Source organism: Gavia stellata, chromosome 3 (assembly GCF_030936135.1).
Source record: "Gavia stellata isolate bGavSte3 chromosome 3, bGavSte3.hap2, whole genome shotgun sequence".
Classification (NCBI taxonomy): Eukaryota; Metazoa; Chordata; class Aves; order Gaviiformes; family Gaviidae; genus Gavia; species Gavia stellata.
The window spans coordinates 77,256,969-77,329,057 of record NC_082596.1 but is presented as its reverse complement, the minus strand read 5'-3'; positions in this window follow the sequence as shown (position 1 = coordinate 77,329,057).

Sequence of the window (72,089 nt, the reverse complement as noted above, 5' to 3'; positions counted from 1 at the left end):
ACAGGGAACCATTCCGCTGGGAGGCTGCAGAGCTTCTGTCACTTGAGGTCTCTAACAGCAGTTTACACAAAAGTCTGCCAGAAATGCTGCTGCCCTAGAATGGACTTGCTGACCAGCTGAGATTCCTTGAACCCAGTTTTTCTTTCTTCCCTTTCCTCTATGCTTCTTTTCATGCATGGCTGATCGCTATTGCAGGCTACAAGCTTACCTCTGCCTTAGAGCAGAAACCAACCTGCCAAAGTTGAAGTGAAAATTTGGGATATCACAGTTGTCCCTTTCAGTAGTTGAACAAAAAAAAAAAAGGGGGGGGGGGGAGGAAAGTAAAAAAAAGTATTGATCTCTTTAAGTATTGTCTAGAAACTTCATCTTTTATAAATAAGTCATAAACTGAAAATTTGAGGAGTATTCATTGCTTTTTCTCTGCAAAACAAAGGCTACATCCATTCCCCCAGTAGGATAGAGAACAAAAGCGACAGCAGGGCTTAACTGGTGCTAAGAGATTTGACATAAAGGAGGGACAGATCTTTCACACTGTGCAACAATGTTTATGAGACTTAGAAAGAGATGGGAGGTATGAGAGTGGGGGACAAACAAGCAAAGAAACACAAGCCCAAAGGTTCCTCAAAGAGGAAAGGATTGTCCACCTGACAGAGAGAGCTGGAGGTGGCACTTTGCTGGAAATAAGAGAGGGTGTGACATGACATGAGGTTTTGCTTTTGGTGCTTTTTTCAGGAGTTCTCCCAGTCTTCATTCAGCTTCTCTGCCTGTGTCTGTCTGTACTCCAAAAGATCTTTCTGAGCAGTAATCGCTTAGTTAGATGTGCAATCTTCTCCTCCCGCTACAGTTTTCAACAAAACTCAAGGCACAATAGCCTGGACAAGGCAAATGGGGAAACCTTGCAATAGAGCAAGTGCCTACAAGTAAGATTCATACAGGTAGAACATATACTCTCTATCATAAGAAGCAGCAAAACTCCACAATTTTTACATATTAGGAAAAGAAAATGTCAAAACAGACAAAGCTCGGGGATGGAAGTGATGTGGGAGAGGGATTGTGAGAGGAACACAAGGATCAGTGGTATCATATTTGATTTATGATTGCAGTAAAAAGGCATAAAGAAGAAAAGACCCAAGGAAGAGGAGGAGAGTGGGAGTCTAGACAAAAAGAATGAAGGTCAAAGGATAAAGAACATGCAAAAAAAGTAGAGTTCATATATTCATTTTTTGTCTGCTGTATACTTAGGTATATTCAAAACCTCAGCAAGCAGGTCTAACCTGGTCCTGCTCTGAGTGGTGGGGCTGGACCACATGAGCTCCAGAGATCCCTTCCAACCTAAATAATTTCATGGTTATGAAGAAACAACTGCAAAGGTATTATCTGTGTGTTAAGAACATACTGCTTCTCTCTTCTCAGTTACTGGCTAGTGATCAACAATTCCATCATGTTTACCTAATAACTCTTCTTTTTCTTTTCATGTTTAGGCAGCACATTTAGATGTGTTCCCTGAAGCCTGCCACCTATGTTAATGTCTGCAGAAGAACAATGTTAACCAGAACCTAACCTGACCTGGTCTTGTGAATAGAACTGATCCCATCTTACAGCACTAGGACACAAGACAGGTAAGTGCAGACCCTATTTCCATGTCACTAAGGTATGCCATGTATTCTTGCACAGTTGCACAATGTTCATGCTGAGGGGAGATTGGAGGGAATTGTTTTTGTTTCACCCTCCCACTGAATATGAGCAATGTGGAACATCCTAATTTCTGGAACTATGTTAAAATCCTCACCTAAATCCTTCTGAAAGGAAAGATTATGGAACTATAACCTGTGGCCATTATGGCAGGCATTGAAAACTAATGGAATTGGCCATGTTCTTATTTCTTTTGTATGAGCAGAATACAAAAATTGTTTTAAAAAGGTCATAAGTGCTTGTCAAGGGCACACTGTGCTTGAAAAAGGTTTCCATTGTCTACTGTGAACAAAGCTGGCAGCTTGGAAGGATTGAAAACACACGGGTCACAACCACCCGTGCACTGGGGGCTCAACTATTATCCTGAGGAGCGTAGTATAAAGTTGCAGGTGCAATAAAATGCTGATACAAAGCTCCCATTTATAGCAAGTAACATTTGGTCACTAGGAAAGTAGTTGGCCTTACACTGTATTTCTTTTTCTGAAGTAAGAGAATTTTTATCACTTTCTGTTTCATTTTGGAAAGGGGGGTTAACATTTCATGAAGGAGGTAATGAAAATCACCTAGGGAGTCATTAGACAAAGAAAATTCTAGAAGCTGCATTAAAAAAATTTCTGTCTCTGCTTGTCTCTTATATATGTGAATCACCGTTTTACCACCTCCTTTGGAGCAATCACAGATTTAATATGTGCTCGATCTAAGGAACTGAGGTGTGTGTAACACAGAAAAGTGTGGAGGGACATTTCTTTGAAATAAAACTGCTCTGTAGAACAGAAAATATATGAACATAAATTTCAAAGGCAGTTTTTGGCAGATAATGGTTTTGAGCTTTGCAGGCACAGCCTACTAGTAATCAGTATTGTTAACTGACAGAATATGATGTAAGTATACAGAACTGAAAATAGGTACATTTACAGTTCAGGTGCTGCTTTAGTTAAGGTATGCTAAGATTTTCCGTTATATTCTTCTGTTCTTCAAGTTGCATGCATATTGTTTTAAATATTGGTGGATGGTGAGAAATAGAAATGTTGGTTCCCAAATAATATTTAACTTTTTAGATAAAAAGCATAATTTTACAAGGCAATCAAATTTGCTCCTACAGAAACTTGGAAAATCTAGCAAGATTTTAAATTCTCTAACCTCTTTAACTTCTAATGTCTCTCAAAACTAATAAATCTTGAGCTTAAACTCTAATTTTCAGCCTCAAAACCATATTATTTCAAACTTCAGCTATACTTTTCAGGTTAAGTATATACCTTTGGCAAACAACCAGCAAATTCTTGATTTAATAAGAAAGAGATTTAGCATTCCTGATGTTTCAGTTCCTAAAGCAAGTATTTGGATTTAGATGCCTGAAATACATCCTTACAAAGACCTGTAACATTGAACACATTGGTTCAGTTTCCCAGGATTTCACATAAAGTGTATCTAAATTGCTATGATCAATCTGACTATGCTACTTCTACAGCAATCTTAATTTACATTAAAAAATTTGTAAAAAGCTTATAACCAATGATTAAGTAGTCAATATTTTCCAGTGCTTTGCTTGGTGAATCAATGGTAGCCACTGGGATCAAATTTTTTCGGAAAGACATTAACTAATAAATACGTTGATGAGAAGAGTAATTTTGTTGCTTTTGTTTTCTGACTGCTTTGTTCTTGTCTGCTTTTCTACCACTGCTTATAAAGTAGAAAGATTTCACATGCTACAAGGGTTGAGGCCTGAACTGTTTTCCCTGAAAGAAAACTTAGGAAGCTGCAGGAGATGGCACTTTTCACCTTGGAGAAATTCTGTTGTCTAAATTAACTTTTCAAACAGAAGTAGTTCAGTCACACAAATAACGATATGCTCCTATTCACATCCTAAATGGTTGTCAATACAACTCTGTTCTATTGAGAAGCCTTTTTTTTTTCTTTTTTCCACTAGAGAATACCATATTTAAATAGTAGATGTAGCTAAACCATTTGGAATCAAATACTGCTTTTATTTGGGAGCTTATCCAGTTACCTCAAAGAGCAAATTTCAGAGTTGGAAGGGGAGGGAATAGTCACATTTCTTGTGAGGTCCAGGTTTCCTCCAGACCCTTGCATCTGTCGTGGAGTCAGTGAGGTTGTGGGCATAATGCTGGGAGTTCACACTTCATGGTGTGGTGGCAAAGTTCTGAATTGGGAAGGGAGTGGACCTGTGTTAGCTTCCCTGGGGAAGCTGTGCATGCAGTGACAGTGTGTGTGTTGGTCATGGTCCTCTGAGTAAGAGAAGGGAACGGGTCAGGTGAACTCCCATGCTGAGTATGCCCAGGAGAGGAAAACCTGTAATCCCCAAAATGTGGTGGCAGGGTGGATGACAGCCTCAGCACTGAGGAAACTTCCTGGGAAGTGGAGAGTAGGGCAGATATTTCTCCAACCCAGCTGCTGAGTGGGCAAAAAACAAACCTGAGTCAAAGGAGCTCTCTTGCTCCAGTGTAGAAGAGAGACGGTTATAAATTTTATCGATTTCCATTGTCTTTAGTCTTGCTGGCTTTTTTTCCTTTTCCAATTTATTTTTTCCCCACACTTCATACTCTAATAAGACTTGGCTTTTAAGCTTAAAAGCCTTTTCTTTGAAGGACTTGTAATGAGAAAGTCTTAGGCAGATCCACCACAGAGTTACAGCCAGCTCAGAAGCTTGTCATATCTACATAACACAACACAGAGCTGTTTGTGAGCAGACATGAACAGTTTGACTTTCAAACTTCAGGGGAGCATGTCTGACTTGTATGCAAATTTCTGTTTCTATTTAATGTAAAAATACATGGCTTTCATTGGGGTATACCAAGATGCTTCCAACTTGGTGGATATCATGTGAACTTGTACATCTATGCAGATGAAGTCTAGAAATAGTGCCTATTTTCAGAACATTGAGAAATCATTTTCCTGTTAAATCTGCCAATGCCTTCTGGGTGAAAATACACTCTTTTCTATCACAGTGCCTGGAGTTATGAATCACATGGAGCCACTGCACTGAACATTGGAGTAAAGTTTATTTGACAGTCAGCTGCAAGGGAAAACACTAGTCCAAATACTGTACTGTTGAAATCAAGGATGCTTGCATTGTGTTCATTTTTATAGCCATGGTTTTTTTCCCCCTCCAATCAGCAATGGCACTCTGGGGGAGTTCTGCTTGAGGAAAAAGTCACACTCTTTGGGGTCTTATTATCTAGAATTAACTTTATAATAGAAACAAGTCACCTGCAGTGTGACTATTCTTGAAAGTTCTCTGTGTATTCCTGTGGTACAGAATAAAACAGTTCATCAATTCAGCCTTGTTATTCCCCCTTAAGCCACTTCCCTTTATAACTGTACCTGCAGAACACTGTATTTCAAATTCACATTCAGAATTTTAAGGAGAGATCCCACAAAGCATGGCTCGGATGTTAATCTGCATGTTTCTGGAGATCAATTCCTTTTCTTGCTGTACAGGTAATCTTCCATGGAAAGCACTGAAATTACAGAGTTTAATTATTTTAAGCCTAATTCCTATAACTCTTCCCTCTTTCCTGTAACATCCATCTTGCTACTTTATGACGCCGTTTACAGAGCACCAACAGGTGGAGGAAGTATCAGTCAGTGCTGCAGTCTTTGCGATGCTTTGTCTAAACGCATTTCTGCAAATATATCTCCAGCCATGAAGTGAACTGCCAAGAAGGGTGTTCCTGGGTGCTAGTGTGGCTGCAGCTTAATATAAGCAGATGTTCTTTCTTGGGTATCCTGGAGTGGCACCATTTATAAACTGCCGCTCTGGGCCTCTACCAAGCAGCACTGAACAGAGGAGGCTAAAAGCGCTGCAGGCCTGACAGGCTGAGTGCTTGACAGCATTGCTCTGGACATAAAGCCGCTTTACTAGTCATCTTCTCAGACGTTTGCCAGGGGATCTATCTTGAGTAAGCAAAGGTGCACCGCCAGCTCTCTCCAGGAGCTTATTACCAATAATAACTACTAGCTGAATCACAGAATAGTTTAGGTTGAAGGGGACCTCTGGAAATCTTCTAGTGCTTAAGCCAGGTCAGCTAGAGCAGGTTACCCAGGGCTGTTGGGTTTCCCCAGGCTTTTGGGAAACTCGGTTGGGTTTCTGAATATCTCCAAGAATGGAGATTCCACAACTTCTCTGGGCAACTTGTTCCAGGGTTTGACTGCCTTCACAGTAAAAAAGTGAATTTTTTTATATTCAGATGGAATTTCCTGGGGTTTGGGGTTTTGGGTTTTTTCTTTAAATCCATGCCCATTGCTTCTTGTCCTGTCACTGGGCATCACTGAGAAGAGTCGGGCTGCCTCTTCTTCACTCCCAACCATCAGATGTGTGTACACATTGATAAGATCCCCCCAAGCCTGCTTTTCTCCAGGCTGAACAGTCACAGCTCTCTCAGTCTCTCCTCATGTTTCAGTCCTGTAATCATCTTTGTGGCCCTTTGCTGGACTTGCTCCAGTAGGTCCATGTCTCTCTTCTACTGAGGAGCCCCAGAACTCTGCGTGTAGCCTCACCAGTACTGAGCAGAGAGGGCGAATCACCTCCCTTGACCTGCTAGAAACGTGTTTCCTAATGCAGCCCAAGATGCCGTTGGCTTTCTTTGCTATGAGCATGAGACCCAGCTTGAGGCTAATAGACCTAGTGTTATAAATGTGGTGGAGATGTGAGGTTCCACAAAAGTGCTAATATTCATAGTTATAAACGTAGGCAAGACGGGCCAGATTAGAATACCAGAGCAGGTGCCATGAAAAGCCCACTGGTGCCTATCTTTTCCTGCCTCTTTCCCACATATCTCAGTCTTTCAGGTCCATCAGCGTACAGTGTAATGCACTGTGACATTGAAAACCTTTATTGATGGAATATTCCCATTTGTGTCGTGTTACAATTCCTTCAGTGGGATAGGAAGGAGTTAAAAATCCATTTGCTTTCACAGTTAGATGGGCTTTTAAGAAAATTTCAAGTCCATCCTCCTGCCCCAGAGCTATTCTTCATAGCTGTGTCATTCCTGATATGCTTTTCTAATCTTTTTGTAAAGACTTCCAGAGATGGACACAGCAACATTTCCCCAGGCAATCTGTACTACTGGTGCTTCAAAACCATTACTGCTACTGAGGTCCAGCATCTAATGAGATTCCTCTTTGACACATCTTAGGCCCATTATTGTCTGTCCTACCAATACCCCTTCCTTGACACTGGACATGTTAATGTATTAGTTTATTTGAAAAGCATATGTTTATGTTTTATGTTCTCTTCCTTGATACTTCATTTAAGCTACACAGTAGACAGGATCCTAATTAGCTTTGAAATGATAGGCCCAGAGCTCCACCAAGCTCGTAGTACCTACTTAGGAAATAGCATCTGTTTTAAAATAACATGCAGGCCTTCCATCTGATAGAGGTGTCAAACCATGCTGCCATGTAAGGTAAGTAAAAGATTAACTACCCTCAGTCTATGAAAAAGGAAACAAAGGAAAAAGAATGCATACAGTATTTCAAATCTGAAAGAAGAGCTGAAGTAAATCAGGTATGGACTTAAACATGCAGTGTTTTCTTTAAGACTTGTATGTGAACTATGGAAATGAGAAATGGGATGGAAGACATGTGAAGTATCAGCTGAGCACCCAAAAGTGCTAGGAAGAACATGGGGGCTAGAGCCTTTGGACTACAGAAGCTGGGAGAAAGATCATGGGGTGGGAAGGAAGATGAAGGAGAAGGCTTTCTTAAAAAGAAAGAAACAATAACATCTTTGTCTTAAGAGGGAATGACAATAGTGGAAGATCCCACATTTTTAAATGGAATTTATTTCTAAAGGAAAAGGTTGTGAGTTAAAAGAGATGGAGTTTCCTGAGCCTGTGGGGTGGGAGTCAAAGTCAACATTCATATCACTCAGGGTGCTTGAACTTTTAGCTTAAAATGGGACCAATCAAATAATGTAGGCAAATGTGTGAAAATGTGATAGAGATGTTAAACAAAAAATTCTACTTTCACTATTTGCAAATACTGCACTTGCTCTAGGCTGAGCTATCTGTACATGAACGTATGCATACTTTTATCAGCCAGACTTCTAAATGGTAACAACTTCTGAAAGGAAAGATCGCCTTTCTGCAGAGTTGCCATTACTATGACGACTATATTTTTGTATACACATAAATACACATTTGTGTGTGTTCTGTAGGATATATTATTTAGGAAATAGCCTTGTAGATTTACAGATGTGCCTAATTCTACTTCAAGGGAAGTTATGCTGAAGTAAGGATTGAAGCTTATTTCATGAGTGTTATTTGCAAAGACCAGACTAAAATGTCAGATAGTATTATTTCAAATTCTCAAGAAGTCTCCACCATATGGGAGATTGTGTCTGTGGGAGTCTACGTCAAGCGAAGCAAGGAGAACAGATGTGTAGACAACACAAATAGAGCGTAAGTCTTCAAAGAAAAAAATTTTCATCCCAAATTTTGGAACTAAGACAACCCTTAAATACTTCTAATTCCAAGAATAACTCTTATCCTAAAAGTTTTTTGTGTCTAGAAGCCATTGTTTTAGACAACATGAAGTACCTTTCTCAAAGGAAATATCAGTTCTCCTAAAGCATATATAGTAAAAGGGAAAGTTCTGATTCTAATGATGAGGTACAGAAGGGCACAACAAGGCAGTATGACAGTGGTGCTAACAGGGCAGACACTGCTTTTCGCAGACACCAACCCTGACCATTACTGTTGCCTCTGTTGATTTTTGCACTTGACAGCAGAAGGACAGGATGTGATGAGCAGAATTGCTCCTGGCTTTTTGAAGCCTGTGTTGGAAAGCATGGACATCACAAAAGAACTAGAACTGTTTCACATTACGCATAAATGAATTCAAATAATGCAAGTAGAGCAATTAAAAGACATAATCCAGCCAGCTGAAAAGCTGTATCTTAACTATGCAGTTCTAGCTCAGTTGTTCCAGTCAACAAGTGTTTAGCTAGAGGCAACTGTGCCTCAAAACAGAACATTTTCCAAAATTAGTTTTGAAAAATAGGCCCTTGGGAGGTACTTTTTTATATATTTTGTAATTTAAATAAGGCAGCTTGTAAAGGAACATCTATTGCCCCAAGATTTGCCTCTACTCACATAAGACAGAGCTGCCCTGTTTAGGAAACTGGAGCCTTTGGCATATTATGAGAGTTATACATAATTTAACCTTTTAACAACATATTTTAAATCATCCACATAAAAATATCTGTACAGTCACTGCAGAGCAATCACATTACTTTTAAAGTCATCTTTAGACCTGTTTTTCTTTTATCCTGTTTTCTGTAGACACTAATCTTGATTTAAAGTCATTACAAAACATCCCATTTGAAATCCATGGTAAGATTGTTTTCACCGAATCATTAAACTTTTCCTAGTAATTTTGGTTTTGGGATAAGATGGAGAGGTCTCCACCTCATTTCTTATCCATTTACTAGAGAGACCTGAGTAAGGAGCATGGCAGACAGACTTAAACAAAGAGAAGAAAAAAAAAAAATTCCATGAAATGTTGACTTTGGTAAATTTTCATACCTAGTTTATTGCTGAGAGTACAGACCATCCTGTACTTGTTCTCTCTCTACAGATCATAATCTGGTTTATACATTCTAATACTGACAGTTTGGTGGGATTTTTTTCTTAAAGTTGGTTCTTACATGCTACAGAATGTGTTTATATTAACATTTTAGCTAAGATCGGGAGCTTAGTTTTGAAGTCAATTTACCAACTGCCCCTACTTGCTGAGCTTTGCTGCTGCACGTGCTGTATTCCTTTAAGAGGTGACTAAACCAGAAGATGCACACTTAATGCACTCCAACGGTTAAGACTAGTCTAATTCCAGAACACACTAGAGGTACGCTAAAATAAAATCCTTTGACGTGCTTATGAAGTGGATGTGTTCACCAGCTGCTTTGTTCTACAGAACTGCTCGAGTTGGGCTACAATGTACAGACCACACAGCTAGTGTAGATATAGCCAGAGTTTGTCTAAATAAATAACCCCTTCCTGTGGAATATTTCTACCTCTGGGCACTTAACATTTATATCTGTATGAAATCTTTACTAGTTCTAGAAGGGACTTCCTTAATAGGTAGATAAAGAAATTCTTCTCCATGAAAGAAGGACTGTAGGCACAGAGAACATGATTTTGCTCTTAGAGAAGCTTTAAGCACAAAATAGAAGAACATCAATCTGTACTGGGCATAAAGGTGGGAGCTGAAAGTATTCTGAGTGGCATTTACTGAAGATGCAAGTAATAGTACTATGTTTCCTTCTCAACATTTAAATATGCTTATAAAGGAAAGGAATCTAAGGAACGAGAAATCTAAGACAGCCAGTCACTTGTTGATGGATTCCAGATATCCATTTTTTTACATACCTCACAACTCTCTGATTTCATTAGGTATACAAACTCTGTATATGTTTCTGCTCTGCTTATTAGTAGATGACAAAATTTGAGGTTCCCTAGAAAACAGTCAACTCATCAGCAAAAACATTTGCAATTCATTACAAGAAATATTGTTTTACCTTAAGAGAAAAAGTGGATTAGGCATAAATTTGCAGAAGTCAGTCTTTGCCTTAGTCATGACATAATCACTTATGTACCTTGTATGATATCATCTGAGTTAACCTATCTTCATATGTTAAGTTTCCTCTTCAGATCAAATATGAGAATTGATTAGTTAATGCTTTTCAGCACCTTAAAAAATGCATAGGACTTATTTGCTGTCTTGCATTATTAGAAATTCCAATTATTGAAGATTATTTGTGTGATTCAGTGGGCTTTGTCAGTATCTAATGAACCTGAAGGACTTAATTCTTATTATTACTCTGTCATACCTTCAAATCTACTAGCAATATTGGATCTTAATCACATCTTGGACATATAAAAAGATATTTCCTAAAGCTGTAAAGGAATGTTAGTCAATGCATGAATCTTCCTTAAAGATCCTGCTACAGGTTCACTGTCATTGCACTCTGATATCCCCTGCATTGACTAAGCTTCTCTGGCTGCTCCAGCTGGCAGCGCGTAGCGGGTCAGCAACTTTTCCCCTCGTTTGATGCTCTGGTCTGGATGTTTACTGAAGCAGTAATGACCAGCTTTAGAGAAATCTTCATTGCTGAAGGGAAGCTTCCCCACCCCTCCCCAGCAACTCATGATAAAATATGGTCAGAAGGAAATTGGAGTACCTAACAGAATGAAGTTAAGAAATTTGGATACAGAACAAAACTGCAAAGCATTGCGTGGCTTTAGGGGTAAAAGTCAATCCAGATATGTTACAATTAAAGAAAGAACTGAAATCAATCATATAGCACTAACTATAAACCATAAAGGACATGTAAGAGATGTTTATATTTTTAGTTAGCACAAGAGGTAGAAAAACATTAAAAAGCAGGAATTCGGCAGAGCTTTTCACCTGAACATGGTCCATTTCAGTACTGTTGGATTATCTCATAAAGCTTATGTGCACACCCACAAAGGAGTAAACAGACAACAGCAGGAGGGGGACCCCAAATAATCCCCTGCTGTGCTACTCCCAGGAACGTCACAGGGGCCATCAGCCCAGCAACGGCCCATCTGCAGAAGCCCAGAAAAGCACAGGGATGGACAATGGCAGGGGGAACCCAAATGAAGGACTCCTAAGGAATGACCACCTTGTTCATGCACCTCCCAGGGCTGTCCCGGGAGAGACATTAGCTCCAGTATCCAGGTGTGAAACTCATCCCAATGAGTCATGGGGAGCATCTGTGCAGCCACCTTTTGGACTAAGGGGGTTGCTGCCTGTACATATATATGTGTGTGTGTGTGTGTATATATATTCTCACTAGTGGACCTCCAACCTGCCTAGCCACAGAGGGGAGCAGGATGAGGCCTCTGGTGTTGTCTATGTCCATGTGGGTACTCCGAGTTTCCCTCTGTGATCTGTGTGGACAGCCACGTCTACATGTATATACGTAGTCTATGTGTGTGCTTTTGTGTGTGTGCCTCCTGGGAACACATCTTCAGTACCGATACTGGTAGACCTGGGGACATGGAGCAGCAGCAGCCTTACTCCTCTTGGGCTGTTGGATCCAGCATGATATATTTACCTCTAACAACTACCTTTTCTTCTTTCTGCCGATAGCAATACAGAAGTTAGATCATGAATGTAGTTAGACTGTACTCTAAGGTATTATTCATGCAAAATATTCATTACAACTTAAAACCTGATGTCTTTGTTTAATATTAGACAATTTCTCATCTTGCAAAAAATAAAAAAAAAATCCACATCTTGATCATTAGCCTTCATGAAAGCAGGCAAGGAAACAGAAAAGAGGTATCGCTCTCTAGTTAGAGTTTGTAGTTAAATTTAGCACACGGGAGTAAAGCTGCTCCAAATTTGGGCAACAAGATTTCTCTGAAAAAAACTGACAACAAAGTATATTGTTGAGAGGTAGTTTCTGGAAATATACTATATGGTCAACTTACACCTTAATGAAAGAACTAGAAAAAATCAGGCTGATTTCAAAGCTTAGGCAGGAGCGATATCCCAGAGAAGACAGCTGAAGGATGTGATCAGTGACAGTTACCCTGACTTACTGCTTTACAGTAAGTTTTGATTCCAGTTACACTGAGGAATGGAACCTGAATATTTTCATCAATCAAATTTGTAGTGCTTTTCCCATATCAAAATTGTCATGGGGAGATGAAATACGGGGAGATATATAACATAACTCCCACCCCTACTTCCACTAAGTATGTTAAAACTGCCTTAAGTAGATCAGTATATAACAGGTAGTCTTTACACAATAATTTTTTTTTTTTTTTTTTTAAACTGCCTACTATCAATTTCATTACATAACCTATATGCTATAGTGGTAAAATCACCTTTCTGTCATGGACGATGAGCACTTGTAAGGAAATAGCACATTTAAGATAATTAAAGTTTACTTTTTTTCAGTCTTCCTGTTAGCAGAGGAGATAAAATAGGGACAGATGGCAGAATGAGTGGATTAAGAAAACAGCCACTGATATTTGGAAACTTATTTTAGTTTAAACTTTATCAATAAAGTCAATTCTCAGGCTTCACTGGTTTTATTTGTAATCAACAAAGAACATCCTTTGCACTTACAGAAATGAAGGATAGTTTTGTGGTAAAGGTTAAACAAGTGTGTAAGTGCTTTCAGGATAGGTGTCCACGTCACTTCTGAACTCCTCAGTATGGATTCACCACTAACAGGAGTCTGTAATAAAATGATCTTAAAGTGCCTGTACCGTTTGGAATCGGCCAGTGAAAGGGAGGCCTGGAGCGTGGTGCTTTATCAGCGCTGTAAGGTACAGATCACTCTCTTCAAGCTGCCAATTAATTTTACCTACCATTACGCGTGTTAAGAGATTTTTAGTTTTGTAAAAAGTGCAAGCAGGGAAAAACAGGCGCCAAGGATTTTACCTTGACTGAAGCGTGCAATGTCTGGATATGCTGATATACAACAGCTACCTCCTAACAGCGACCTTGTATTTAACATGGGAAGAGAAAATGTGATAGCAGGTGGAAACTGTATACTAACATTGTTTCAAAATCAGGTTTTTGAGAAGGATCAGTTAGGTTAAGCTATTATAAAAATGTAGCTATGAAAGATTTCACTTAAGTCAAATGAGTAATATGGTTGATGTAAAAGATGATGGTAGTCTAAATAGATGCACAATTATATATTACCAAATCAGTGAATAAAATGCATGGCAAATGAATGAGTAAAGGAGGAAGATATATTTAAGGGTAATTCTCTCAAATTACTTTTCCTAGCTGGTGTTCACTAGGTCTGCTCATTGTGTTCTGCCAAACCAAAGCAGTAGGCAGTCTGGGAATGTGGAAATGGATAAAAAACACTGGTTGATTTGGTACGGTGTTCTGTGCTTTTCTCCCACGCTGTTACTAGCAGAATGCTAAGCCATGGTTTGGCTTAACAGTTTTCTCCTAGCTATCTCTAATGAAACGTGGTCCACGGAGCTAGAAAGAAAGGGGTAATAGTATGAATATAAAAATAAATATGTACAATACAAGGGAAATGAATACCATGGTACAGTGTTCGGAGATGGAAGAACAGAAGAGATTCTGTTAGTAGTCCTCAAATGGATTGAGCAGCATCTTTACATTTTGTACCACTGCTCATACATAGTTTTACTTGTTTTCCATGTATGGTTTCAAATCCTTGCTATGCATTATGTGTTTGCCTCTCAATTCCTAACAGAAATTATGTGATAAGAGAGTGTATAGTTGATTCATCACCCTATGACCTGGATTTTGACAGAAGAAGGAGGTATTATTAACTTGGAGTTTAAGGAGTAAATGAAAAGGAATAGATGGCTGGTTTAAAACTTGAAAAGGCAGGAAAAGGGGATCAGAACTGAAGGATTAAGGTTTTCCTTACAGTTGCTCTTCATTATATCTTGTAGAACAAAGCATTTTAGGATTCATATTGTACCGGATCTCAACATCACAATTCGCAGTAGATCAGAATCACTCTATTGTTTCATGAAGGAAATCTACCTTACGTCCCCCAAAATGCAAAAGTCAAAACATGGAAAATGGGAATGTATTCTCCTGCCAGATCTTCGAAACATTTTTCCCACTCTCAGTTCCTATGGAAAGCTATAAATTAACAGGCTGGCACCAAAAGTATTGAGGGGGTAGAAGAGTTGCAGGCCACTGGGCTTATTCCCACATAACACATTTGGATTTCAGTGAGCAGAGAGCACTCCCGAGCTGCAGACCTGTGGACTGAGAGAAGGGAAAGAAGGTCCCAGTTTGCTGATTCTTGCCACAGTTCTGCTTCTCAACCACTATTTGCAGCAGCTTTCTTTTGTGTAAAGCATACTGTGAAAGAAAATAACAACAAAAAAAAGAGCTAGCAAAAGTTTTATTTCTAATCTCTCAAGCACTCCTAACCTCTAGCTTTTAGGCAGTTTAAGCCAGCACTACTGCCTGAACAGAAGATGATTGCCAGGACATTATTAGGTGAGAATGCTTTAAAAGAACCCTTCAAACTTAGTCCTGGAGTAATATATTGATTATACAAAGAAATGTGGAGAATCATTACTGGACAAACAGCAAAGTTGGGAGAATAGCCTGCACATGATTTTAATGAAACACGTAAGAAACCATAAAATTCCTGCCTAAACATAGTCATTGAGAGACCAGAATAGAAAATTTTCTATCAAGATACTGTAATTTTTGGCCATCTTGTTTTGCAGTATTGCTTACCTGTTCCCATGAAAGTATGGAAGAATGGTAATTAGACTTAGCTAAGGGAACAGGCTAAAGCAGCTCCAGCTGAAGCTCTTTTTCCAGGCAGGATAGCAAGATGCAGTATTCCTGGCTAAAAATCAATGACATTATACCATGTAATACAGTAGTCTATGTCATCATCCATTTATGAACATCTATAAACACTTAAATTGGATTGAACTTAAATTGTGCCCATCTTACAATTATTTTTGTCAGCTGAGGACTGCAGACAAATCTCATTAACTTTCCAGGTGTTGTCATGAATCTTGCACATTATGAGAAATTCTCATGGTTCTTTCATCTCCTGTGTCATTTTTTGCTCTGGTGGTTATTCCTAGGAGCATGGCCTCCAGAAGTGGCACAGGATCAACATGATTGTTTCTACTGTTTATTCTGTAACCTTTACATTTCTAAATATGTGTGTTGGTATTGCTTACATATGACCTTCTATCCCTAGGAACGTTTCATGTTGAAAGGTTATTGCATATGAATTACTTTACCTTGTGGCCAGAGTCTGTCTTATGGCAGAGATGTCTTTAGTGTTAGAACCAGCCGGTTTTTTGGGCCAATATTGGGAAAATAGTAATCAGAAAGAATGCATGTTATTATAATGCCTTCAAAAGCCCAACCAGATTCCCTTGTGTTAAATACATTTGGCCCATTGCCTATGGCCAGATATATAAATCCATATTTGGTTCCATGTAGGGTATTATCACACTTTACTGCATTAAGCTACGATTTCCAACCTTGTTCAGACCGAGCCTAGGAATCTTAGAATATATTTAATGGACGTGCATTATTAAAGCCATAATAAAAGTCTGTATCTTCTTGTTTAAAAGTGCTTAATTGCACTACTATTTTAGAGGAGTGAATTTTTCAATAACTATCTTGCCAGTTCATGCATTACCTCTGTGTATTGTAGGCAAAGTCATTGCATTTTTTACTGCGTATAAATGAAAGCTCCACACTTTCTTTTTATCTGTGCTTTCTCCAAATACTTTAATCTGCAAAGATCCTTTCAGATCTGCAAAAGCTCACGCACCTGTCACATCAAATGACTTTTCTCTTTTTTTTTTAATAACATGAATGCCCCTGACACATGCATTGCAAAAATGAATGCAGGAAGAGCTATTCTGTTTTCATTCAACAATTTCCATTCCTACCTCCCAGGGTGATAAAGTACATTGATATCAAACTTTAATTCTTTTTTTTTTCTCTACCAAATGCTTTCATATTACTGAAGCTGATATGTTTGTACCTTGGGACACCAAAAGACTTGCTAATCCTGTTGATGCTTTATTTCTTGGGGTTTGAAAGGCCTTTAAATGCCTTCTCTAAAATATAGTATTATCTTGTTTATTTAACTTAAAATTGTGTAAGTAAAATAGTTGTTAATGGTGTGATTTAATAATGGACAAGCACTAAATGATTTGGTTCAATTTGCATAAGCCCTTGAAAGCTTTTGGACACTTCTTCAAGTTTAAATTCTGTCATCATGAAATGGGAGGCTCTTACAAGAAAAGATGTTGGCACATGCTTCAAGCTATTCCTCTTTAAGCCAAGCTGCTTCCAGCAAGAAGCAGACTCTAATGAGCATTTCTATTGCTGAAACAAGACTCTGTAACATTCTGGTTTTTTCCTGAGTGGTGAAGGGTTACCACTTTCATGGGAATTGGGACCTAAATTCCCAGCACAAATTTGGAAAGACAGAATTGTGAAGGGACAGTAGGTAGGAATTTCCTACCCTGGTCATTGAACTAGATAAAAGCTGTTAGCCCAGATTTTTTTTCTTTAATCTTAGCCAAATCTGATTTTGCCTGTTATTTTCTAAAAGCATATATAATATGTAAGTGAATGGCAAAATTGGAGGGGAGGGGTGTATTTTTTTAAGGTATGACAGCAATGAAAAAAAATTCTTTATGTTTTCAGTTAGATTTTCTGTGCAATCAAGTTCTGTTCATTTGTTTTTGTCCTTCTTTATGTCCATAGTTTCCTTGTGGGATATGGGCATATATTTTTGAACATTCCTTGAGTCTTTTTCCAAATGTGTCTGCTCTTGCCTTATATTAGTGATTGTTATATCAATTCCTATCCCATTCCCCAGTTTCAAACCTTTAAGCACCGAGCAGGGGTTATGTAGTTCCTGTTTTAACAAAGACGACTCAAAAATTTCCTTTTCCACTTAAACATGAAGAATATATTGGGCGTGCTTGAAGGAAGGAAGAAAAAACAAACAAACAAGTGAACCAGAGTGAAGGACCGGACTTTGTTGCTGTAGCCCATGCAGGAGGTAGCACCATCTCACAAGCCAAAGATGTTGAGACTTGCTTCAGCTGTTGCAATCTATGTGGTGTATGGAGCCACTGAAAAACCGATTTACCAAGTTACCCAGGAATTCCCTGCATGTAAAAGCAATCCCTGGGGTAACAGAAGCAACACACAGTCGCTGGCATGACATCTGTCAGCAGGATAAGGGTTACTTTATCCTGCATGAGCTTCTTTACTATGGAGCTAAGGGACTTTTTTAAAGGTGCAACATTTTCTGACAGAAAATAAACTGGATAAATCCCATGAAACTTTGCTCAGGGTCAACTTGTCTCTAGCAGAGAAATTTAGCAAGGATCCTGAGAAAAAGCAGAGAGAGAGAACCTTAAGCAAGGAATGGTGTCAACCATCCCTTCATGTAAACGATGGGATTTATGTGGTCCCTTTTTGGAATATCATTAGGACAGTAAAGCGTTTCCTTGATTGATAAATGATAATGTAATACAAAAGCTACAAATAGCACATCAAAATATTACAATACATAAAGACATACAACTCCCCAAATCCCCCAAAACTTGAAGATCAGGTAGATCTTCCTTACTATAAAAACTTCATCTACTTATGCAGCTTATGCATATTTTATTTGATGAGTCTTCTGAGTTTGGGATGTGAGATTCTCCTCACTTGTTCATTTGGAAGTGACTGGGTTCAATTACTAAACACAGTGAAAATTTCATGTTTGCCTAAATACCCTAAGTATAAATAATTCACATTATTTCATCTTTATTTTACTGAACTTCTTACTAGTCTTGCTACTTCTAGGAGTTTAGGCTTCAAAGCAAGTTCCAATCCGGAGCTGCTGTGTTTAATTGCTCTTTGATGGCCTCTGCTGTCCAGGTGTAGAAACAGGCAAATTAGAAGCGATGTTAGTGAGTGAGCCAGCACAGGAACTGGGGGGAGAGGGTGGGAGGTGTTGTTCATCCTCTATCTACTGCAGAATAGAGGCGACATTCAGTAAACCACCAGCAGTAATACCATAGTAATGGAGGGCTATAGCAATGGATGGCTATAAGCTCTTCAGGAGGGATAGGCAAGGAAGGAGAGGCAGTGGGGTGGCTTTGTATGTTAGGGAGTGTTTTGATTGTATAGAGCTCAACGATTGTGATGACAAGGTTGAGTGCTTATGGGTAAGGATGAGGGCGCAGATATCCTGCTGGGTGTCTGTTATAGACCACCCAACCAGGATGAAGAGGTAGACAAAGCGTTCTACAAGCAACTGGCAGAAGTCCTGCAATCGCAAGCCCTTGTTCTTGTGGGGGACTTCAACTTACCGGACGTCTGCTGGAAATATAACACAGCAGAGAGGAAACAGTCCCGGAGGTTCCTGGAGTGTGTGGAAGATAACTTCCTGATGCAACTGGTAAGGGAGCCTACCAGGGGAGGTGCCCTGCTTGACCTGCTGTTTACAAACAGAGAGGGTCTGGTGGGAGAAGTGATGGTTGAAGGCCATCTTGGGCTTAGTGACCATGAAATGATAGAATTCTCAATTCTTGTCCAAGTAAGGAGGTGGGTCAGCAAAACCACTACCTTGGACTTCTGGAGGGCAGACTTCGGCCTGTTCAGGACACTGGTTGGGAGGGTCCGTTGGGAGACAGTCCTGAAGGGCAAAGGGGTCCAGGAAGGCTGGAACTTCTTCAAGAAGAAAATCTTAAAGTTTAAAAATTCTGACTAGTGACAGGACAAGAGGAAATGGCCTCAAGTTGCACCAGGGGAGGTTCAGGCTGGATATGAGGAAAAATCTCTTTACTGAGAGAGTGGTGAGACACTGGAATAAGCTGCCCAGGGAAGTGGTGGAGTCACCATCCCTGGAGGTGTTCAAGGAATGTCTGGATGAGGCATTGTGGGACTTGGTTTAATGGGCATGGTGGTGTTAGTTGATGGTTGGACTCGATGATCTTACAGGTCTTTTCCAACCTTAATGATTCTGTGAGGGAAAACTGTTTAAGTTAATCCCACCAACCTGCCTGGCTGGACTGGATCAGATCCAAATGTGGATGCAGGGCTTATGCAAAACCAAACCAATCTACTGATATTCAAAGTTTTAATTCTCCCTGTAAGCCAATTGCTGTCTCACTTTCCACCAGCAATAGAATTTGTGAAGAGGATTATAGCCATTCTCAGGAGCATTAGCTGTTGCATAGATTTTTATTTGATAATATACTGATGCAGTTTATTTGTATGTAATATCCATGACGACTGAGAAGTGCCCTGAAGTTAAAAGAGCTACTCATATACTTAGCATGGCCTCCTGGACTGGGGTCCTGTCCTTTCTGGCTTGCTACTCATAACATCTTATTTAACTTCATTCAAAGTGTGTTGCTCTTATCTGGCCTTTGCGTGTTCTCCAAGCTCTTTCCTTCACTTTGGAAACAGGAGAGGGATTAGAAAAACTCTGATAAAGTTTCCAACATCTAGACTTTCAGTCCCCTGTAATGACTTAACATGCTCTACTTCAGGGATGAGAGAAAACCACATTTCAATTCTTGGCCTTTAAAATACACAAATATAAAGTGTGTGCATTCACAAAGTCTTTAATGTTAAGATGGGAGTAGAACCATTTTTTTTTTCAAGTCTAGCAATTGCTTGCATCTTTTTAGCTCAGCTAAGAGACTATTAATGATTGGATTCATCAGACACTGCAAAGATATTTTCTGTTCACTGAAGTGCCCCACTGAAATTGTTTATAGTCCAATTCCTTTGCTTGTAGGGCTAATATTGGTCTCTACACTATAGTTTAAAAGAATGTTTTACAGTAAAATATCAGCCTTGACTTCCAAATATTTTTTTTCTTTTTTTTGGTGACTGGAGGACCCAGAGCAACATTTGCTTTAATAAATATATTTCAGTCAACATTTAACAGTTGGTAAGTATGGGAGCTGAACGTAATTAAAAAAAATAAAAAGAGATACGCAAAGAGCAAAACAAACCTTGTTATCATGCACCCTCTGTTCTTGATTGACTCTGTTGATTGACTCTTGTTAACATGCTCCCTCTGTTCTTGACTGAGTCTGTTCTTGCAGTTCTTGCTCCCACTGATATTGTCATTTGTTCATCTAAGGAACAGCAATGTGCTAAGGATTACTTGCGCGTTTGCTACTGGGAGAAACATTTCATCTGAGGAAGGACTTACTTTTCAATCTTTCACTCACTGAGAATCGAATTTTTCTAGTTTAGTAGTTTTGATTGGATTAGCAGTTTAGGTGTTCAGATCAATGGTTTAAAAAAGTCCATTTTTCAGAAAGTGCTGAAAATTTAAACTCTGGAAATTGGGGATTTTTTTCAAGGGCACAAATGGGTTGCCAAAATTATGGCAAGTGGAATTGCTGCTTAATTGTTTTGCTTTATTTAAAAAGAAAACAACACAATTTTTGGACAGCAGCCTCTGTCAGGTGCATAGGATAATACAGGAGAAAGAAATGTTCTAGTGAGGGAGCTGTGCTTTTTTGTTTGTATGTATTTATCCAGCATAATCCCCTCAAATTGCAACAGATTACAAACTAATGCTGCTAGAAGTGTATTTAATTCTGTCATTGTTTTCCAACTGAACGGTGTGTGGAACAGCATTGGACTGTTAGGAGAGACTCAAATCATCTGCAGAACTGTTAGGTTGATTCTGTTATGAATAAGCTTCCTGGGTTTCTGATTCCTGTCAAAAATGTTTACAAAAATCTGTTAAAGGTAGTATAGAACTGCAAATTGTGAAAGAAAATTATTTTGGGGGGTTTGGATATGATAAATTCCGAGTCCTTTTTCACCCTCCAGTATATTAAAAATGTGAATTTTGTCAGCTCTTTTTAACCCTTCCCTCCTCCCAGTTTGAAAGCCACTCTTTCCACATTATGAATAATTTCTCCCCTGAGTAGTCATATATATTTTCAGCTCATCCAGATTGCTTTATGAGTTTAATAAATGCATTGTTCATTTTATATTCTCTGCAAAAGGAACTAGCCATGATGCCTGTAAGCTTGAATCTCTCAAAGGGAACTTCTTTCATGTTCCCAGTTAATTAAGAGATCTGGTAGACTTGACAAGTTTCACTCATTGGGCTGGAGAAGCTTTTATTTTGCATGAATTTAAAGTTGTTTCTTAAACATCTTCTTACTTTTCTGTGTCGATGAGACATTTTTCCACACTCCTATTTCTTTGAAATCTTTCATTCAAAATGTCATTATTTGACAGCTGTGGATTCTTTAGTCTGTCTCATCCACAAGCACAAGTAACTGTGTCCCTGATGAGAAGGAAGCCTATTTTTACTTGCATTACTTAAAAAAAACCCCTAGACTGATCATCTGAAGTTAAGGTATATTTCATTTCTGGAAGTTATCATGTAATAGAGAGAGACTCTTAAATTTAGTTACCTTGTTAAAAATGAGCAGTAATTTCATTGAAACTAGTGTTATTTCTGATTTAACTCTGCTCAGCATTGCCTTTTTGTCTGAACAGGCCACTAATAAAGCACAATATAACAGTGAATCGAGTCCCTGTTTAAATACATTTAGATAAATTCTCTATTGCATCAATGTAGTCTGCCTGTTGTTCTCTAGCATGTTGTTTTGGGAGGAGAAATCCTGGTCCTGTATGAACCATGACAAAATTAGTATTGGTAAAGTATTTCTAGAACTGGACCAGAAACTGTTTAGTTAGACTAGCTGCAATTATCTGTTCGTTGAGCATACTGTGTCACCTATATGCTTCACATAATTCCAAGCTGCCCTTGTTGGGATTACTCACAAATCTTCCTTCCAAAAGGCTTTGGGTATAGCCATGAGGGAGTAGTCACTAATACCTCTTCATTGTTTCACTGTGGTGGGCGTTCCTGTCACCACTGGAGTGATGGAAACATCAAGGGTCTTTCCTCAATATGCTTGCAGGGCCATCTACAAACTAGATATTATAAACAGCTTTGCTCACTGTCTCACAACACTGCAAAAGGCCCTCAAGCCTATGTCCTTCAAGAGAAACGCCCTGAATGTAGGGCCAGTAAGAAAATAATGCTGATCCATCTCGTTTGCCTAAAGGTTGCTATATTCAATAATGCTGATCCATCTTGTTTGTTTAATGGTTGCTATATTAGTGAAAAATATCAAGTGGCTGCAGATAGCGCTGAACTTGGTTTAAATATATATATCCTACCCTGCATCTGTATTCACTGTGGGTCGGTGCTGTGATGTCAGTCTTCCTGTGGGGAGGCTGGAGCAGAAAGAACGTATGCACAAACATACATACTGCTTCTTAAAATTCAGGTATGTTTAACACAATCAACACCCCACAATAAGCTTGAAGGTACCTTTCTTTTTGATGGTTTAATTTAGATAAGATCACTCTTATGAGCAGCACTTTGCGGGGGGACTATTTGATTTACCTAGTCTCTGTGACAAAGCATAGGTTTTGCTTTGCACATTCCTGTGGTTCTGTGACATTCATACCTCAAAAGTCCACATTTTGGAAATCGATAGCAGGCTAGGAACATGACAAATTTGTCACAGATGGAGATTATTTCTTATGTCAGAGTATTCTTAAAATTATAGATTTTTTTTTCCTTATTTTTAATTTTTTTAAATCAACAGGCAGTTAATACATTTTTAGGGACTCCTTTGTAATCCTTTAATAGCATTGTTCTGTTTTATTAACAATTGCTGAGGTATCTGTATAGTCAGGTTAGCATTATGAATTGTAACATTGTTTCAGAAATGTTTTAATGTTTGTTGACGCTTTTGGAGAAATTTCCACTGTAAAGATAAGTTAATACAGTAATGGCTGAGTTTCTTCTGAATTACCAAAAGAGGTGCTCAGAACAATATCCACATTAATTTCTCACATTGTTACCTTCCCCAATGAGTTAATAAGATATAAATTTACATAATTAAATAGTTCTCCACACTGAATATGCATGACCATAATATACAATTCTTGAATCCTCTTGCATCTGAGAAATCATTTGTATTTATGAATGTAGCACTTTCACATTCGACTCCTTCATGAAGTACTTCACTTCATAAAACGCTAGTGATTTGCTCCATAAAGCATTTCTTCACAGTCCATGTGAAAGCAGTCTAGTTTTGTCTACATTATGAGCTGAGGGAGACCTTGAAAACAGTTTTATGATTTTTCAAGGGCCATCACATGTATACTTTCTATACTGTTGTTCACCCACTGCCTTATCTGATCAAAAAGGACAGTAATTTTTTTTGTTATTGAAAAATAAGACCCAATTTGAAATAACAAAATTAATATAAGCAAAACTAAAAACTTTTTTATTGAACTCTGTTTGAATTTTAAACTGTATTGAAATTTAAAAAAAAATATTATTGCAATGGTACTGTTACCAATTTCTAAAAGTACAGCTGCCATTGATTTTAAATTACCATGCTAAACTACTAAGATGCTTTAAATGACATGACCAGACTTAAAAGATTAATTAGGTTAAAACTTCCTGATCTATCTGTGCATTTCCTTTTACGACTTATATAAACCATATACCTTGTAATATCTCAAATTCTCTTAAAAAATGTTTATCAAGTTTTGCTGCTGGATCTTCTTTACCAGGACATCTGTAACAATTAATACACCAGAGGGGCATCGAGACAGTTTTCATATGGCCTCTTACATCAAAAATAGAAGAAAATTAAGAGCCTTCAAAATGGTATTTGGGGGAGTACTAAATGTAGAGGGAGGTCATCACAGAGCACCCAAGTTACACATAAAGGTTAGCAAAAGTAGATATGCAACTTGTCAGGTAATCTTTTAGTCTTTATGACTGAAGAAAATTTTGAAGGGGTGAAAAAGAGAGCTACCTTTTACGTGTACATTGAATACACAGTGCGGTGGGTAAGAGCAGAGAACGGTCTGAGTAGCCCTTAAGGTATTGGCAATAATAGTCAGTCAGTCTTGGGCATGGAAGTATCTCATCACGCACATCTTTTCAGGCATCCCATGCTTCAAGAGAGGTTGTGCTTCTGCTCCACTGGAAGGAGTATTATCAGAATATAGTACATCCTTCCTCTGAAAATTTTTTAATAAAAGAGGTTTCCAGGTTTGGAATGGAAATGGAAGAGGTAAGAAAGTAAATTTGGGCAAAACAGATGCATGCAAACTCCTTCCACATGTCCCAGAAGGAGCAGTATGACAGCCGACAGCTTGCTAGCTGTACAGCTTTTAAATGAAAAGTTCTTTAGTGAGGCCAGGATTTGGTTTTATATCATATCAGTGAGAGTTTTCTCAGTATTTTGAATGTGAACAGGATTTGAGTCATTTCCTTGTTAAATGGCAATGATGAAAATTAAGTGAATAGGTCTCATAATCTCCTATTTGCCAGTATCTGAATACTTAATTGATTCAGATTCTGAATACATAATTGTAAGCTTGTGGAATATAGTAGGGTGTATGAATCTACTAGTCTTAAATGACCTAAAGTCAATGTTACCAATGTCTTCTGAATCCTTAAAGCCAGATGTGCTCTGTAGTTGTTACTGATCATGTTTCTCTGTTTGCAGTGCTGGACTAATTTTGTGTCATACCAGAATTCAGATACAAGCAAATGTGGGAGGATTGGAAAGGACAATTTATGGCTAACTTCAGGGAATACATTTTTTGGTTTATGTTCTTACATCAGTGTGTCTTCTTATGCTTCAGCTGGTTATTGTTCAAGTTCTGACCTTTGTTGCATGGGTACAGATCAGTCAAAATAAAATAGCTAGGACTACTGTCAGCTGTATATTGTATGTTTTACTGTATTGTAACATATCACATACAGCCTTGCACCCTTCTGCTTATGGTGTGGCAGGAATAGTTCCATACTTAAGCAATATGATTCAAGAACACATTCCTGTTAAGGATACCTTCTCCACAGAGAGTAGTTAATGCTCTCTATTCATATAGCATTTTAGAAGGGAATTGTAGGTGCTCAGCATTTTTTTAAAATGGGCTTCTTTCAGGCACCTAAATGCTAATATAAGCATGTAACTACAGTTACCGTGTCTTGCAACTTTGGGTCTTGGCACATTGCAGTTGCTATTGTAGCAGATGGTTCCTCCTTGAAGACCTAAAATTCTGAGGTATTGAGCAGCATTGACTGAATACTTGATAGAGTTAGGGGTATAAATTAAAGCATGTGAAGAAAGCTGCCTATGTATGGTACCACAGCTCAGAAGAAATAATCTCAGCGAAAGGGTATGAAACAATGGTAGACAAATTTTGTTTACCAAGAAACACAGCCACATGTGGAAAACACAATAATGATGAATTCTGGTCTGGTTTAGCCTCAAGGAAAAAATATTTTACATAGCTGTTATTGTTCCCCACCATGCACACAGAAACCAATACAATATTTTCCTTCTGCCTGTTTTTCTCACATATAGTATCTGGTAAGCATTTTTCCCACTCTGGTGATTGAAGAGTGATGATGCCACATGAAGTTACGACTCTGTAAATGTGAGTGCTGAGTGTATGAATTTCACCTAGCAACTTTTTCTCTGAGTAAGAATAGGATTGTTTTCCTTTGTTTTTCCATTTGTTCACAAAAAAAAGATTGCTGTAATTTTTTTGCTTAGTCAGCTTATGATTTCTCAGCTTAGACAGATTGGTCACAAAAAATCCAAACAGAACATAACCTAATCCTTGATATAAATTTTAGATCAGTGCTGCTGGAGAGCTCAGGCTGTCATTTAAATATTTTTTTTTTAACATTGCTGTACATGAGATGAAAAGATTTTGATCTGACAGTATCAAAGAAGCCTTAGATTTCCAGCAAAGCCCTGGAGGCTCATAATAAAAGATACTGCTTTTTTTTTTTTCTGCCTTTTTTTCCCCCTCCTGAAATAGGCATATTCTTCATACTAATTATATTTTAAAATGTTCAATAGATCAACAGCTGCTAGTACACAGAGACTTATGAAATAGGCAGGACTGGAGCAATTTTAAAAGGCTAGATAGTACCTTCTAAGTTACTTGTGAAAAACTTCAGTTGTCCTCAATTTATACTCAAGAGAAAAAAAAAGTCTATGATGGACTGGATATTCTGCCTGGTGTTAAAAAAAGAGTTTTGGGAGACTTTGTGGCAGTGAATTTTAGAATCATTAAACTTCATTCTGTTCTCTTAAAGAGGGAAGAAACTGCCCTGAGTAGATTCTGACCTAAGGCAACCTCACCAAGGCTGAGGGTACTTAGGAATGGTGAGCAACCTAATGAAGAGAAATGCATTATAGATCACAAAGCAATTTTTTTTTTTTCCAAGTCTTCTTAGAGCCTGTTCAACTTCAAAGACTGTCTGTCTTTGAGACAAGAAACTAGGAATTTACAATTGAAACTAGGGGACTAATATCTTTGTCCCTAGAATCTTGGAAAAAGAGGAAACTGACAATGATTCTGAGGGTCTGGCTGCAAGACAAGACTTAATTTCTTGAGAAAGAGTAACAGACAGTGCTTAAAACTGAGTCCCTGGGTTGCTACTAGCACATCAACAATTTCAATTCTGTCCTCATTTTTATTTTTCTCAAGAAGAAAATCTTGGCTTTAGCCTATATCCTCTCTCACAGCTCAAAAATTTTTCAGTGAAGCTGAGGCAAGGCCACATAACTGTGCCATACAAAATTGGGCCATGGGCTACAGACAGCTAAACCCCTGTGCCACTGATCGCATAGAATGCAAACACAGTTCTGCTGGAAAAGTTATGACTTAAGACTGAGGAGACAGGTATTGCACACACTTCTGAGATAATCTTAAAGTCAATTATATCAAGGGTAAAGATTTCTGTTTACCTACATACTTTGGCTTTTACTTGATGTAATGAAGTCTGGAGACAATCTATGGATGCTTAAGTGCAGTACATACATAAACCAGAGGAAATGTGTCATCATTAAGGTCTCCAGGATGGACAGTTTGTTTAACTGAGAAGTTATAATTTCTTTTAACTTTTTGTTTGGCTTTTTTTTTTACCCTAGTGGCTGCCCAATACTGAAAAAAAGATTTCTAATATTCTTGACAAGTGGTATCTGAAGCTTCAAAAATATATTTGACAAATGAACACAATGTTATTGTATGACTATTAATGCGAAATTATTTGATGTCTGTGTATAGAATTGCATGTCTGTAATTGGTTAAATAAACAATTTTTTGGAAGAAGATTTAAAGCAACACTTTCTGAAGACACACCTCCTTAAAGTTTAAGCTCAGTTACTTATACGCCAGTTTGAATTGTCTTTTAGCAGCTATTTAAAAGTGTTTCTGACCAGTTTTTCCAGAATATAAAGCTAGACAGCACTTAGATTTGCTAGATTAATCTGAGAGTTTAGGTTATACAATACTGTTTGTTTTGGGCACGCATAACTGCCTTTGCATGACCTGGAATATTAGACTGAAATCTAGCTTTCTCCCAAAATCAGAGAACAGTTCTGCGTCTTCTGCATCAGCCATGAATAACCCACTCTTCCCAGTTCATACTAAAAATATTTACAAAATAATTTTGTTGGGAGCGGGGGCTGTTATTCGCTGTCTACATTCAGCAATGAAAGGCCCGTAATAGCTAAATTCTGTTTACCTCGAATTTGTGATTCTAATTCTCTTTTATTACTGAATTCAGACTGCCCCAGAATCTGTAACAATACATTTTGCCTTTCTTTGAAATATTCTTCTACGTTAAATAGCCTCCCTTCTCTTATTTTGCATATCCTGATTGAAATAAGATGTTCTTTCACTGTCCTCAGGAAAAGGAAAGAGGTAACCTTTGTGACTATGTGCTAAAAAAGAGTGGGAAAGCATTTAGTTCACAGCTTGCAAACGTAAAGACGATTTTTTTTTTTCTCTGCTCTGCTCTTTAGTTTGTCATATTGCCAGGATAATTCTTGAATAACAGCAACAAGACAAAGTAGCTAGAGTTGGTCTCATCTTTTCTGTTGGTGTTTGATGTTCTCATTGTCGTTTGTGACAGTCACAGACAATCTCCACTGAACTGTTGAAATATACTTTACACACAGTTTTGTGTAGAGAAAATACAAATATGATAGTGATTTGACAAGAGTTTTAACAATTTTGCAGTGTAAATGAGTACAGGATAAGATGAATGGTTATTGCTTCAGGAAGGAGCACGGTATGTTTTCATTATATGTGTAACTTCAGATCATCCATCTCTTCCCCAACTGCTCCTGGATGGGCACTGAAGAGAACACCTTCCTGCACCAGCTTGAATGGACATGATACCCTCAGGACAGTCTGCTGAGAGTGTCTTTCAGTGATTCTTCTTCCCTTTTATCACTAAAAGTTTCCAGGATTTAAAGCTATTTGCCAAATTCTTGCATTCTTGACGTTTATGCTTGTCCTTAAAATTGCATGGGTTATTATTATTTCTTTCTGAGGGAAGACTTGAATGTCACATTATAAGGAGATGCTTATACCACATGCAGGAAAGGGTGTTGCAGATACTGACATTTTTTAGCAAACAGGGAAAAGGGCTCATCTGCTGGGAAAAGATAGAATAGAAAATATTGCATGTCAAATTCAGTTCACTGCTCTGTGATTTTAACACTGACACATCCTAGGGAACTTGGGATCAATAATATTCATAATCTGATTTCCCAGAATAATTTTTTCTCATATGCAAACATCACCAAATCGGTTGTCATTTACAATTCAGCACTTTTGCATAATGCCGGAGAAGCTGAGCAATAATTAAACAAACTTCCTCTCTCCTCATTTTTGACCTTGAGAATTAATATGAGAGAATCTGGAATGGTGGATCTCTGTGGTGAGTTTCTGTGTAGCAGCAAAAGAACAAACTGATCTCTGATCTAAGGCTGTTAGTCTGTCTGTTCAAAGACATTAGCATTATTGGATCCGAACAACATCAGTGCAGGAGCAAATCTTGTTCTGGGGACATCACAAAGTCTGAAAGATGATGCAGAAAAAAATTCTGAGAACGCAAGTTGATTAAAATACCCACAGGACTAAATCTGAACACCTTTCTCTGCCAAGAATACCTGCATTTTATTAGCTCAAAAAATTGTGATTTTCTTCTTCAGGGTAATAACTGCATTTCAGACAGGAACAAGATGGTAATGTTGATCTGTCTAGGTATAAGCTGTGTTGTAATACAAAATCACATTTCTATGTAGGCTAAAATGAACCTCGGACAGGTATAGACACTCTAACCTCTCCTTTGACTTGACATTATTATTTAGATAATAATGTCGTCCAAAGCACTTTCTTTATTTTTGAGAAAATGAGACTTTTCCAGTCTTTTAGAGACTTTTTTCCCCCTTATCAGGGATATCCTATCTAGGAAATCTATCTAACACTCAAGGCCTAGCTAGACTTCTTGTTTAGAGCTAACTTGACTTTTCAGAGCAGTAGCATTTTTTCCAAGATGATGAAGTAGTGCTTTGTGAGGATTGTTGCTACCACAGCTAAAGCTGCTCTAAGCACAAAAGGCAGCTGCTCTGGTACATTAGGTAGAATCTGCTTAAAGTCTTGTCTAACATAGCTGACTTTGTCTGGTTTTCTTCTCTCTGAGAGCCTGTTCCTGAATCTCTTGCTTTTTAGAAAAGCTTTCTAAAACTCAGAAATGAAATTACATTTAAAAAAACCCCAAACACACACACATGAAAACCACAACACCTGAGATCTAAAAAGGTCTTTTTTTTTATTTTTACATTTTGGTCTTAAAACTCTCATGTACCAATTAAAACACATAGAGCAAATTCAGTCATGGATAGCAGAGGCTGAGGGACAAATGCTCCTTGGCCTGATAAAGCTGAATTCTTTTTTTTTAAATAGTGGAATGTCAAATATAGAATTGTTACCCTGTCAAAAAGCAACAAAGAGGGAAAGCACTGTTCATTCAGTAATGTCTTGAGGTATTGCTAAGACATTAAGCAATGTCTTGGGGTACAAAATATAAGTTACTTTAACAAGCATTGGGCTCGCTATTGTCTAGCATCCTGCCCTCAAGAAAATGAGTCACTGTGGTATGTAATTGTTACCTTACTCTGACTTAGGGTTGCAGAAAAGGGTATTTTGTATGATAGTGGGAAATTTCAGCACTCAGACATCCAAGAGGAAAATATGTTTTCTCTTACTAGGGTTTTAATTTGGAAATTAAAACCAAGCCAGTAGAACAGATCGAGACTCAGCTTTCTAAAGCGATGACCCTTCTTGAAGGACAAATACTGTTTCCCTTTGGAATATCTGCCTAAGTGGATCCTAGTCATAGACCAGTGAAATTTTGAATGCTTTCACTCATCATTTCTTTTGAGGTAGCATGTGCATTCAATCTGTCTGCTCTTTCCCTCCCAAGAAGCATAAATCAGAGAATAATCCCTGTTGCTAATCAGTTGATTTTTGTTGCTTCTGACAACATGAGAAATAACCCAGAGTCCATTAAATTACAAGACCTAGGTTTTATATGTACTTTTTTTCACTGTTCTTTTTCATTTGGTACTTTGATTTCACCCTATTAAGGTTGAGGGGTTTTCTGGGGATTTTTTTTCTTTTTTTTTTTTTCCCCTCTGTGACAATGGTATATAAAATTATTTTTCTCTAGGTAACTAAGGTTAAGAAATAATCCGGCAAGACTCTTGCTGTCTTGGAATCCAGGTTTGGAGAGTGCATCTTATTTCAGAAGATTAGTAAGGAGTAAGGAAAGAATAAAAGAGCCCTCAGAAAATAGTTCCCATTTGTTGAGCATACCTACAAATTCAGATTATATACAGTCATATTTCAACAACTGATTAGTGACTGATTAATTCAGAAAATGTTGTCACAGCTTTTGGATGATGAAGTCAGTTGCCAACTGCTTTCCTCAGCTGTTTTCTAAGGAATAACATTAATAAATCTGATCTTACTCCGTCTCAGTCAGTGGAATTAATAGGAGTTTATTATAGGCTCACAGGTGGCTAAAGCCACAGGAAAATTCTTTCATATCATCTTTCAGCTGAGAACAGAACTTCAGAACTTATCTTTGGTCAATGGTCAAGCTGAGCCTCAGGTTATTTGGACATTTGGTTCACAGATTTTCTCAGTACTATTTATTCAAGAAATCTGTAACCTGTTTACAAGCCCAGCTGGCAGAGGATGAGCCTTGGAGTGAGCTCTGGCATGTATATTTTTCTCTCTTCAGCGGTACACAGGTTTGTGAAATGCATGCCAAATAGTTCTGTTTTCTATCCCAGTATCTGGTGTTTCAAAGACCTGGTAGTTGGAGTGAATATGTGTGAAGAAAGTTCCTTTGGATCACCATTAGGTATGAACCTAATGATTTCTGCTGGATGCTGAAAAATCACCAAAAGAGCTATAGCACAGAAGTGCAATAAGAAACCAGTGTTGAACATAAACTTTCAGAGAGGAGTAAAATCAGACCATTTTGTCAAAACTTAGTGTCAATGTAGCTGTGACAGTGATAGTCAAAAATCAGTGGACTAGCTAGGCAGAAAGTCTTCATCATTCTCATCATCCCTTCTATTACCTCTAAAGAAGTTAGAGTTGAGCAATGTTTCCAGAAGTGGAAAGTTCCTAGGAACTCCCATTGTGTGTGGTAAAAACCAGCAGAATCACAACTGCTCTGAAGGAGGTATCAGTCAGAGCACCAGAGCTGCAGTTTACTTACTCATATAGTCATATTTACCTGATATGTATTTTCCCATTGTTTCTACCAGTTCCACACCTAAAAGCAGGAGCTTAACAGCCAAGTCTTTCAGCTGAGGCACTTGATAACAGCTAGCTCTTGTAAAACAGGCTTAATCATTACCGCAGTGCAACATCTAAGAGTGTTTACTAATTCTATGAATTCCATGCATCTGCATCTGCATTAATTCTTCTTAGAAGGGGAATCTCTTTGTAATAAACTAAGGATCACAAAAAACTTTGCATGTAAAAACAGAACTGGCTATTTCCTAGAAGTAGTTCTTTGATAATGCTGCATTAATTACATAATATGTAACAACTAGGCATAAATTAAACTATCAGTGTTTTTGAAATTAGACTCCATTAGTCTCACCTCACTACTGGAATACAGCCCTCACTGACTTAGGACACGAATGCAAAGAAAATTCAGTTCCTCTTGTCAATATTGGTAGCGTGATAGTTTAAGAGTATAAGGTTTTTCATAATCACTTTTAAAGTTGGTCTGAGCTTCAGGGTATATAGATCAGACATCTTCAGAGATGTTTTCTAGTATGATGAAATGAGCCCTGTCAAACTTCAGAAGGACCATATAATCTGAGAGAGGCACTAGGTAAAGAACCTAGAGTTTGCCCAGCTCAGCAGCAAGAAAGACATTGAGTTTTAGATTCTTCCAGAAGATCTGAGACCAACAGGTGCTCTGGAAAAAGAGCAGAAAGGCTGGACAGATATTTTTTTTTTAATAAGAGGGAGGAGCAAGGGACTTGTTTCCAACCCTCCACCCAAATGTTCAAAAAGCCAAAAGAAACCAACAGCAAAATCAGTGGTGGTATTTGTGGACTAGGTACTTACTTGCTCACAATTTACCGGTATAGCTGTGTACCTTATCTTGGAGAGGAAATTACCTACCTTACTTATTCCCTGGTATAAACTGAGTTACCTGAGATATTTCCTAAAACCATTTTCAGTCAACTTACTTGCACTTTATCTCTACAGATGCAAAAGATGCACCTCTTTCTTCCCTAGACATCAGACACACTCCAGATTAAAATTAGTATTTCTGTAGGCAAAACCACCCATACTTGCAACATAATAGGTTTTGGTGGAGTTGTGGTTCAGCATCCGCATCTGACTGGATCCCTGGAGTATCTGAACTGCCTTTTGAAAGAAAGAGGCTCATCAGTTCTGGAAGCACAGGATGAAAATAATTGCCTGTTTAACAGCACAGAGAATACCTTCAGCTCAGTGCTACAACCTGAGAGCTGTCCTTTGGGGAAATTAGATAGTTATTTCATCCAGAACTAAAAAGTCCCACCGGCAAGAATAAAACCTCTTACCTTTACAATAAACTGAACTATCAGTGAGAAAATTAATGAGAAAAGTCTTACACCTGACTCATTAATTTCCTTTCTAGAATAATACAAAGTTTTTATCTACAACCTCATCATGGCTCACAAAATATACTTGTGTCTGCTTGGGAAAAGAAGGTGTATTGGATTTGTGTGCCAAGGCACTGGTAGCGCTGGCTGCAGGGGTGGCCTCCATGAGGAGCGGCCGGGGCTGTCCCATGTCAGACACAGCCGGTTCCCGACAGCTCCAATGGACCCACCGCAGGGCACAGCTGAGCCCCTCAGCCGCGGGTGGGTGCCTCAGGGAAAACATGTCTAAGAAAGGGCAGAAAATTCTGCACAGACAGAGGAGGAGGAAACAGAAAGTGTAAGGAAACGGCAGAGGGAACACCAAGGTCAGAAGAGGAGAAGGAGGAGGTGCTCCGTGCTGGAGCAGATGTTCACACTTCAGCCCATGGAGGCCCACGTCGGAGCAGATACCCACTGCAACCCATGGAGGATCCCACTGTGCAGCAGGTGGACGTGCTCTGAAGGAAGCTGCAGCCCATGGAAAGCCCACATTGGAGCAGGGAAAAGGGTGAGGAGGAAGGAGCAGCAGAGAGGAACTGTCATGTACTGACTGCGACCCCCAGTTCCCCATTGCCTCTGCGATGCTGGGCAGGGTGAGGGGAGGGAGAGGAGTCTGGAATGAAGTTGAGCCTGGGAAAAAAGGGGGTGGATGAAGTGTCTTGTCTCTTTGTTTCTCACCATCTACATATATTTTAATTGGCAATATATTAAATTAATTTTCCCCAAGTCAAGTCTGTTTTGCTCGTGACAGTAACTGGTTAAGCAAGCTTCCTATCTTTATCTTCACCCATGAGCCTTTTCATGTTATTTTCTCCCCCTGCCTTGTTTGGGGAAGGTGGGTGAGTGAGAGGCTGGGTAGGTGTCTGGCTGCTAGCCAAGGTCAACCCACCACAGGAGGGTTGACAGATGTTGCTGCAAACATCTTTGCAGGAAGATAAAGCTTATGACTTCTTAGGATCATTGGTATTTTTTGCAATTTTTTGCAATTGCTATACAAAACACAGCAGAAAAGTTTTCTGTGATCTTTTACCGCTTAGATTCATCCTACTTAACTTTAAGAACTTAATTGAGGCATCTAAGTTAGAAGCATAGTCACCCAAGTCAATGAAAAGGAACAGGTGCCTTCAGAGGATGATTCAAGTCTTTAATTGGACAAAATTTCACTCTGGAGATGTTGGGCTCTTACTATTGATTATAAAAGAAGCCACAGAGAAGTGCATTCTTAACAAGGAGTTTCAGTTAAGTGCCTTAAGTTAAGGAGGATGAACCAGGGCTTCTGTGGCTGTGGACTTACAGCTCTTGATCTTTCTTCTACAAAAGGAGAACCTGGTAAAAACACTTTATAATCTGCTTTTAATGTATTGCTCAAACTAGCCAATTTATTGTAACCTTTCATACACAATTGAAATGTGCCTTTCTCCTTAGTATATGAGACTATTTTAACATTTGATATTTTTGGACTCATGGTTTAAGGTAGATGCACATTTTATTATTGCAGTTATTTTTTACATATGTGCTGTGCTTCCTAAGTAATATTTCCTGCAGATGAAAACACTACCAAAATGAACAACATTAAAAATGGACAGAAGACTAGGAGAGAATTAAGTGTAGGTGTGCAATTTTAAAATCCAAATGACGCAGTTTGAGCACTGAGCAAATATTATGTAACACCTAAAATCATCCCTCTCGAATTTAGCTTTGGGGTAAAATATGAATTTCATTTGTTTTCATGCCAATTCTAGCAATCATCACATAACACTAATCCAAAACTGGACATTGATGGCAGACAGATGAATTTTTTGTTAGAGTGATGTTAGTCAAACTACAGCTTTAACTATTTATAAGTTAAATAATGCCTCCTTTCAACAGTTTTCTTTCTCTCCTCTGAAACTAGTCCTTGTTGAGATGATGCTCTCCTTCTTGAGTGTACATCAAAGAAATACGATCAATTCCTGTTAAATGAAACTTTTCTAATGGGTGATTTTAGTGACTTGGTAATAAGGAGCAGCTCTGATCAAGCTTAGTCATCATGCATGCTAGACTCACTTTATAAATACAGTGATTGACATGATTGATAAGAGGAACCTGGGCAGATGGAGAAAAGGGCTATAGTTCTCCAATTTGTAATGACATTGTTATAATTTTGGATTGCCTTTTTTTTCCCCAACTATGTTCTTCATTACCATTTTCGGCTTCCTGTCCATCTGCCTCCCATTGTAAATTTCATCTATTTAGTCCTTGTTGAATTTCTCAAACTTTTATTTACCTCTATTCGTGTACTTCCATGTGCTTTCTCAATTTTTGCATCCTAGAGGATGTTGCTGCAGGATGCTGCATTTTCTTCAGCAGCAATACTTATTTTTAATTATCTTCTTGCTATTGCAGGGTGTCACATTGCTTTTCCTGCTTAAATCTCCGCATATAATCAATTTCTGCAGCAAATTATCTTGCAGCTTTTGTTTTAAATGATGAAAACTATATAAAAATTGGTTAAAGGAAACATTCCAGTCCTTTGTGGTAGCTTGGCTTCTCTCCAATGCATGCCCTCTGTGGGCTTGCCTCTAATTCACGTGGTTTGTTTTCGCATTTCCTCTAGCCAAAATATTGCAACAGGAAATTTGCAGTGGATATGCAAAAGCTGGACTTTGTACAAAAAGGTGCAGAATCCTTCCCCCACCTGTTCTCCAGGAAGACAAAAAGTAAGGCTAGGTTATCTGCTGGTAACTTTGTCAGTATCTGCAACATAATAAAAGTTTTACATGCAGCAAAGGCAAAATCAAAAAAAATTATATTCAGTACTGTATTTCAAATTAAGCCTTACCTGGAGCCATCTTTGTGCTTGCATCAAGTGAAGAAAACAATGAACTCAAAAGGAATCTATAATTATTACTGAAGCTAAATGTCTCAGTATGAGACATATGTACTAAGTAAGATACATACAGTCATAACAGAAGTGCTCAGGTATTGTGGTAATAGCTAACTATGTTGATTGTGAGATTCATTTATATTTTTGCAACTCAGAAAAAAATGGTGCTCATGAGCACCATATATTATTTTAATATATTTAATGTGAGGGCTGAGCTGGTAACTATTATTGCATTTTGGTTTACATGCTCACCAGCCACTCACTTTGGACCAGCTTTTGAAAATACTTGCTATTCTGCTACCGGGGTTTAGCTTTAATTGATACAAAGGTGCAAATGGAAGTGTGCTTATGAAGAAAGACATAATTACCCACTAGAAACATGAAAATGTATATATTTGGTTTGTAATCCATCAGTTGTCTGTTTTGAGTAGCATAATCTTTTTAAGACTTTTAACATTTTTAAGATTTTTAACATCAAGGAATACAAAATCTGGAGGCTTGTTTTCTACCTGGCCTTTATGGAATTAAGCTTTTTACCCAATGCTTTAAGACTTACGTCTTTTGGCATTTCTACTGAATTGAGCTCCCCTGACTCTCTGATTCCATCGTTGATTAGCTGATATTTTACGAAAAGGCTGTGGCTATATATTAAAGACAGGAGCCACAACTTGAAAAGAGCCACTTAATTCAGTTTTTGTCCCAGTTGTGTATGCTAATAAGGTAATTTGTAATATGTATGATATTAAAATGAGTCAAATCAGCCCTCCGAATCTGACAAACCAATGTGTTGCTAAGAGCTGGTTGTGCCTCGAAAATTAGGTGCTAATCAGTTTTTCAGCAAATGTGCAAATGACTGTGGAATTCTGAGGCCATTGAACAAACTCCTGGTAATGAAACAACAGTGCAAACAACTTCTATAGAAGTTGAATACTCATTTTCATTGAGTATTTCATCTAAGATATAAATACTTATCCAATGGTATAACATATAAATACATATCCTAAAAACTATCAGGGAAGTGGTAAGGGGTATTCTGATGAAGGAGGATGTGACCAGTCCCTATTTTGCCAGTGCAGTCACAGTGATCACAGCCTGCTTACCGACCACACACAAAATGCCAGAGGACCTCTTAGCCGTATGTTACAGGTGCTTACACAACCTTGTATGTTGTTATTTTGGAGTCCCCTTGTTTGACTCAGAATTGTGATTCTGCTGAAGTCCCAATCGTCCTAAAGCTCACTAGTTAATAAAAAAGTCCAAACCATCAAAAGCTTTAATCCTGCCATGAGACATTTTTGTACAAATTTCCTTTTGTACCATGGGTACAAGAAGATATCCATAATAATGCAGTGTGATCAGGCACATTGTATAAATGTTGCAGGTTGCTTGAAAAATGTAAGGGTTTTTTCCTCATGATTTTTCTGATGTAGCTGTCTTGTACAAGGCAACAACACTATATTTTCACTCTATAGCCCACCTCTCAATGAGGCTAATCAGTCATACATACTCTTCCTGCTGACTGAAAGCCTTTTCCTTCACCATGTAGTTGGCTTATGCCGTCTAAACTTAAAAATTGCTTCTTTGACACTCTTAAAAGAAGAAGCAAAACTGAAACAAGCAAATTACAACAGGAACAAGTTGTACCAGCACTAAAGCGTTATTGTCATATACTGAAATTCTCTCATCAGGCAAAGAAAAACACAGAACTGATATGAAAAGCAGTTAAAAACTCTTGTATCATCACTGCCCTTCCTCACGTGATTGCAACATGAAAAGAGTTGTACATTGTTTTTTCTGTTCTTGGAACAGCAATTGTTTATATGAATGACTTCTTGAGGAGCTAATAATTGACTTGGGGGGCTTAAGAAGCAAAATTTCTCTGGTGCAGCTGCTGTCTCATTTTTAGATAAGATAAGGATTAAGAATACAAATTGCCTAATAAAGAGGAAAACCTTTTCTGTTAAACTTGTTATACTCCCTTCTGTCACAAGGGAAGCTCAAAATGTGTAGGTTCCTATTAAGAAAAAATTCTTAACCATCTTAAAACACATTCCTATGGCAGGAAAATAGCGTGCAGTTTTCACTTCGTGTTGCATGGCACTATGACCATATTTTACTCGTCCTGCTGGATGAGACCAAAAGCCTACCTATATCAGTACATTTCCTTTAACAGTGATGAGAAGCAGACATCTGGGGAGAAGTTCAATATTCAGGCCTTCTCCAGTGTAACATATTTCTAGCTTCTATGTTGCATCAATATGAGGACCTCTGACTCAGAGAACACTGTTGGATCACTGTGTTTAAAAACATCAATAACTTTAAATATAATTTTTCCAGCCTCCCTCTTTGACCCTTTTTTGTTTTCCCTCTAAAACATTCTGTGGCACTGAGTTCCACAATAAAAGCTGTATGAAAATACATGTCTGTTTGCCATTAAATAAATGCCTTAAACCTGAGAAGAGGGTCATTGTGTGCTTCCAACTTTCATATTATGAGTAATAGTGAGTTACAATATCACAGTCAATTCCTGAGACAACTGTGATTTTACAGACCTGTATCATATTCTTCCTCAGTTCATTTGTTTCCAGAAAGAGGAATCCCAATGTTTAGTTGCTCCTCATATAAAATTATTCGTTATGGGAGTCATAGTGGGTTCCCCTATATGTTTCTTTTCTAGTTCTATTTGATAGCTGGAGCAGCTATCTGAAGTCTGTAACCAACTACTTCCACAGCTGAACAGAAACTGCCAAAAAGAAAGCCCATTCAGATCTGAGATTACTTTAGTTTTCTGTTTACTTAAATAAAACAATGGTAAGAAGCAGCTATTAGCAATTCTGCTTCATCTTAAAGTACTAAAAAATGTAATTATTTAAAAAGATAAACTCATTTTTTTCAAGCTAGTTCAGTACTGAAAAGATTATTTGCTAGAGGAGTGACAATGGGAGAACTTTATTGTTATGCTTTTGAGAGCTGGGTATGTGCTGCAAGATGTTTACTGTGAATATTCAGTAGTAGTTTTAAAGAAATTGACCTCAGTTCCATTTAGCCTCCTGTTGCATCAGTTTACACTTGGTTTGGCACATCAGCTACAACAAATGTAAAATTATATGAAATGCTTTCACTTAATGGTCACAGAGGAGATAAATATCAGTGCTTGGAAAGCTTTAACATCCAAATGTGAACTACAGAGAGACGGAATGCAGCTTGCAGAACGTCCTTTTGCAGAGGACAGGGTGCTGATACCAACATATTCTTGTCACAGAACGTTTTCTTGTTGCCTCCCATCTGTTCCTTTTACTAAAAATCCTGCAAGAAAACATTGCAAAAGCCATCCAGAAAGTGACTATTGAGCACAAACTGATCACCCAGTCAGGATCAATTGTAGGATGCATCAGACTTGCTTCTCAAATACAATTGATGTGGTTTTGAATCCCTGCCCTTTTTTTTCTAGATGTCAAACAATGACAAGGCAAGAGTGATACTTTTTTCCAAAAAAAAAAAAAGTAACAAAAGCTACTCAAATAGATAGCCTAAATGCCACTGAAATCCGTTGGAGAGCAGATACATTCGATCTTTTTGTGTAAGAGTTCTGCTCTTTTGTTTCTTCCATATCTCTGCAATTCTTTCACTATTTGTTCAGGTAAACACATTGAAGGAAAATGAAGTTCACTTCCAGGGTATATAAATGAACAGACAGATTAAAACCTTCATAGATACCAAGTAATGTTCTAAAAAAGATGCCAAAATTGGCTTCGTCCTGGCATAGAATAGATCTTGTTTCTCTGAAAAGGATGTAACATGAACCATGACATTTAATAAAATATTGGTGTTCTGTTGTATCTTTTTATGTGTCTGAGACTAACACATCCAATGCAACATAAAAGACTGGATATCTCTGTGTCTCATGAAAGGTTAAATCAGCATTCATTGGGAAATACAGCATTTGACTTCTAGTCAGTTGGATAGCTTTGAGGATCAGGCAGTCATGAGTCCAGAAGCTTGCAAACAAGGAATAGCCATAAGGGTACCTCAGAGCACAGTATGGAAATACTGACAATCTCTTAAAAAAATGTCTGAGAAAGGAGTCCTAAACTAAAGATTTTCATAACAGAGCTTCAACTCTTGAAAAAATCAAAATGGTAAAAGGATTTTTTTTTGTTGGGGCTTTTTTTTTTTAGAGTGAGACAAGCATGGTTGGGTTTGTTTATCCTCATTGGATGGGAGGTAAAAATACATTTAGGAGGCTAAAATGCATCCCTAGTTAAAAAGCAGAAGACCTGTTAATGTTTTTAGGTCTAATGCCCTGTTTTCAATTGTTATAGAGGAAAGGTGTTAAAGGAACAAACTATTTCTTTAGGGACGTTGGGAAGATTTGTCATTTTAGGAAAAACTGAAGTATCTATCTCATGATGCTTTAACAGCACTACACTGGCTCCAGCTTCCTTGCAAGATCTGGGTTATAAATTCCAACAGTCATTTTGCCAATGATTTCTCATTTGGAAAGCAGTTTTCATTCATTTTCCCGTAACCTTTCCTCCATTCTTCCCTCATGTTCTTCATCTATAAATGGGTTTATTCTTTACCTGCCTTTATACAACTTTTGTAGATTTCAAGAAAGACTGAAGCCCATCTTAACTGAATCTGAGGTCTATATACCAAAAGTGATTGAGATACTTTCTGTACTTTGAAGACAGATAAAATTCTGGTCATAGTTTGGCAACGCATACCTCATCAAAGCAATTGACAGGCAATCCATATAGTGGAATGGCTGAAAAATGGCTTGTGATTGCCATGGACCAGACCCCAAGATGAGGAGTGTGTTAAATGAAAGCCTCTAATGTGCTTATCCACAGGAAATGAGGACTTCGGTCCAGAATCATATATTAAAAAAAAAAAATAAAAAATCAAGGTCATCTTATGACCTTTCTTACAGCTAAAATGCCTTTTGAAAAGAAAGAGAGAAAGAAAGAAAAAGGTCATTTAAAAACTCGTATCTTGCATATCTCAATTTCAAATTAAGAAAAAAATTGTAATTTCTTTTTCAATATATACTACATTCACATCTCTTTCTAAAGTGTGGAGCATGTGAGCAAGTAAAGGACAAAAAAAAGCAGAACCTTCATTTACCCAGTCTAGCATATATGGTTGCTCAAGTCAGATGGAGTAGGTTTGCATTTGCAGATACATCTATAAAATACTTGAAAATCAACTACAGCAGCAATATACTATTTCAAAATAGTTTTTACAGAAGGTTCAAACACCATGTGTAATTTGTCAGAACTGCCTTGTTTTGTAGTCCCTCTTATTACTGGGTTACTAGTTTAAAAATTGTCAAAGAAATGAAATCTGGAAAAGCTGTCAAATTTCAGAAAAATGCCTTGAGCTGAATTCTTTGTTTATCTGAAATACCATGGCATAAAAAATAAGAACTGCCAAAGAACTGCCAGTGTTTAAAGGAAATCAAGGTGTCAGCAGAAAGAAATCTGTAATCAATAAAATTTCCATACTAAAACCACAGGATGTGTTTTCAAACAGTGTCACTTTAGATATTAATAAATAAAAGGTGTTTTTCCTGCCTGAAGAAGTTGCCTGTTGTGGCTCATTTCATTGTTACAAACTCATTGATGTGCAGTCATTTCATTGTAGTTCTTGTCAGAATGTTCAGCAGCTTGCTGTTACTCTGGGCTTGCCTGGCATCAGTGAAAATTTCCACAGCCTCCTAAAACTTCAGTTAGCAGCAGATAACTCAGCATCTTCAGCCCTAAACAAAAGGTTTCTGTCTCTGCAGTCAACAGAGAGTTGCAGTCATGGGTGAAGATATCAGTTTAATTTATCCCAGACTCTTCATTTAACAATAAGACCAAAAAACGTCAAGCAGAGGCAAAGTGTTAGAGTTAGGTAGTGATAGAGTTAAGATTGTTAGAGGAATAGAAATTTGTCTCCTTGCACACATGCAACAAGAAGCTGTCTTTAATTGCATGACAGACTCAGCCTTCACCTCATTCTGAGGGTTCCTCCACTGGGCTCCTACTGCAGCTTTCTCAGCCAGTCTTTCCCCTTGTTCTCCATGTCTAGGCATGGGTTTTCAATGTCTAATATTCTAATAAATGTCGCTTTTGTATTTCGTTTCAGGGACTCCTTCCTCACTGCCCCTCAAGCCAGCAAGGGAAACACAGATTGAAAGAGGTGCCTGATATGCCCACTGCCGGACTCAGGATCTGCAAGAAAAGTCCTGCTCTTCAGCAGACAAACAATGAGGCTTTCTTAAGCCAAAACTCATCTTTGTTGAACTTGCCTGACTGATAAGACTCTACTCAACATGTGTGAATAAACTGGGGTTTTTTCAACGTGATTCTAAAATGGAAGAAATTTATAGGCATAGGCAAAAAAACATTGTGGGGTTTTTTTTCCTTGCTGTTGTTTCATTTTTTTGAGTACTTGAATACGTTCCATACAAATTGTGTTTATATAATAATATTATTAGTAGTAGTACATACTATCTATATAATAATGTTATATGTTTTACAACACTAAACAGAAGGACATGTCCTAGCATGGGAAATGGTAGTGCTAATGGCTCTAGTCTTGTCAAAATTATAATTGATGGCAATAAGATCTTGTAAGAAACATTAGAAAAGTTTAAAAGGCAGTCCTGCTAACACCACTGGTAATAAGTTTTGGTTACAAACTGTTTCTTCACCCCAACAGCAACCCAGGAGTCCCTTATTCTGAGTTTTGCTTTCCTCCTGAGCTCTAGACAATCAAATATATTCCATGCTTATTTGTTGCTGGATGTTTATGTACCTGAGTGTGATTTGCATTTCCCTTTTACATTTACTAATTTCACAGTTTTTTGTAGTATCCTGTCAACTGAACACTAAAGCAATTTTCATGTTTAAGAGTGGTATTTTGTGGTGGAACACTGCTCTGAAGAGCCAGATTGGGATGTTTTTCCACATGTGGGATTTTTTACTGGCTCCAAAAGCATTCTTACTAAGATCAATATGTTATTTATGAGGTGAACTATGTTTGACCAGCAGCTTTAGAAACTGGCCTGTGTTTAAAAACCTTCACATCTGCTGGTACTAGCCTTTCACTTTTTCCTAGAGATCTAGCAACAGATGACCTAAACAAGAAATATTCCTTACTGTTCCCACACAGAAGGGCCAACCCTAAACTCTAGCACTTCACAGCCTGAGGCAAAAGCTTCCATGAAGATGGAGTTGAATAGGTGATTAAGTCTAGGCTCACGCGGGGAGGTGCATAAACAGAGCATCATAAACATGAAGCTGTCAGAGGGCGGACTATTGTGCAAGGCAGTCCTAATGTAATAATGAAATCAAGCAGGCTGATTGCAGTTTGTAAGTACAAAATTCCTTATAACTAAGCATTTTCCCTTTAAATACTTGCTTCCGTGTTCATGCACTGATATGTATGAATCATTCAAAAAAAAAAAAAAAAAAAAGAAGAGAGGTTATAGCATTGTATCCACCCAGAAGATTATATTCAATCTCATACTCCTCAAAGGTGGCATTACCTCCCCACCCACATATGCATACACAATATGAAAAAAATAGGTAACATAATCTGATCATCACCTCAGATTTTTTTTGCCAAATTTTTCTATCAACGCATATGCAGCATTCCCAAGTTTAGAACGTGACATCTGGATTCTAAATATAATTTTGGGAAATGTTTTAACCTGCAGTACATAAATTTGATAAGAAAAACAGATATTTTAACAATTTCACTAACCATGTAAATTAAATGTATTTCAGCTGCACAGTGGACAGGGGGTTTTTGCCTTTTGGAGTGTTGGATTTTTTTTTTTTTTTTTTTTTTGCATAATGCATGTTATGAAGTCATAATGTATTTAATATGCGTCATTCAAAGGATACATACGTTTTCTCTCATTTCTGAATAAGCATTTTTGCTGTGGGTGTTATGCTGAAGGAAGTTTTGGAAGTTTACTGTACACCAGTTGCTCTTGAGAGAAGATAACTCATTTCAGACTTATTTAAAATATATTGAATAAGATGATTGCTTACCAACTAGACATATTATAATTTCACTTCTAGGGCACAGTATTTCTGTTAGGCCTGTCTGCCTTTTAACACTATACGTTCTGATCACCACTTTCATTTTACCGTTATAAGCATAGCCATCACTATCAAGTACTGTGGCAGAACCATTTAAAGAAAAGAGGGAGAAAAAAAAAGCATGTCCTAAAACCAGTATTTCCTGCCACTCCAAAAAAAACCCCCAAGAAAATCTAACCACTATCCTTCTTTAACTTTGTACTAGCAAGCTATTACTTGGTATAAAAACAACAGTGATTTTTACATCTTGAAATTTCTTCACTATGAGCCCTCCAAAAAGATCCAGTTTTTGAACTATAGTTTAATGTTAGCTACACCCTTTCTGCTTTTTGCCAGTGTTTGTTACTAACTGAAATAGGAAAAGAGAAGTGGAAGCATGGTGGTGCACTCTCTCAAAGACTAAATTTTCTGAATCTTCATGAGTCTTCAAATATTGAACAGCATGTGCCATTTGGTTCTTTTTGGTGTCTTTAGTAGAAATTAATGGTTTGAGAATAAAGAAAGAAAATTTCATAGAAATGGTCAGTTGTGGAAAAGTGGCACAAAAGGGAATAAAACCTTAAATCTGTAATCCTGTGCTTAAATGTTGTATAGCTTATAGATAAGTTTTGGTGCTAGTGCTACTTATAATAAAAGTCACCTGGACTTTCTGTCTTTCCTTTCATCACAGTCCTTTGTTCCATTTTCCTCCACTATTGCTTATTCATCCCATCAGATGAACCACTGATTAACAAGAGGGATAAATACTGTTTTCCATTTACTTTTTCTAGTCAGGCCACTATGTTGATCTGTCTGTCACATCAATACAATTTCAATCTGCAAAAAATCAGATAGATCCCAAATGAGAAAACTAATTACAATTTGTACAATAAATGAAACTTGGTTTGCTCACTTCCTGGGCTATTCAGAAGCTGCATGGTTCTATTAAGGCACAAAAGCTGGGGATTGTGGGTAGGTGTTCAAGGAACATGTGGACGTGGCATTGTGGGACATGGTTTAGTGGGCATGGTGGTGTTGGGTTGATGGTTGGACTTGATGATCTTACAGGTCTTTTCCAACCTTAGTGATTCTGTGATTCTGTGAAAAGGCTCCATTTCATTTCTTTTAAGTAACATAGTCATGGGTCTCTCACAAGAGTATGTGGAGTGATCAGTAAAGAGGAAGCTGAAGAGCTCTTCAGAAAGCATATTGAGCTCCACACTTCCTTATCTTTTTGACTAAACCAAATTGTGGCCTAAACCCTGTACTAGGCACACTATACTGCAGAGAAATGAATCTTTTGTGGCAGTTTCTTTAGCTTTCTTTTAATTCTAGCATTACAGCCTTGCTTGCAACTATCCGTATATGCTTATGTCTATTTATATAGATATGTATGTGCATTTATATGTAGGTGTGTATAGATGTACACACACATATGTAGTATGTGTAGGGCTTCAAACAAGAAGGCATAGTAGAAGCAGCACTCTCTTCTTTGCTGTATTTTATTTCACTGTATTCTTATTCCAGTGCCTCCTGTTTTCAAAGTATTACAGATTTTCCTTAGCAATGCATAACACCAATACAAAAGATATTAAGAGACAGAGTTTGAGAACAATAGGGTTGTTCATCATATCTGAGTATACAAATATTAATTTGGAAAGGACACAGGTACTAGTAGATAGAAAATAATGCATTATACCTGAAACCTACTGTCGTTAGTTAAAAATAGAGACATCTAAACTGTCACCTGTATAGCTGCAGAGTTAACCACTTCTTGAGATGAATGGCTTCTTTCTGGATGAAAATGTTGTCATCATTTATACTTGGTTCTTATTTTTAAGGTTATCTATGCCATCATAAGCAGTAAGAACATTTTTTGCTTCAGTGAAAGCTAAGACTCTGGGACACACTTAATATGATAAATTTTTTTGCTGGAGATTAAGGGGATAGAAATGCACTACCACTTAGGTTTACTAGTGATAAGTTAAATAAGGGTAATGTAACTGTGTTTATGTACAAAATCATAATTTGAGTCCCTTTCCCTCAAGAGATCTTTTCATTGAATACTTTCAAAGTATGCAATAGTGATTCCATTTAAGGGCAAATATTTCTTTATTATACAAAACAGTTTATATCATGTTGATGTCACTATTTTAAAAAAAATAGCAGTTTCAAAGTTTGGTATTATTGTCTGTGATAGATATCCGTCCAAACCTGTGGTAAGATTCTGGGTTTATACACATACATAGCTAGTATGTTGTTAGCTTGTTGTTTTGACTTGGTGTTAATCCTTACATGAATATTCATTAACAGATACCTAAGATATAGTCATAGCTAAGAGGATTCATATTATCTCAGTAGCATTTTTTAATCTGAAATTCTCAGATTTTTTTCTGCATTACTTAATAGAGATGTTTTTGAGCTAGGACATTTACCGTTTTTTTTAACGTATAATTTATTTTCTAAGAGATCTCTTTTCTCTAGTTAGTTCTTTTCAAAAGTTGTTAGCTGGAAGGTTTGTGTTGTTCATGTCTATTTGTCATATTAGATTCCCAGAATCTCGTCAGAACCATGTCAAATTACATCAATCCTAACTGTGTCCTGGGCTTCTGATAACAGAGCGCTATAGGAAAAACATGGCTTGAAGGTTGTTGGAAGACAAACAGCTTTATCATCATCACAGAAGTACTATAAGAGATGCAATAATGTATTGAATGTTCACACAATATGTTTTTTTGTTGCACCATAGTAATCTGAAATTTTCAGTAGCCTATGCTTTACAAAAAATGTACAGAACACTGGGCTTAGTTTCATAGAGGTATTTGTAACCCCTGCTAGGGGAAGGATTCTCTTTCTCCAAAGAAAGAAGGTAATGAGGTGGAGATAGCTTTCATTCTGGCCCCAGAAAAGAGCGAAATACTGAAACAGGAAATTAAAAAACACTCCCTGAAGTTAAATATGGTACAAGATATTGCTGCCCTAGCTGTAAGGCTAGGAACATAGCAAAATTGCATCCTTTGGCTGCATGAGGTCTACCAGAAATTCTTCTGGCATAGGCGCAGATAAACCAGGCAGAGTGCCTTTCCACTTCTGCATTATGTAGTACACGACAAAAGACAGTCTATCAGAAAGACGTACGTCATCATGTGCTGCTGCTGCTACCATTACACTCAGGTGCCTCTAGAGTTTGGACAAGCCTGGGCACACGGAAAATGAACCTTTCTCATTTCATCCCTGGACTAGTGAAGCACAGAGCCTAAGTCTGTCAGAACCAAAGAAGAATTGGCCTGTTTCTTGAAGTGTGCTACAGCTTTCTCTGGCAAAGTTCATGTCTTTCAGAGAAGACTGCTTAATTCCTCTTTTAGCATTTTGTGAATGATTGAAAAGATCTGGCAGGAGATTTCATACACTGCCCTAAATTTTCTCATGAGGAAGCATGAGCTTTGAAGGGACAAGTCTCATTTTTTCACTCCCACCACCCCCCAAGGGTAGTTACTGTTGCACCAGACTTAACTTGCATAAATCCCTTAGATCATTCAATATCCTTTTGGAACTGAGACTAGAAAAATTTTCAGGCTGCAATTACCAGCTCGTTGAGGGAGAGAAAAAACCCAAGATGTCTTCCTGAAAACTCTTCCACAGTGAAGGGCAGCAATGCCATCTCAGCCAGTAGTTTCTATTTGCTCAAGTGATTCACTCGGTGAGAATGACACCTTATCCAGTGTGTATGATCTTACTGTTCCTTTCCCACATGTCTTGTCCTAATGAGCCTCCTAGCCAGTGGTACACAGCGTAACACATTGCCTTTTGCATCTTGGAGTTTTATTGATGCTCTAGAGTAAATTATATTTAACTGCTGTTGTGAATCTCATGCTGGGAACATGTTTAAAAGACAGTTTATGGGATTCCTTAGCAGTGGCTCCATCTAACTCTAAAAACCCGAAGATTGCCTCCAGTGTATTTAGTAATAACAGAAAACTGAATTTCCTATAGGTCAGTCCAAAATACTGGCCACCTGTACACCAAAGCTCTATCAACTCCTTTGAGTAATTCTCATTGGGGATTTCCTATGCAATGTTGTTAATTTTATTGTGAGTCTTAAAAGTATTGGTGGTTTTTAGCCCTCATAGTCAGCAGAAAAGTTTTGATTATATTCAAATTACCAAAAGCAAAGAAATATCTAGCATTTATTAATTTTTTAAAAATCATACAACTTTAATTTCCAGTTGTGACTTTAGTGGGACAGACTAATAGAGTCTGAAAAAATAAATATCAACCACATTGGATTCCCAGCAAAGTGTTCTTCTGGACCCAACACACACCTCTCTTGTATAAAAGGGACTCTCTTTGATTTCTGTGGGGTTTGGCTTCGACACAGGAAGCCATGTGTGTAATCATCAAGGGAGTGAGAGATAACAATTTCATATTATTCCTGCTTTGGGGCTCTGGCACGTACAGCCTAGGTTTAACATATCTCCGCTTCCTACGTACCACCTCTCTAGTGCCACCACTGCTGCAAAATGTAACAGTAAGGTTCAACATAGGGAGAGCTTCTCACTTCTCAAAATATGTCTCTGAGGTTACGTCTTGTCTGCCAAGGTATCTTACATTAAGGTAATCTAGTCTGAATGGCTGCACCACAGTGAAATAATACTTGAACTATAATGTCCAAAGTAGTGTCACTAGTTCACTTACAGCTCTAAGGCCTTTTACTACACATCTCATCAATATTGTTGCTGCAATAATATGATCTACATCAGAAATTTGATTGTGCTAATAAAGCGAAGAAAATTTTCTGTCTTGTTGGATACATGTGGGAGTTGTGAGAAGGCATTAGGAGTCTGATAGAATTTGATAACTTTGATCTGCATTGACACAGCACTGTGGTCTTTTTAAACTATGATGAGCTCAAAATTCAGCTTGTATCCCTGGACAGGCCAGCAGACCAAGTGAAACAGCAACAATATGCTCACATTTTAAAGGGTGCATGGACTTTAGCTAGGACCAACCCCCCAAGCTGTAACTTGGGTCATCTTTAAAGCAAAGACAAGACTCGGAACTGATCAGGTTGGGTGGATAGATCAAGTTATTTATATTGCTAGACTCCCAAAGTTTGCAAGTTATTCCTGGCATCCTATATGTTATGCAATGTTGCCATCAAATATATTACATTGACAGGAAGGAAAAAATTAGTTTGGGAAACAAGCATGAGCATTTGGCTGATTCTGTGGAAACCCCAGCTCTTTAGGGCGCACAGTGGGCTTTTTGTCAGTTGGTTATTTTTTTGATTGCAAACTGAAGTCACGAGGGACAGACCCCAGTGAAATCATTATCTCTGAGCTGGCTGTGAGATAGCCAGAAACCGCTCAGCCAGGGAATAGAATTCTCCTTCTCCAATATAAATTTCCATAGTTTGCTAAATAAATTATGAGCTACACTGTCACACAGTTTCCAGACTCCTGTGCAGCTCAGTCTGATTCCAGGAAATTCATGAATAATTAGGAACTAGTGTTCCTCCAACTGTATATTGGTGCCAAAATTCCTATTTATTTTACTGGGAACAGGAGAAGGTCTTTTTCACTCAACCTTGCTTGCTAGTAAGGAAAATCAAATTTCTTCTAAGGCCAAAAATGCGCTAACAACTCCATATCTTTATGGTAACAACAGTAAATAAATTTAATGTTGCAGTTCTTTAGTTTTGCCAAATTGTCATCTAAAGCAACAATAAGAATATGAGTCCAGTTTGTTCTGCCAATTTCTGAAGGTGTCATAGAGGTTAAATAACAAATACCTAATGTTTCTGCTTTGGATGGTGTTATAAAGGAAATCGGATAAACACTGAACATAAATCAAGAAAAGGTGCGAGAAAATGGTGCCATCAGTTAGAAAAATGTGCCATACTAATACCTGATCTCTCTTCTTACTTACTGAAAGTAGAAAAGAGAAAAGCATTTAGTATCTTGAGTAGTCCAGGCACTGATTGATTACATCCCATAATGCTTTCTAATGTATCTTCTAGAATACCTTATAAATCATTAGCGGGCTTTTTCTCTTTAAATGCTACTTTATCAAGTCTCAATTGCTCAGCTTTCAAAACAAAGAAAGAAAATCAGGATCTGAGCAGTTGGGGTTTCTCTTCCTACTGAGGGCTTTGATTCAGTTCAGTATTTAGGCTCATGTATAGCCTGAAGCAGGTGCCCAGACCCATTAAAGATGTGTGCTTAAGCACCTTTGTGAATGAAGACCGGTTTTGGTCTTTCAAAACACTGTGACATTTGGTGCATGTTAGACAATCATTCTACAGGAAAAAGGTCACACAAAGAAACAAGAAAACAGTTCTTTTCATGAATATAATTATGAGCTTGAGTTTCAAATATGTGATACAGTGGATTTCACATGACTTCACATTTCACTGCTATTGTGTGTGTGTGTGTCTTTTACACTTGTTTCTGTATGCAAGTTGACTAGAGAGTTGTAACCACCCTAATGAGCCCCAAATCACGAGAAAGCTGAGAAACTCCTCTGCTGTGAAAACTGGGCGTAGCACGAATGAGAGAAAGCAGTTGTGCTTGTTCCACTCTGCTCTTTGCAAACTTTTTGTTTGGCAAAAGGAGATGGGGAGATCTTGAAAGGTTGGGAATGTAGATGTGGTGTTGAGGAGCACCTGGATCTCATGACAAACAGTGTCTGAACAGAATCTTTAATCTCTGATCTGTGTAATCCTGCTGCAAATTCTTTGTCCTAGCAAGTAAGCCTAGGAGTAGCCCAGTACAAATCGTTTTTTCCCATCAAGCAAGAAAAAAAAGAGCAAGAGAAGAGGACAAAAAGTAGGTCACAGGGATAGAAAGAGGGAGCACATTTACAAAGAGAAGAAAAGTAACTAACAGGGCCTTGGCCACTCAAGCGTTATCTACACTTCTATGATGTTCGTTTTGATTTATTTCAGGCTCCTGGGCACTGCCATCTCCTTCTCCCGACCTGCTGTTGATTTCAGCCCTATGTTTGCAAACCTGGAAAACTGTTCAAGCTTGGGCCTATTTGTAACGTCTTGTGGGGAATATCTTGCAAAGCCTTCTTTAGGCAAGAGCTACACCTTGCATTTCTTCAAGCGTAGATGCACACAGGGTTTTTGAAACAGATTTGGAAATATATAGTGATGGTGGAGAATGTCATAACTCTGGTAGAAAACATGGTTCAGCAAAATGTTGATAATGATGGGGTTTTAAGAAGCTGTCAATCTCGTTGCTTTTATTACTCACTCCTTTAGCCCACTTTTTAAAATGATGTAGGAAATTAGGCTGAGAAGTTATGCAAAATAGCAATAGAGCAGATCTGTATCTGAGCCATGAAATCAAGTTCAAGGCACCTTCTACCATTACCTCCCCTCCCACCTGCTGATGAAAGAAAGCAGAGCATTACATCTCAGTTAGCATTTGGATCTGTTTTAAATTGCAACCAACTGGTAAGCTGTCCATCTGAAATAGACTAGTAGAAATTTCTTCTGAAAATATTCTAATGTTACATTTCATATATGGTTATTAGAACATAAAATGATGACAGTGGGAAGGAGAGGGGAAAGGCAGGAAATGGGATTGTTTGGTATAGTTCAAGAATGAAGCGCAGCTTTTTAAATCACATCTGTCCAAAGTAAACTTCCCTGTGAAGTAACACTGCTTTCCTGCTAAGTTATTGTTGGAAGGATTTACATTTAATGGGAACAATGAATAATCCTCCTCATTCTTCACTCATCCTGTCAATGAGCTCATGTACTATGCAGGACTTAAGCCTTATCACAAAATGCTAGAGGATCAGGGGACTGCAGGGATAAAGTGACTGTCAAGTTCTGCTGAAATTAGGAAACACAGAGCTATGCTGCATTGCCAGACCTGCTCAGATTACCAAAATGAAGGCTGGTACTGCACATAGTGTTGTGTCCAGCCTCCTCATAGCAAGACTCGCCGCCTCAGTTCGTATGCTGTGTTCAGGAGTGAGATTGAAGTCCAAAAGTGAGGTTGGAGAGCGAAGAGCTCATTCCTTTCCATATTGAACTGGCATAGATCAAGATTAGTGCTTTATAAATCACTGGACTAACAACAACGTAAAATAGATAAGACAAAAAAGAGAGACTATTGCTATTGCTTATTTTCTGTTATGTCACGCTTTTCTCCACTAACTATCTACCTCTGAAATATCGACTTATTTGGGAAGGTGAGGATTATAGGATGCATGTGGTGACAGTTTTCTGCAAGGTCAGAGCTTATACCAGATGCATTTTGTGAACATGAGCAAGGTTTCATCTTCTAAAAACCGTCAGATTAGCACCATATACCAGAAAGAAATATATGTGAAAAAGCTAAGTAACAAAGTAAGTAGCCTTTTTAGATGCTTCATGATACAAATTAGTATATTATTTAATAGTTTATTATTTATGTCAGGTAAGGAAAAGTATAGCATTGATGCCTTGCTTTTTTCTCCAACAATTTGTTCCACATGCAAGAATGATCAAAAGGACAGATTTCACTATTTTGCTAGACATTGGTCCAAGGACCATGCACCAGACTGTGAGTAGTTCCATATACACTGTTCTCCTGACCATGTGGAATAGGAATTTCATTATATCTTCAAAGCCACTTTTTTTTTTTTCTTCCTCAGGGACATTATGATCAATTATTTTTGCTATCCACGTCTGGCCAGTGATATTAATCTGTGACATGAGCCACACAAAACTGGATGCACAGAGGTCTGTTGGCATTCTGTTAGAGTAGAAAACCTGCCTTCTTTAAGGTCTGTGGCTCAAATCTCCCTAGTTGGGTAACATCTGACACATCTTTGATGCTCTTGATGTTCTCCAAGCAGTTCCTTGTAGAAAGATATCTCTGTCATAACTGACTTACTGGACAGCATGTTTAACAGAGAGACAAAGGATTACAACAGCAGCACAGAGGCTGAACTTCTGCCCCTTTCTCTTTTATCTGGCATATTCTGTGAACAATAATTTCCACTTAAAATAAAATTAAGTGGTCTTTCCAAGCAAATCCTCCCATCGTGGAAAGGGACCAATTGATCAGTAGAGAGCCCTGTGACAGCAGTAGCCCACAGGGCTTCCTGGTGCTTACAGCATCAGCACTCCCCTGCCCCACATTGCAAAGTCAGCCTCTCTCCTGCTGAGCATCAACACTGCAAGTGATTCATTGACCACAGCAGAAATAAAGGAAGAAGTCAGGGAAACTAAAAATGAGGAGGGAGGACAAGATAAGTATCAAGATTCTCAGCACCATTCCCTAACAAAAGACTAAGAAGAATAACAATTACCTATAAAAGTTAAGCCACTCTGGAAGGAAAATAACGATGTTGTGAATATCAGATCTTTGATATAAAAATGATAAGTCTTACGAAGAAAAGTGCTTTGTAAAAAGGTATTTAAGTTTCTGTAAAGAGAAGAGCCTGAAAATCCCCCTCATGGCAAATAAAAATTACATAGTGATACTTCCACTTAAGTATTAACTTCCTTCATGAATTTAATTCCCTTTGTGCATATTTTGTGTACAGATTTTTTCTTTAAATTATAAATGCATTCATTCATAATATTGTAAACACTGGAAAATATTTTATATGTTTTACCTAAAATATTTACAATATGCTCAGTTTGAAAAATTTGGTTTCCTGTGCTCATATGTTCAATCACAAGATCCATATTTTAAAAAGTCCTCAAGGTATGAAAAGTGTTGCTAGGTTGAAAGAAATGTTCTTCAAAGAGTGTACAGAATTTGTTAAAACAAGCATCTGACAGAAAGCAAGACTACAACTCAAGAGACCTGTGATTTAGAAAATCAATAGAAAAAATACAGGTAAAAGACATGCAGAATTACAAAGTGATAAACAACAGTTTGAAAATACGGGTGAGATCTCAGAGAAAAAAAGAACAAGCAAGTACACAACTACAGATGATCCAGAAATCTTAACCACAAAGAGATCATCTCTGGATTAATAGTTTTTAAGAAATGTGTGTTATTAGAAAATTGAACCATCTCAAGGACGAAGCAGTTACATGCTAAGAGTATTAGAAAAAAATAGCCTGAGAGAGAATGTAAGTGCTGAAAAAAAGTGAAATGTGAGTTGTTACATCAGGAGAAAGCATAGACTAAAAAATTGCATGAATTCATGCTGGTTTGAAATGGAAAAGTATCTGAACTTAGTTATTTTATTTTCCAGTTATTCTGAAAGACAGAATGAACCCTACAGTACAAGGCAAGAGAGATGTTATAAGGCATATAAGTGTGTAGATTGTTTAAAATAGTAAATGGACATTGTTTGTAATAGTAAGCAGCCTTACTTCTTTTCAGACAGTGGTCTAAAAGTTTAAGAGTCAGCAAGGTACCACTTACTGTGCAGGATGAGGAGCAACACGGTTGTTCCTCTGTTAAAATTTTACTTTAACCTGAGAAGTTGTAGTGCTGAGACAGAGGACTTACAAATAACTTTGGAGAAGGCAAGCTGCCACGGCCTCTGCAGTCGTTGCAGGCAGTGCTCATCATCAGCGCCCAAAGGCTGGATGCAGGAGGCTAATTACTGAAGCTGTCAAGATGATACGGGAGACGCAGAAGTCACAAGAGCCGACCTGGAGAAGACCCTGAGGGTTCAGTAGAACATACAAACATCTGTCACCCAAACACCTCCAGGGAAAGAGTCACATCCAGAGTCCTCCAATCTCAGCTGAGGAAGGACAAGCAAGCTTATATTGCTGAACACTGCTCAAAGCAAATTTTAATTTGAAAGTCTCCATTAGCTGGTGTTCCAGTCTGAGAAAATTTTTGAAAGTCATGTCTCAACTGTAGTGTTGAAAATCTCCTAATATGTTAATGCCCTTTTCATAAAGCAACTTTTCAACAGTTCTGCGTACTCTAAACTCTTTCTTAAATCAGTATCAGGACACAGAAGTAAATTTTATTTACTGGTGTGCAGATATGTGTGCATGGAAGGTAGATCAAAACCCTAGAGAGTGTATAATTATCTCCATTCAAGGAATGGGGTTGCACTATCTTACACTTTCTCAGAAACTTTCCTACAATCAGATTGATTATAGACAACATTTGAAATGATACCTGGCAATACGTTTTGGGCCAACCACCCTTCCAGCAGTCCATTATATATGAATAATTTTGGCATCTTTAACATTTGATGAATTGTTATAACAAGGAGAAAAATGCACTGATTTCTGTTACTGCATTTGTTACACATTCCATGCAAGTTTTGTCCATGGGTTATTTGTACATTGTATTTCCACTAATTGCTATGCATGGTGTGATCCTCTAAATCTGATAGTTTGTTTCTGCTCCTATTAGGGAGACTGACATGTCTTAAACAGGAGCACAACAAATATTGAATGACAAATATCAGACAATGAAATACCCTTCTTCAACACCAACTTTAATAGATGAACAATTATTTGTTCTATTATTCTTGAAACATGCTGGATTTAGCAAGGCAAAATCACTGACTGTTGTTTGCAACATCTTTTGGAAGAATTTCTTTAAAAACATTGAAAAGCTCTAATTTCAAATATAATATCTTCTGTTGTACAGCTTATATAAATCAATGTGGCTGACTGAGGGTATCTAAATAAGTGGAAGCACTTACATAACTATTCAGATCTGGTAAACTCCATTTTTTCACATCAAAGGATAAGATGAATGAACTGCTTGACATGTCTATCCTTGTTCTTTAATATAAGGGTTGTAATTGTTTGGTCTCTGTCTATAATTATATCATTTAATTGATGTTATAAAAAGGGGCAGTTTTTGTTTGTGTGTTGTCCCATTTGACTCTGTTTACTGCAAAGAGGAGAGAAGCAAGAGGGATGAGACATGGATTTCAGTTTCTGCATCTGCACAGGGCAGATCTTCAAATAGGGAAGCTCAGAAAGATCCAGTGTGAGGAGGCAGTAGGAGATGCACATGACTGGGGTATAATCCTACTGGCAGGTACTCCTAGGAGGACCTGTTCTCTCAAGTTCAGAGAATCAAAGATGAGGAAACTCGTTTCTTCTGTGCATGTCACAAGTGCCAAAGAGTAAGGCACTGGAAGGAATGTGCCTTGATAGAGCAACATCTCTCCAAGACTCCTTTGCCACTAGGTCACAACATGGTTTGGCAAATTCACTTGCTTGGTAGGAGATTCTGTTCATCACTTTGTCTGCTGTAGATAAATAACACAGATTATATGATACAATCTTATGATCTAAGGAAAGAAGAAGAGACTCATGGAGCCAAGATACTGTAAAACCAACATTCTGAGCAGATGAAAAGGATGTGACAGTCGCTCTCATGAGGGAATTTGCCTCAACAGTCTTAGCCAAAATGTTAGTTTGTCCCTGTGATAGCTGAAGTTGCTGTATTGCCAGCTTCTTAACCTCTCAGAGATGGCTGAACCTCAATGCTGATGGAAGTGAATCCAGTTTGTAAAATGCTATGAGATCATTTGAGTTGAAAGATGCTATATAAATATGATTTTTAAAAATAAATGTACTGTAAATTATGGGACAGCTTTGATTTACAACTACTTAAGGGGTTTTAAATGTTATATTTCATACAGTCACTTTGACGATTTGGATGCTACAAGACTTAGTAGTCCCAGAGCAATACAAATCCAGGAGGAGAGAAAATTAAAGGCCTATGATTTTTCTTTCTTTCTGGTTGAAGATATGGTTCACCAAAACCCACATTTAAAACAAAATGGCTTTTTCATTGGCCAGTCATTTGAGGAAATAAAAGCAATTAAATTGCACACTGAATTTAAATTTCCTTCTTCCACACTTCAAGTGTATCTTCTCTGGGAACTAACAATGAAATATTGTTATTTCACATCCACTTCTAGATATGGTGCAGCACTTCACAAACCATGCTTGCACAGCATTATGCAAGGCGGAGCCCAGCAAATTAAGCTGACCTCATACTCCCCTTAAGCAAATAAAGGGGGTGAGGGGTGAGGGGTGAGATTCCCCTTAAGCAAAGTGAGGGGTCAGATGCCATTTTAGGAATAACAGTGTTTGCGTTAAGCTAGGGACAGGCAGTTCAGGTAGCTTAAATGTTGTGTTGAAAAATTTGTTGGAACAGATCTTCTAAATAATGCTGAGCACTGGAATTCAACTTTTCTCTCCTGTAGCAAGGGAAGTATCTATATGGACCCTGCCTGGATTAACCATAAGGCCAGAACAGCTATATCCAGTACAGTCAAAGGTCCCTGTTGCCCAGCAGCCTGCCTCTGACAGCACCCAAGATCAGACACTTAGGGAAGAGTATAATATTAGGTAACCTACATGCTGATATTCTCCCAGTCTCCAACAATTTGCAGCTCATATTTGAGCCAAAGGTGGTATCTTTATATTTAATAGTCCTCAGTGGATTTTTTCATGAATTTGACCGTTCCCTTCAAAACCATATAAATATTACTATCCACAGTATCCTGCAATAAGCAGATCAGGCAGCTAGTTCATGCACTAAACCTTTGGAAAAAAATGCACTTTCAATGTGAATTCTTACTTCATGCAAATAGAATTAAACATCTTATAAAAAAGTTTAAGGTTCATTAATAGGCAGGAAAGGTACTTCAAAATATAGTCCCTTTCATCATGTTTGCTCCAATCAGTTTGGACCATAGGAAGAAGCTGGTAGACTATGTATACGTCACAAAGCAGCAATGTAATATATCATTCAGCACAAACTAAGTAACAGGGATACATGCTTTCAGGCAAGGGATCCCTTTGTTGTGAATCAAAGAAATGATTCTTTTTTTTGTTTTATTGGGGGATTGGCTTACAGTCAAGGAATACAGTTCTGAATTTTAGATAGACAATAACTATAAAAAAGTTATCAGATTCATTATAATTAAGTTGATGGCTTAAACTGTAAAAATCCTTTTCCTTTCAAGTGTTGTTTGGGGTTTTTTTAAACAAATCAATCTAAAAACATTCTTGTTTTTTTTGTGATGAACAAAATTTAACTTTCCTTAGATATAACTATGATCTCCACGTTACAAAAAACAGCTTCCAACTCATTTACTTCTTATGTGGATGCACCCCTGAACTCAGTTCAGTTGAAACACTGGAGTGCAGTCATAATTTACGGACTTGTGATGGAGACATGTCTCTCTGCATTTTCAACTGCAGAAGTTGCTCTGTTATCAGGTATGATACCAGGTGCACTCTTGACAGCCTGTTTTGGGGTATTCATTTCTACTGTAGGTAGACAGCTCAGATGGTTAAAGAAAAGCTACTGTATGTTAGCTATCAGTAACCAAATCCTTCATATGCCCTTCCTGAAGAAAAATGAATTTTTAAATTCAAAGTTAGACAGGAGGAAATGAAAAAGGAGCAAGAAATCCCCCATCTTCATAGTCAGAAATTCAAGTTTGGAATCGTTATTTTGTGTTTCCTCTCCCACAAGAGAGAGGAAAAACATAGTTATCGTCAAGAAACACAATAGTAAATCCAAGGAATTATACAGTACTCTTCATCTCAAGACCCTGAGCAGTTTATAATCACTAATTAATTAAGCCTTGCAGCATTTCTGGAAGGGATATGCATCTTGATTAATGCGTTACTCAGTGGACCCAAATTGTAGGCTTTTTGTGTGACCCACAGGTTAACTGGAAAATTCTGGATCCAATATATCTCACAACCTAAGCTGTCAATGTATTTTTAAACTCTTTCAGCTCCAGTGAAACAGTCCCGCTGTGACACGTGCCCCACAGAGGCAGAGGAAACAAAGCACAAACAGGTGTGTGTGGTTATAGAGACTGCAAAATAATGGAGAAGGAAAGTGATGGGAATTTATAACTGATTGCACTTTACTCCACATGCTCAGATTTCATTTAAGGTTTGGTTGTCAGGCATGTTCTTCCAGAGAATTTCTTATCATGCAAAGCAGGCCTGTAAAAAATTGCACAATGATTATATGTGTCCCACCTTCATTAATGCCTTCCATAGATACAAGGTATAACACAGCTACATTATACCTAAGGGCCACAAGTACTTTTACAGATAGCATGTTTGCTGTATCAAAACACCAGTCTGGTGTAGAGTCTGCTGTCACTTATACAATCAGTAATCTAGAACAACTTTGGTAAAGTCATTAATTGAGTTCACATCAGCACTTATGAAGTCTAGTCCAAATGTAAACTGACAATATGAAATAATAATGATCTCTCAGAGAGAGAGAGGCACAAAAAATATGAATATTTGTGGCTTAAGTACTGATGAAGGCTTTCAGTAAAGCACATTCTGATGCCCACTCAACAACTGGATTTTTTTCCTTTCAGATATATCCAAACCACATACATACCTCTAAGGTTCCTCCAGTCTTTCAATAAACCTAAATTCTGTTGCTGATTTCTTAAATACTTTCTTATAATTTAGGATACTTAAACGACTATAGATCCAAAAGTGTACAGAGAGATTATCTGAGCTGTAGCAGAGATCTCTTTTACTTAAAATATTAATTATCTGATCTACCATCAGAAATTGAATTAGAGTGTTAAATGATAAACTGATGATCAGTTTGTAGTATTGATTTATAAAAACTTGAACCACCCTCTCAGAGGCTAACAGAAGGGAAGATTTATGTTAAAGTACTGCTGTTCTAGTACAATGTGTGCTAACCAGAAAGAAGACAATACACATTTTAAACAGTACACTGATTAATATAGTACAGATAACAAAAGGGAAAAATAAAGCAAACTGGAAAACTAAAGAAGTGATCTGGATTCTCCTCAATTTAGAAACATGACACTTGAATGGGATTTTCTCCAGGTTAGGAGAAGGAAACTGCCTTCTCTGTTTTAATATTTGGTCTTCACCAAAACTAATTAACCTAAGGAAAGCTCTCATATTCCAAAGAAGTGGTCGAAAGTTTCAAGGTAATTAAAACCGAAAACCAACAAAAAAAACCAACAAAAAAAACCCAAACAAACAAACAAGGATGTCAACTGTTTATTAGTTTATTATTGAACAGCCCACCAGTACATAAGTAGGTGAGATAGATAATCAGTTGTGTTTGTTCTGTTCAATATATCTCCGTTTTGCATGAATCCAACTATGATCTGTAGACCTGTTGGATTCATCCTGTGATAAACGTAAGATTTGACTTCTTTATTTAATGCATGTGCTAGCTACATGCATGGCTACGTGACTATGCTTTGTAGAAACATTTGCTTGAAACTGTCCTAGCATACTTTCATATTAAGTCATTGGTATAGAATTACTGCATGCAGTCTAGTGAATCTATTTGATAATCCAAACGTCATCCTAATTTTATTATTCTCAAATCTGGATACCTTCTCTGCATATCCAAAATGCTAACAGCCTCTTGGCAAGTGTTCAGTATGCTCCTGTCCCCTTCCCCCAGTTTTAAACTAAGACCAGACAAAGAAAACCGTGCACATATACTTTGAGAAGGTCAAGTTCTGCTCTCAGCGATGACAGCATACCTGAATATAGATTTAGGTCCTAATCGCTGCTGTCTGTCAGACTATCTGATGACTAAAAATGACAGTAATTTCTCCCTTTTAGTAATTACTGAGTTATAAAAAATAACATTACAATAAGAAAACTGCTGCTGATGAGTGAAGTTTTGATTATAAGGACATAAATACGTTCTCACTGATCTAAATAAAATAGTAGAAAAATAATCATAATGAGTATATCAACACAGATGATGGCTTGTGGCTTGCATAACATATCTTCTGCATGTATATCCTATAGCACTTTTGCATAAATAGAACCAAACACATGTCATTGTAGGTCCAATTTAGTCTGAAGTAGACCAGGTAAAGGCCGTCATGATGTGGCTGTGACTCAGTTAAACTACCATCACCACAAACCTCTGTAGAAGACATTTAATCACTTGTTTTACGCAAATATATTAACTGACTCAGTTGCATAAATGTTTTTGTTCTTGTTATTGTTGGTAGTATGCAAATTTGGGTATGATTTATTTATTTACCTCTCCTTAGCTGGTTGTCTTCTTGCAATATTGAGACAGATTTAGGCTTTCTTTATTTCTGTGTTCTGTAGAAGTTTTTGTTCTAAACCAGTACATTTCCATAGGCCTCAGAGCACCATGTGGACAAGAGACAGCCATGTCCTCTGCTAAAATGAAATCATAGGACTTGTCAGTGCTTTTTCAATTGAAGTCAAAATAAGCAAAAGCCAAAACTTTGTGAATCCTTTTTTATTTTCACTGGGTCTGGCATTTATGCATACAAACATTACAAAGTGTCAGCTAGGGAATAATGTTGTAAATACACAAAAAAATCGATGTCTATTATATTTTAATGTCAACTAAAATAATATGCGAAATGCATCTTCTGGAAGTGGCTCACAACAGGCAAAAAAGTAGCTTCAACTTCAGTGAAAGAATTAGACATGTAATCTGAAATGGGGGCTGTGAGATAAAACCAAGTGGAAAGAAGGGATGTACAGGCCTGATTCCTGATGGGGGTAAATTAATGCAGCTCCTTTACAGTAGACCTATATACCAAAGGAGAACACTGAGGAATGTAATGACATGATGACATATGGGGTTTGCTATACAAGTTCTTTCTATGCAAGATTTTTCTATGGAATTTCTCTATTGCTATGTATCCTTCTGTGTTATTCAAAAGAAATATTTAAAAATATGCTTATGCTACTATTTTATTATTGTTATTTATGTCATTATTTGTGTTACGTACTACCAGCAAGCTCCAGCTGGGTTGGGACATCAGTGGTTTCAGGCACCTGAGGTTTCATAAACCTGAACTGACTGTTTTCATTCATAAAAGTTGATCAGACAAGAACTGTATTGGGTTTTCGGAAAGGTATTTAAGACACGAACAGAGTGAAAAATACGGTGTTCTGCAAGTCTAACTCAAATGTAATTATACTTGATAGTTTTTTACTTTCAGCTGAGACTGGAGGAAAAAGGGCAATAAAAAGTAAGTGGCTTCAGCTGAGGACAAGAGACCTTGAAGGAGAGAATTGGAACAAAGGCTGTTGACAGAACAAAGAATATCCAGAGTAAAAACTATGTCTTGGCTATAGAAAATGGGTGCTTCTCTGCTCATCCAGTCCTTGCTATTGCTACGCAGTCTCTACTCACTTCTCTCTGATAGTCTGACTGGTAGCTTCTAGAATTTTTGTCTGGGCATGTGATCACACTATTTTTGAGATAGGCTGTCTGGAAAAGCAGACTGCACAGTTTGAAAGGGGTTTCTTGAATTTTATTTCCATTCACAGAGAACACTACCACTGATAATATTGGAGTTGTGAATGACTATTTGTTTATGAGTAATGTTTTGTATTTACCTCCTGTTGATGCATCTATAGGTTTCAAAACGCATTGCAGCCAGGATGCAGGAGTAGCTCAATCTGCAGGTAGTAGGAGCAAGCAGACCCAGTACAGCTGCCTGGGTGCTCCTGTGCTGCTGTGCATCTACCCAGAATGCACACACATGAGTGCACGGTACTTGCCTGTGTACTGTGGCAAGACCCTGAGTCTTTGCTCAGTAATGGGGGTCATAAAATGCTTTAAAAAGGCTTTTTGAGGGCCTTCAAAAAGTAAAAAAGAGAAGTCTCCACTCAGTGCAGAAAGCTTGGAGAAAGAGGATGAACCCTGCTGCTTGAAATTGTGTATGATTTGGGTAATACATGGTCAAGGAACAAAGGCAGTTGCAGCCTTTAGAGCTTGTGTGTGCATCCTGGTATGATTTTAGGTATTTCCAGTACATCCACAGTGCTGTTCAGATTCTCCTGTGTATTCACCAACAAGAATATACTTTCGGGGTTTTTTTCATGAAACCTAGGTGAGCTTTTGTAAGGATGACCACAGACACTGACTGACCACAGGACTTTCTATGTTTCAGACTTTGGACTTTCTACCTGATGGCTCCACTATATAGTGGTCCTGGAAAATTAAGACGAATGTAGCCCCAGTATTTAAATGGCTTGGTGTTGTGCACACGCTGTCTGCAAGTCAGGGAGGAATTGAAACACACCCAATATCACCAATATCGTAAAATTGAGGATTTATTCAGAAAAAAGACTGATATTCCTGAAATTGCCAGAACCGCATTTTCTCACCCCTAAGTAACTTAGCTCCAGGAAAAACAGAACAGGTTTTGCTCAAATTTTGCTGGGGCTAAGAACAACAGATGAAGACCAAATCTGAAAAATTAAAATTAAGCATGTGTACTGTGATAAAGTTACAAGCAACTGAAAGAAGAGTAATAATGGAAAGTGTTGGCCTCTTAACATATCAGTTGCTACCAGCTTCAGACATGCTCTAAAAAAACCCTAGATAAACAGATAAAGCCACTTAGACAGCTTTGGTCTCCATCTGGGCTTCCTCCAAGTTTTCTGAGCTCTAATTGAGACAACAAAGAATTGTATTAGTTTCCAGTGTGTCACTTATCTGAAGTCACAGAAACATTATCTTTACTCAGCAAAATGTACTTTGCTTTTGAAAATCAGTTCATTGAACCAGATGACCTGCTGCTGGCAAGACTAGATGGAAAAGGGTTTGATGTGCACAGTAGCTAGTTCTTCAAAAACACATATAAGCTCACTTATTTCTATTGCTTAAACAGATCCAAATATTTCCCATTCATGATAACATTTGAAATGTGGAACAGAAAACATAAAGCTTCATCTTTTGCCAGTTTTCATAATTTGATGTAAACCCCTGTATTGCTTTCCTTACTAAAAATAGAAAATACTGAAATTATGTGCATTACAGCATCATGGATTTGTCAACAAGCCGTGAAATCTTTCATTGACTTAAACAAAGTCATATTATTTGGTATGGGTGTTCTTTAGCCACAGTACCATTTGCCTAAAATTGCATAGAGCCTGAAAAGCAATTCCATAGAACCATAAAGAAGGAAAGAACTTACTTATAATCATAATTATGAAGCCATGCCTCAGAAGATGATCAGCCCTCAGAGGGATTTGCAAATTGGAAGAAGCAAATATACAAAAGGTATATTTGTTGATTATTTATTATTTTAGATTGTGTATTAAGTCTTACACAAAATTGTTCCTTAAAGTGTATCTGACAGTAGGAGGTCAAAGTTTTTGTGGTTTCTTTTGTAAACTATATTTGTGATAAAGGCTTGCCACAGCTGATAAGAATGAGCATTGATAGGACCTTAGTACCTAGAAATATATTCGGCACTGTTGGATGGAGTAGCATATTTCATGTGGGAGAAATAGTAATCTATTTTTAGTTTAGCTATACTCCTAAGAAATGCACCTTTCCTCCCACACTAAGAACTTATTGTATTTTTACACCTCAGTGGACTGTTAGTAAAACATTTCAAGCACAAAATCCAGTAAGATTTAATCAAGTGTATTACAGACTTGAAAGTCATTCACTGAAAATTGCAAATGCTCTGTGTGAGTTAGTTAAGTCCAATTCCTCCCTGATTAGTACAAATGCTTCAGCTCTTCCTTCTCATTCTTTGGTCAAATCCCTCGTGTGCAGTATAAATTCCTTTTCAGTTTGTTTGTTTGTGTTTTGTCTTATGATATTAAAAAAATCATTCATTCAAACTGCTTATTTAACAAGTTAAGTTTCCAGTGGCATTCTGTAGAAAATATGCAGCCCACGCTAAGGTTTCAGAATTCATGTTATATCTGATGAGCTTTATACAGAAGTTTTTCCACTGTTAGGAATAATATTCTACCTACAGAATAAATTAGGCAGTTTGTCCTACCATTAAAAAAACCTCAGTAACGTCAAATACTTTTCATCACATAACCTCTTTCTGAATTGCTTATAATGTGCGTATTAACTATTTGAAATGAAAACTTGTCATGATTGCATCACGATTTTGTGTTTTTTTAAATTATTTTATTGAAAGTTGTTTGTCCATTGTGATGTATACAACAATACATTTCTGTTCAAATTTAAGATTTCCTTAGCTGTTTCTTTGAAGAAGAGAAGCGACTCCACTCTTTGGAAGATGTGCTTTTGAAGCCTGCACAAGCATAATCCTAGAGAAAGTGGTAAGATAATCAAACAAGATTTGGTCAGGCTGCACATCTAGGAAAAACATCCATTTGCAGAACTTCAGTACTTGGCAACATGTCCTTGCTAAAGTTTTCTTCAGGTTTACCCAAAGTCACACAACCTGAATGATCTCACCTATACTAAAAATTAAAACAGTACCAGACTACATCTGAGCACTAGCATACAATGAGCTGTGTCCTCTGATAACTCACACTCTTCCAAGCAGTTCCTGGGAATGGATCAGAGGATGAGTCCCAGATATACAGGAAAGCTGGTGGTACTCTGGCCTGCTTCTCTGGCCTGATTCCCCAGCCATACCTTAGCAGGCTTTGCCTGTTCACATGCACATGCAATCCCAATCCACCTGCCAGGGTGGTGGAGGTGCCCTCATTTTCCACAGCCAAGCAGATAGGGAGGAGGTATGATCAAAGGAGAGCCTTTCCTCATCCTGGGGGGCCATCCACTGGGCTTGCTCCAGGAAGTCACTGCCTGGCATGCACTTACTGCGGAACCCAAACTGGATTCAGTCCTCCCAGCAAGGTCTCACATCGGCCAAAGAGAGGGGAGGAATCAGCTCCCTCGAGTTGCTGGCTACACGCTAGAGTCACTCACTGTGTGAGCATCCTCCATCATCATAGAAGTGCACTCTTAACTTATGGTTAGCTGCTTCTCCACCAGGACCCAAAGGTGTTTTTCTGCAAGGTTGATCTCCACCCAGTCTGTCCCCAGCCCACACTGCTACATGGGGTTGCCCCACCGCAGGTGCAGGACTCAGCTCTTGCCTTTGTTAAATTTTATAAGGTTTCTGTTAGCCTGATTCTCCAGTTTGCGGAGGCTATTTTGAATGGCAGCCCTGCTCTCCAAAGTATTCACCTATGCCCAGTTTGGTATCACCCATAAACTTTCTAAGGGTTGTTGGTGACAACATTACCCAGTATTGGTCCTAGTGTTGTCCCATGATGGCATCACTAGTAGCCACCTGTCAGTTTTGTACTGCTAATCACAGGCCTTGGTGCCTCATGATCCAGCCAGCAATCAAGCCACTTGTAGTCCATTTCTCAAGTCCATGTCTCACTCATTTCTCCTGCTAAAGTCAAAGTAAACAACATAATTGTTTACCTTACTTACCTTACCTTTTCTCTTGCCCACCAAGCCAGCCACACAAGTGCCAAGCAGAGGGGGAAGAATCTCTTCCCTCAACCTGTTGGCTGTCCTCTTCCATGTGAAGGAGCACTGCTGATCCTGCCCAGCTTGCTGTCCACCGGGACCCCAGGTCTTATTCTGCAAAATTGCTTTCTAGGCAGCCAGCTCCCAGTATGTATTTTGTTGCTTGGATCCATATCGAGGACCATTGCTCCGGTACAGGTTGGTATAGATACCCTTTTGAGCCACTTGACTGGATGTCTGGCCAAAGGGATATTGTCTAGTGATCCATGCCCTGGCCCACATCAGAACTGGGCCTCGTTTGGCCTAGGACCATGGGAGGAAGCGAGGATGCCTGGGAGGATTGTACTCATGGCCACCTCTGTTCATTACCATCACTTGATCACCTATCCTCATGGCAAAAGCTAGGCCAGAGCAACGCTCTGGTGAGCGTCCATTCACCAGAAGTGTCAGGGCTGACCACTGGGCGACAGTGGGCAGCATATCTAGTGGGACTGGGTTCAGGATAGTGAATTAATCTGCCTTCATCTTATGCAAGTGTCCCATTGACCATATCTCAGATAAAACGGAGCCACAGAGGCATACCTCTGCATAGCAACCAGCTACGTCACATAGGTACCCACCGAGAGGCATCTATGCCACAATTGAGGTAAACATAGTCAGACACACAGGCCTACCAAAACTGAACGATCCTTGCAGACATCTATAAATGGCTATGCCTGAAAATCTCCACCGACCAGTCCATCCCCAGTGAAAGGACACGCTACTGCTTTCAGCATGGTCACAAAGCCACTCAAAAAAACCCCTGACTTTTCCACATAACCCCAGAAGCAAGAAGTACAGCTGGCAGATCCAGATTTTTCTTGATTTGGAAGACATAATTTATACAAAGAAATTGCTATAGCAACCTACCCACCTCTTTCATTCATGTGTTCTCAATAGTCTGCAGCCCAAACTTTTTGCAGAGTCAACCACAAAAACGAAACTTTCATTGCCTGCTCCCTTACCTGATGCATGCCTTCCCCTACCCCCAGTTCCTTTTTCTTCTGGCATCTGCCCCGGGTACCACTCTCTCTCAGGGCTTTGTAGAGTCCGTATTTGCACATTAGGCAGCAGGCGTGTGCCTCATCTGTCATTTGGGGGCCAGGTCCTCAGACCCTCAGATAGGGAAGGTTCAGGGTCCAGAGATGAAGAGCAGGAGAGGTAAATCTGGCTGTGGACTCTTCTATTAACCACCACCTGAACTCCCCTCTGCACCCTTGCTTTCTACTGAATCATGGTGTTCATGGCTATCTATAGAAGAACAGCCCTCTCAATGGCCCCAGTGGATGTCTGGGAATAGCAGGAATTCAGAGGTACCCTGAGGTATGTTGGCAGTGACAGTGAACTAGGTTCTCAAAGGACAGCCTCCTAAACCTTACAGGCAGGTGGATGTGTCATGAGTGGGACAAACAAGAAAGGAATATATACCCTTAAGATGTATAGAAAGTAGGTGCCAAGGCCAATGACAACTAACAGAGTTACGACAGGCCAGTTACTCCAGGGAGTAATGAGTTTAACAGCCTAGGTGTGAGGTATCAGCTGTGCCATGCTAATTAACCTTAAGAGCAAAGAATGGTTTTGGACGTGTTTTATTTACTAGTGTAAACATATCGGGGAAGTTCCCATTCTCAGTAACTTTTCTTTATGAAAACACTGGTTCAGGGCATATAACAGCAAAAACCACTTTGTTTTGCAGCTGTACACAGTTGCAAGCCTTGAGGACCTGTTAGTCTCAACTTGTACAGTAACTATTCTTTACTTTGTGCACTTAATTTTCCTTTTTCTAGTGAGCAAGCCTTCACATTGCTACCTTATAAAACAAATAAGAATGTAATTTTTATGTTAGAAAGAAGGCTGAAAATGAATAGGAAAGTAAGACCATCAGTAGTTTGTGCAAAATTATACTTTTCCAGAAAATCTAGGTCTTACAGTGCCTTTTGGGATGAATAGGGCACAGTTTGGAACTTGACTCTTCTCTGGAGTAACCTGGTTTATTCCTTCCACAAAGGAAATATACGCACTTTCCAGTGTTTCTCTGCTCTTTAGCCAGTAGTTTGTACACAATTAGGAAAGTGGGGCATGTCGTCCTCAACTGGTTAGTACTGGTTAAATGTAATACTACACCTACTATGTATTTGAAGGTGATCTGTGCTGTATTAGAGGCTTGTACTCTAGCCTGTTGATAAGAATGAGTTAGGAAAATAATGCAAAAGAGACTTCCAAATTCAGTGAATCCAGCATCCTGATATTTCTGGCAACCATGGTGATAATTTGCCTAATTTGTTGTGGATTAAATGAGTTGATCTTTTTTTTAATTCTTGCTGTATTTCTGGTTTGGGTAATTTCCTGTGGCAATAAGTTCCACAGTTTACAGTTAATGAATGGAAATCTCCTTGAATCAGTTTTTAATTGACAGCTTTTTAATGTCAACACATGTTTCTTTGCATTTGCATTATGAGACAAAGGAACAGAATTTTCTAATTTCTAATGCTTTTCTCATATAATGCACTTTTACCATGCCTCTTTCTTCTGTTTCTTCAGTGATCAGTCCTAATTGCTCAGTTTCTTTTCATATGCAAGCACTTCCGGTCCACTGGTCATACTTTTCAATATCCTAAGAACTAACCTAAGTTCTGCAATGTCCCTTTTGGGATAGGTGATCAGCACTGTGCATTCCAAATGAGGTCATACCATTAATTATAAAAAGGCATTATATGCCAATGTTAATTACCCTATTAGTCTTCATATAACCTAACTTCTTGTTAGACTCCCAGCTACAGCTGCATATCAAGCAATCTATAGCAATTTCCAGGTCTTCTGTAGGAGTTGCTTCCATAAATTTAGAGCCCTCTGAGATGTTGGAGAAGTGTGAACTTTCCTTTTCAATGTGAAATGAAACATTTATTATGTTGATGAGTAAACTACTTGAATTAGGCCTCTCCAAAGATCCTTTCAACCTCTGTGACCTTTCCTAACTTAAATGACTGAGTGATAGCTGCGAAATTTAATAAGTAGAATCACTACTGTCCTACAGTTCTTTCAAAACTATAGATAGACATTAAACAATAAAAGTTTGAGTGCCATAAAGTGCTTGCTGTGTTCGGTTGGTTAGTTTGGTTTGGGTTTTAACTGATCATTTAATTGTGCTTTTTGGCTTTTTCTTCATGACAATGTCGCCACTCCTCTCAAGATTATTTTGTTTCATAGAATCATAGAATATCTCAAGTTGGAGGGGACGCATAAGGATCATCGAGTCCATCACCCTGATCATTTCAGGACTACCTAAAACTAAACCATATGCCTAAGAGCGTCGTCCAGACGCTCCTTGAACTCTGACAGGCTTCGTGCTATGACCACTTCCCTGGAAAGCCCGTTCCAGTGACCAACCACCCTCTCAATGAAGAACCTTTTCCTAATGTCCAATCTGAACTTCCCTTGATGCAGCTTCATTCCATTTCCTTGTGTCTTGTCGCTGGTCACCAGAGAGAGATCAGCACCTCCCCTTCTGTTGTCCCCCTTGAGGAAGTTGTAGACTGTGATGAGGTCACCCCTCAGCCTTTTCTTTTCCAAGTTGAACAAGCCAAGTGAACTCAGCGGCTCCTCATAAGTCTTGCCCTTGAGGCCTTTCACCATCTTGGTTTCCCTCTTCTGGACATATTCTAATAGTTTGAGGTCCTTCTTATGTTGAGGCGCCCAAAACTGCACACCGTACTCGAGGTGGGGCCACACCAGTGCAGTGTAGAGTGGGACAATCACCTCCCTTGACCGGCTAGCTATGCTGTTCTTGATGCACCCCAGGACACGGTTGGCCCTTTTGTCTTGTTTTTTCTATAGAGTCTTACTCAGGACCATGTCAAAGGCTCTTCAGTAGTTTTATTAATTTATGTCAACCAGTCTATCCCGTTATAGATATGTTCAAAGAACTAAAAAAACCAAAACATTTATTAAACAAGATTTTCCTTTGCAGAAACCATGCTGGTTTTATTCTACTTCATGATATCCCAGACACTTTATTTTTCTCCCTTGGTAAGCATCATTTCAACTAATCTGCTAGGTACAGACTTAGGCCTTAATTCTTTAAATATTTTTAGGAGCTTTTTAAAGAGTAAAATTCTTACTATGAACTGGATCAAGTGGCTAATCTCAGAATTCTACAGAAAATAGCTCTACCAATATAACAAAATTTAGGTATTCCTAAAGAGTAGTGTTGATGTTATGGCTTTAAATCACAATAGAAGAAGCCTAACCAGCCTAGAGAGGACACTGTGCTAGTAAGTTCACTAACTCAGGTCTTATTCTCTCTGGCATTGCTTGGAAGTCGTACCCTGAGATTTCCACTACTTAAAATGCTCTTATCTTTTTGTTTGAAGAAGAAAACAAGGACAAGCAAATAATTTTCTTTAAAACTGTCGATACGTTTTTTAATATAAGAATTGATCACTCCAAAGGTCTATTGAGCTGAATAGCTATGACCGTGGTCAATAGGAGATATCTAAGATAAAGTATACGAACACAACAAGTAAGCAGTGGTATTTCTTGAAAATACCCTGCAGCCTTCAAAAATTTGTACTTCCGCTAGATGCCATAACTGTATGTTTAATAGCCCTCAATGGAATTTTCTATTATATTGTTCAATCACTCTAAACTTCTGTAAACTTTTATCATCCACATCATCCTTACTAGCTGGAGATTAGGTGCTGAGTAAGGTGGTCGGCTCTTTACTTTTTAGTTCAACCCTTCAGTGAATCTCAACAAAAGTTAATTCAACTTTTATTGTTTTGTGGAAGGTGTTCAAACCACTTTACTGATGTTAGAAATTATTTAATAAAAGAAGTATAGCTTTTTTCCAGCACAGAAAAGACCTTAGGATTTACAGTGGAATTCTGTCTTGTAGGAGGGGTTGCTTCTGCTGCTGTTAATGACTATTTTGCACTTGGCATCAGAGCAGAATCAGTCCATTAGGCAACAAGGCACCTGCAGTATAAACGATATTACAAGATTCCATGATTTTACCATTAGAGCCAATGTATACACAGAGGAGCTTATACTCTTTTTAGCATCAATTTGCATATATTCCTCCTGCCTGGTATAGTTCCAGAGGTGATTAGTCTTCAATACATGCCCTGAGTAGCGATTTTAGCAAAGAAAGCAGAGGCCTCTATCACATTCGCAACAAACCTTGTACAAATGGAGAAAGAGTAGAAGAGCTCAAAGCTGAATGTTATACTGTAAAAACCTTCTGTGTAATTTCACTGCAAAGAAATTTTCCAATTGTAGGATGATGTTGCCCTCGATTAGTACGTGAAACTTCCATTGGTACTTTCAGTGGTGTCAAGAATGTCACCTTTGAGGCATCAAGAAGCATTTTTCAGTTGTGTAATGTCAGCTTTATTTGGCATCAATGTTTTGTTAACCAGAATCTCTCCTGTCCTTGCCTCATAAGTAGACAACCAAATCAGACAGTTCTAGACTTTCTGAAACTAACTGAGATCCAGAGATTTCTGCCTGTTGGAGGACAAGAACATCAAGATAAATTATGATATAAAAGAAGTCATACTGCAACCAAATGTTTCTA